Source organism: Amblyomma mixtum, chromosome 1 (assembly GCF_055824585.1).
Source record: "Amblyomma mixtum isolate Tamu chromosome 1, ASM5582458v1, whole genome shotgun sequence".
Lineage (NCBI taxonomy): Eukaryota > Metazoa > Arthropoda > Arachnida > Ixodida > Ixodidae > Amblyomma > Amblyomma mixtum.
The window spans coordinates 77593222-77665110 of record NC_143012.1 but is presented as its reverse complement, the minus strand read 5'-3'; the positions used below and the strand labels follow the sequence as shown (position 1 = coordinate 77665110).

Genomic DNA, 71889 nt, shown 5'->3' with positions numbered 1-71889 from the left:
TCCTTTCCCTCTGCCCGGCGGACCCTCCTCCACGGGACCTAGAGAACCTCAAGACCTGGGAGGACTGGGAGACCCTGCTGCGCTCGGAGGACCCGGCTGTGCAGACCATCGCAACCGGCCGGGCTGCCAGTGTTATGGACCTTAGGAACATAAACACTTGAGTGCAGTGGGGTCGTGCCCCGAATTCCTTGTGCAATAAAGTTTTTTTTCCCTCTCTCTCTCTCTCCTCCAAAGAAATTCAATTGCCGCGGCCGGGATCGAACCCGCGTCTTTCGGGTCAGCAGCCGAGCACCATACCACTTAGCCGCCGCGGTTACAATAAAGTTTTTTCTCCCTTAACGGACGTCGCTTCACAAATATCTTCCAGCAAGAATGCGTTTTATGGAATCTGAGTTATCTGTAGTTAAAATTTGAATTTCCGCGCCTTCGTCTCTTTTTCGTCACTTTTGCACAGTGAAATATCGCTGCCCTTCCGCCGGCTGCGACGCGTACGGGAGTTCCCCGAGAGGCGGAGCTTTCGGCCGCGGCCATGGTAGCTGCTGTCGAAACGAGCGCTGCATGACGCGTTGCGCGTGGATTCGGGCGAAAGCACGGCACGGCTGGTCGCCCCGAGTCGTAAAAGCGTAATTTCGGCTCACTTTAGAAGCACGCGGCATGAACGCTCGGTGACCTATGCTTTACATTTACCTAAAACACCTTATTCAGATAACCTTTAAGGCGCTCAATTCACTTTCTTTTGATTTATAATGTGGCCCGGAGGCCTGGGCCGAACCCGGCAGCAGTGCAACGCCGGGACAACCCGTGGCGCCGGAGGAGCAAGCTCCACACTAGCGCCGCAGTTCTAAAATAGATTTAATATCCGAGACCCATATCGGGCCGCTACCAGATATTAAGCTGATAAGAACAGATTACTAAATACGATCTAAGCCATGAGGCCGAGAAGCGATACCGAGAAAATGAGACTGCATTGTTCCCCTAGAAATTGACATGTCAAGTTGCGCTACTTATGGGCTCATACAGGACAAAATCTAAGGTGCTACTATGAGCAGGAATTATGCGAAGGACTTCAGTTGGATTACTGATCTGTTTTCACTTACCTTTTTATTCAAACTTTTTTTTCTAGTTTAATGTGCTGAAATTTCAAGCATATTGCGGGCGCTAAACAGATCTAAGCAGTCGACCTGCATTTAGATTTACACGCCTCGCGAAAGATGGCGGCACAGGTCTTTTGCATTTCGCAGCGGAATCTCCGGCGATCTAAGCCAATCAAAACGGCGTGCGCTGCAGAACGGGTTCCTCCTTTCCCCTTACCTCGCGACTGGTGGCTTTGTTTAAAGCATTGTCTGTTGCTCATAGACGCGTGATAAGTGCTCCGCGATGCATATATGCGCGGTAAATAATTTATGATTGTATTATAATGCGTAAGCATTTTATGGCTACGTCTGCGGAGCTTGTCCGCACGATTACGTCCGAACGAATGAATGGGTTTAGGCGAAAAAGAATGGTACCATCGGATAGAGCATCAATAAGGGAAATCGGGGGGTTGAGGTGGGTTCATTAATTAATTAGAACCAAAATGTCCAAAAAGTAGGAGGGCCCGGAGCAAAAGTGACGTCAAATTTGAAAACGCCGGAAGTGTTGCACCACCTGACCGGAAATGTGGACGAAGCCAAGAGAGAGAGAGAGAGAGAGAGAGATGACTTAATTCACTCCGACATGGGCCTCGGGGCAGGGGCTGAGCCAGAGGGGGTCGTCTCCCCCTTGCCGACCCTCTTGCGCCGTGACTGCAGAGAAGGTCTTGGAGTAAGCCTCCTCCGCCAGGCGTAGGGCAATCTTCTGTACATCCGCATTTGGGCTGCGGATGTAGGACTCCCAGGCAACTTGATCACGGGGATCAGTTTGCTTAGCTCCCGGGGATTCGGGGCATTGCCAGATTAGATGATTTTGACTCAGAGGTACGTTGCAGAAATTGCAAGACTCCGGGTCGCCTGTATGCGCTCATTATGCAGAGTAACATAAGGGAAGAAGAGACTGGCCTGAATTTTTCGCCAGGCCCTACATTCTGAAGGTGTTAGGGACCTATCTGGGGATGGATAGATCCTTCGGCCCTGTCTGGGAGTCTCAGAGAGCTCCTTGTAGGTGATGAGGGGGTCTTTGTCACCGGGTAGCGGGGCCTCTACGGCCGCTCGGGTGTATACATCTCGAGCGAGGCGATGGGCAGCCTCATTGCCTGGTAGACCCTCGTGAACTGGAACCCAGATGACTGAAATCTCCCGGTTTAGCAGGTGCTTCCTCAGTAGACTGGCCGCCTGCCTGGAAATTAGGCCTTTGCCGAAGTTCGTAACAGCCGCCTTATTATCTGAGAGAATAGTTTTGGCTCTGGTACCTGTACATGCTAGCGCTATCGCAGCCTCTTCAGCTATTAAAGCGTTACGCATATTAATGCGTCCAGTTACCTTCTGGGAGTGGTTCCCATCTACCACAGCTATGACTGCGGCCCCTTCTAGCCCGCAGGCAGCATCGCAATAGGCTGATTCCTGAGGAGGGTCTTTCATTAGTTTACTTTGAATACATTTTGCTCTATGCCCCCTTCGTTCCTTGTCATGGATAGGATGCATATTCTTGGGAATCGGTGCAATTTTGAATAGTTTCCGTATTTCAAGCTCCAGGGGTTCAGCGGCATAGGGTGGTTCTCCTGACCATGGGCGTCCCGAAGGGGAGTCAAGGGGGGGGGGGGGGGCAATTACCGATATTATTTATGCCCTAGTAGAAAACAAATACAAGCCTACCGCCTCCCCCCCCCCCCCCCCCCCCCCCCCCCCTGGTAAAAGTTCTGCGGGCGCCCTTGCTCTTGACGGAAGCCGTAGTTCTCTTAGTAATTTTCGGCAGCTACAGTGGAGTTGAGCCGCCAGATCTTCGCCTCCTGACCGCTTTGGCAATCTCTTCCCAGGTATTATGCATTCCCATAGCTAGAAGCTTCTGTCGAGGAGTTGGGGGGGGGGGGGATGCCTAAAGCCCTTTTGAATGATGTTCTGATCATTATGTGAAGCTTCTCCGCTTCTGGACGAAGCCAACGCGTGGCTCCAAATTTGAAAACGAAGCGTGGCGCGAAGTTTGAAAACTCATGCTTACGCATTTCTTCAATGCGGGTGCCGCAGCGATCTCTAACGTTTTTATGCTGCGCGATTTCGGTTTCAATTTCTTGGCTCAGGGATGTGTTATGACGTCATTCCCAAGGAAGAGCAGCAACCCTGGTCAAGTGGGCCCCAAAAGTAGTGACACAGGGAGCGCTGCGTCGTCTGCTCTCGTACCCATGCTGTGCATACCAGGGCCTTTCGAAACGTCGGCCGGTACTGCGATATGCTGAGAAAAGCCAAGCGGGCGAGGGGCGACATCGAGTTCTGAAAACAACCAAGTAGCACGCAAGATCTTCAGAACATTTATTTTAGGAAAAAAACTGATTTTCGACCGAAATAAACGCTTTGAAGAGATCTTTTACCGTCAGGATTCGATCTGTCCTAACGATACGCTTAAAACAGGACTTTAGAAGGGCCCTATCTCTGCCCTCGTTGGCGGAAAAGGCATCTTATCGTGGCGGTCTTTTGGCCTCGGTATGGACACAGCCTTACCTTACCTTACCTTACACAGGTTACCTTAAGGGTAACCTGTGTAAGGTAAGGTAATGTTACCTGCAGGGACGCAAACAACGTGTATTGATTAATGGGTCCCAGTCTGATTATGTTCCTGTATCTTCGGGGGTACCGCAGGGGTCTGTTTTAGGACCTCTGCTGTTTCTAGTTTATATTAATGACATTTCTAAATATATGACCTGTAAAATACGTTTATATGCTGACGATTGTGTTGTCTACCATGTTATTAACAGTTCTTCAGATTCTTGTCATTTGCAGTGCAACTTGGACCGCATACAACAATGGTGTTTGAAGTGGCAGATGTTTCTGAACCCAATAAAATGTCAGTTCATTTCTTTCACGCGCAAGCATCACCCTTTCTTGGCTGAATACAAACTAGATTCTACCCGACTTTCCAGAGTTACTAACTATAAATACCTCGGCGTTTACTTTTCGTCTAATCTCACCTGGAATGAGCACGTCGAGCACGTTTCTGCTAAAGCTTATGGCATGCTAAATTTTCTAAGAAGAAATTTTAAAATGGCACCACTAAAAGTTAAAGAGCTTCTTTATTTTACCTATATTCGGCCAATATTGGAGTATGCTTGTGTTGTTTGGCACCCCCCTACTTTAAATTTAACAGACATGCTTGAGCGTGTTCAGAACTTTGCCGCTCGGTTTGTTTCAAGTAATTATGATTTTAACAGCAGTGTTACTAACATTAAACTAACGCTGGGATGGGAGCTGTTACGGAAACGCCGTACCAACTCCCGGTTAGAAATGCTGTATAAAATCTTTCACCGAAAAATAAAAATAGATAAAGAAAATTATTTACTTCCACCGCATTTCAGGTCAAACAGACTTGACCATGGGTGGAAGATTAGAGAAATTAAATGCAAAACTAACACTTATCAAAACGCATTTTTCCCATCTACCATTCATGACTGGAATCGCCTGCCCCATGAAATTGTTGAGTGCCGTTCAGAGTCTATGTTCCGCGCGTTGCTGTCGGATGTATGAGTGCGCAGTTGGCTTTCTTTTTTTTTTTTTCGTCATGTCTTTTTGTTGTTTCATATTTCATTCATTTTGTACTTGCTGTGTCATGCCTTGTTGTATTGCTTTTTTTTTCTTCTTTTTTTTTCTTCCTCTTTTTTTTTCCGGCCTAATCTCCTGTTATGTATCCTCATCCCCCCTGCAATAATGCCTTCGGGCGCTGCAGGTATTTCCAATAAATAAATAAATAAATAAATAAATAAACGGAGTGGATTCCAAGAGAAAGCAAACGTAGCAGGGGGCGGCGGAAAGTTAGGTGGGCGGATGAGATTAAGAAGTTTGCGGGGATACAGTGGCGGCAACTGACAAAGGACAGGGTTAATTGGAGAGACATGGGAGAGGCCTTTGCCCTGCAGTGGGTGTAGTCAGGCTGATGATGATGATTATGGACACAGCGACTCAAGTATAAGGTCTCCGAGCTGGTGTTGTTGCAGCAGATGGGGTCGCCAGCCAAGTGTAGCAGACACCACTGGGTCTGCTCTTGCGGATGCCATATGGAATTACCTGCCACCGCACGTCACGCCACCTGTTGTCGTTGTCCGGTACCAGATGGGGTGCGCGGCTCTAATTAAGTGTGGATCATTCGACTTATCTCTCCCATGTGTCCTGGCCCCCTGGATTAGTACTCAGGAACCATATTCCCTCCTGCTCGCTCCACGTCCCCCTCTGCGCCTGTGTGTTTATACGCACCCAATCCCTCCATTATATCGTTCTCCAATCTCGAGTTCCGAGAAGTTCTCCTTTTAAAGGGCAGCAGAACTGTTGTGTCTTTATGCCCTTGTATTGTCACAGTTCTCCTCCTATCTTGTTAGCATGCATGGGTAAGGCTTGACTCGCTTCTTTTATCAAGTTAGGATACAGACGCGGCTTTCGCTCTTAGTAAGATAATTGATTCACCGTGCTTATGCAGTCTTCTCGCCTTCGGAGGCTTGGAGACTACATAAGCACGGTGAATCAATATCCGAACAGGCGAAGAATGCGCGCACATAATATTTACACTGGACTGGAGCTGTACTAAAAGCACTATTCCTTTTTTTTTTCTTGGAATCGAAGCCGTCATGTGCCCGTCATGCAGAGGTTGCATAATACCAACATCTAATTCAAAGCAATATCGACGCATTTCCTTGCGCGCGTTTCGCTTAATTGGTTTGTATTTTTAGTTGCAGCGTATTGCTCTATAAATCGGCGGCTTATAGAAACGGTTGCCGGATGAGAGCACAACCGATGTGTCACGCAATCTGTGCAAGGAGGCGGGAAAGTTCACGATTTGCTTGTGCCTCATTATTTATTTTAAATTTGTGTAAGTTGCTACGATATGGGCGGTGTGGTCAGGGACATTTTTATTTTTTCTTGGTCTGCCCACCATCTGACCAATGTTTCGCGACGTAACAAGTGCGGTCACACACGTGCGTACGTGTCACCGCGACGGTTCTTTCCTCGTTGGCGTTGCATAACCCTCCTCGCAGCGCCGCCCCTCCTCCTCCGCTCTAAGAGTGTGTTCGTCGTATTTTCCCGTTTTCGTTTGTTCACTGGATGTTTCTATTACACTGATCTGCGCACCTTGTTTGAATTATTCGTAGCGGCGACTTGGGTTTTCCCGCGTTGAACTTACACTGATACCGCGAAACCGTTACACGGTCAGGAATTGCCGGATAAGTGTTGTATTTGGCATTCGAGGGAAAAGGCAAGAAATTAATTTATGCTTTGAGGAAACGCAGCGGGAATGAAACAAACTAGATGCAGCATCACTATTCTCTGTGTAGACTTTTTGAGAGCTGGATGCATTCCTTCTGGGACTGCGGCAAGCAGTAGGCCAACTGCACACAAATTTATTTCCCTTTGATGCAAAGTAAGGAGTGCATGCGTTATAAGAAAACCCAAGTCGCCGCTACGAATAATTCAAACAATGTGCACAGATCAGTGCAATAGAAACATCCAATAAACAGTCGAAAACAGGAAAATACGACGAACACTTAGAGAGGAGGAGGAGGGGCGGCACTGCGAGAAGGGTTATGCAACGCCAACGAGGAAAGAGCCACCGCGACTAGGTACCACGTCTAAGAAGATTTTAAATGGGATCTGAGCTGCTTGTGTCTTAATGCTGATTTTATTTTTTCTGATGCACCATTCGTCTGCATCAGATACTGGTGTTATGACTTATTCAAGATGCGCTCTTTTTTCTCCGCTACTCCAGTCAGTTCAACCTGCTCAGATGCTGCTTGTGCCGTTTGTTTCTGATAACATCTTTTATTCGTTGTAATAAAGAACGTTGTTTTGTTATTGTTCTTTTCATTTACGCGAATAGCAGCTGTTGACGCCAGCATCAAGTTTGCAGCGTGCAGTAGGGTTATTGTGCTATGCACAGTAGGAGGCCATGTAGGCCCAAAGTGCTCGATCCAGCTTCTATTTTACTGAACAAAACGCACAAAATTCTCGGGAACAAAAAGGGGCTACGAATCGTATTGCAAATAACTTCTAATCCATCCCGCTTAACTGCGGTGGCTCCGCTGGATGTAGTATTTTATGCTTCTTTTCATTTCATCTACTGTATTTTATCTGCAAAAAGAAACTGTTTTGGAGCTATGTGTTTTCTTAATTAGTTTAAACCTGCCACACTTGACGCAACTTCATTGCTCCAAGTGGCAAATAAGCCCCGTCATACTAAATCTAAAACTAGAAGCATAGAAATCTTGTTGTTCGCAAGCAATGACGTTATCGTCATGTGACCATTCGACGTCAAGCATTTAAGCGTGTCACGTGACCCACCGAGCAAATTTAGGACATGAAACATCAGAGCACTTATTGATGACAACGACCGCCTTGCACACAGAGACAGAGGTTGTATCCAGAGAGATTTCAATGTGACTTTTGGCCCAAAGTGTTCCCCACAAGGCTGCAGTGAATAGCTCTTGCGCAGCGAATCCACTGCAGCCTACGTTTCGTGGCTTAATGGCTTCTGCGCGACCTCGACCGGGAAGGGATCTGAGCAGTGAGCGACGGCCGCTCAAGAACGTTGTTCACACCGTGCATTCGGGCTGCTCTGCTCCGTTTTGTGACGAGACTCCGGGGCCATCCTCCCAGCGGCGGAAAGATCGCGACCGACGACCTCTTCCCAGAAGCTCGGATCCAACCTCCGAGAGCCACACCAAGCTTCCATCTGACACTGGGCGGTCCTTCTGACCTTCTCCCGCGACTACGTAATGTGACGTGAAAACATATGAACAATGTGTGGGGACACGGAGAACTTACTTTTACCTATACAGAGCAACACCATGTAGCAGCTCTCTCTTGTCGACAGCTCGCACGATGTAACTTTTTGTCTATAAAGCTCTTCGTCCTCTCGCAACTTCGCACCTGTATTGACTTGGGCCCGACACCACAGCGGAGGCGCCGAAGTCGCTAACCAAGTCCCAACACCACCATGACTACTTCATACTATGTGACCCCCTTGTCACTGACGCTGAAACTCGTGTACACATCTTCAGTATATTTAATACAAAAGCTGAACTTTCATATGCACACTACCCTCCATGCATTGCAACAACAGGGATGAGTTTGACCAAAACTTGGGGGGCACTTAACTTCGCCTCAAGAGTATGACGCTATAGCGTTAAAGGGTCCCCACTGTCGCTTAGGGGTCCCCTGCCGCACCCTTGCGCAGGCATCAACACGCTTGTTGTCATCCATACTGCTTCATTACACACCTTCGTTCTTAATTGGTGACGCTAATTAGTGAGCCCAACTAGGTAAGTGCTCCTCTAATGCATTTAGCGTACCGTGCGGTGTGAAATGGTGCTACAAGGTCTCCATTTATCCCATTTAACCGACGTTCCTTTGGAGTGTTAGCCGCCGCGGTGGCTCAGTGGTTATGGCACTCGGCTGCTGTCCCTAAAGACGCGGGTTCGATCCCGGCCACGACGGTTGAATTTCGATGGAGGCGAAATTCTAGAGGCCCGTGTACTGTGCGATGTTAGTGCACGTTAGAGAGCCCCAGGTGGTCGAAATTTCCGGAGCCCTTCACTACGGCGTCTCTCATAGCCTGAGTCGCTTTGGGACGTTAAACCTCATAAATCAAACCAAACCAAACCAAACCTTTGGGGTGTAGAGATAGCATGCCTGGCTCTTGACCCAGTGGACAGCGTGTGTTTGATTCCGCTTGAGCACATTTTTAGTGGGCTTGCACTCAAGCCCACACACACGGAAAAAAAGCTGTGTGGTACTCCTGGTCCTGGTAGGTGTCTGCCACCTGCTACCGTGGGAAGGTTGTGGTGACGACACAAGACCACGTGACCAACTTGACAGGTTGGCCCGTGCTTTTCGCTCACAACACCGCCGCCGCCGACGACGCTGAATTTCTTGCAGAACGGGAACTGCGACTGTAATGCATGCACGGAATGACTCCAATAGACATTGTGTCGTGTATCTACTCTTCTTCATCCATGCCATGCAAATACTCACAGTACACAGGATACACTTGATATGCCACTTTAATCCCATATCAATATCATGAATAACAAAGCATAACTTCAATAAACAATGGAAAACCAAGGGAAGGGAAAAGAGGGACTCGTTACGACATACATGACTGAAGCCTCACCGATACCGAAGCGCATATAGGAGAAACGAGGGCCTCGAATTTGGGTGGTGGTGGTGGTGAAAACATTTATTTGGAAGGAACAGGAGGTATGTTTGGATCAGCCCGTATGGGACCGATCCTTACAAGCACTAGGTGGAGGTCCCTAGTTGGGGACCCCAGTGGCGGTGGCCGCCGTCCGGGGGAGCGCACGACTAAGGCTCGTTGGGCCTGTAAGTCGTGGCAGCCGAGCAGGGTCGCCTCCCAGTCCTCCCGGGTTGGGCTGGGGATGGGGGAAATAGCCAGGTTGTAGGGGCAGGCCCACACCATGTGATAGGTGTCCGAAGACACCGCTCTACAGTGCGGGCAGCTGCCGTTAAAAGAGGGGTCAAAATGTTTAAGTGCGGCCGGTCACAGAAATGTATTGGTGAGAAGGCGCAGAAGGAGCCGCTCACCCGCCTTCTTCAGGCCTTTACCTGGGCGAGGGTTAAGGCGATGTCGAATTTGCACTCTTGATGCCATAGGTAGCATAAGAGGGTGCTCACACAGCTTCCGCCCTCACAGTTCGACCACGCGCCTACGTGACACTGGCGGTAATACAGGACGCACATCCGTCGCTACCGGCGAGGCTGGCGCCGGTGAACACTGTGAAGGCTTGCTTACACTACACGTTAATACATCCTAAAGCAGAAGATTGGACAGCCGTAGCCGCAGCTGAGCCAATAAAGAAAAAAAAATAGCCGTAGCTCATTTGGTAGAACGCCCGATGCGAAATTCGGAGTTCGTGGGTTCGTATCCCACCGGCTGCATGTGGCTGTTTCTTTCTTTTGCTTCCTAATTAATTACCGTTAAAATAAAACCATTTCAATCTCCCATTGATAGCATCACAAGAAAAACCCCTATGCTCCTTGGTTTACGTGACCGTAGGCTTCCGTCATGAATGCAAAACCAAGGCAACAACGAAAAACAATGGCCGTGCAGTGCTAGCACACCTAATTCGCATTTGGCATAACTATGCAAATCGGCCGTCATTTTATTAATTTCGCCGAAGCCGCTTTTCTACGTCACTACCCCCTTGACCAATCATGGTCAGCCACAACTTAAGAAGGCAGCGGCTTTTCCCCATTAAAGAACCCCCTTCCAGCCTTTGCCATAAACTGATCCTCATGACCCTGCTAGCCTGACAATGCAGGGAGTGGTAGATAAAAGGAGATAGTCCTCTCCCTCCACAGTCGGGGATAGACCCCTCTCTCCATTGTGGCACCGCTCCCTGCATTGTCACACTAGCAGGACAATCGGCCGACGCCATTGGCTGGAGGAGGGTTCTTTGACAGGGAAAAGCCGCTGCCTTCTTAAGTTGTATCCGACGATAGTCACAACGCCGACACCTCATTTTCCGGCGAACGGGACCTCCAACGCTACCGCGTCAATAGTGGATCAAAATCTCCGCTGCCGCATCGCAGCCACCCAGGGGCAAGGCTGCACGCCAGCGCATGAGTCACGGTCTCCCCCGCGCGGTGCGCCCGAACGAGCTCCGGGTCACTCGGCCAGCGGCTGCTTCATGCTCGGGGAACGCGCGGCACGCTGGGGCCGCGAAACAGGGCTCCGCTTTCTTCTTAGCGTCCCGCCGACGCACCGGCGAGGTGTGCGCGCGGGGGCTTTAAATAGCCGCCAGGGGTGGCGCGGCAGCAAGTGTGCGTGTGTGAGGGCAACCTGCTCTCGGAGCCCTGCGTGCTAGCCAGCCCGGCGCCTCCGCTGGAGCACAGGGGGGCAATCGTTCAAGAAACGAGTGGCGACGTTTGTTCTCGCCATTGTTGTCTTTCGTCCGGCGAATTGGCCGCTGAGCAGCGCACACATTGTGTCAGCGCCTCTGGATGAACGAGACCGCGGTGGGGGACCGCCGGCCGCTCTGAGACGTGGACGATGGTGCAAGCGGGCCTGCCAGCGCTGTGTTTTTATAACTTTGATGAAAGGCGGCCAGAATGTCTGGTCGGCACTGAGGCGTGCTCTTCCTGGATGGAGGGCCAGAAATAAGGGCCTTGAAAACACGGCCTGGTGTGGCTTGATCACTTCATGACTTTAGGCTGCTCGGGTAAAAGCTCTCTTGTGGTGAGATATTTTGCTGTGGTACGTCAGACTTAACGTCGCAAAGCAGCACGTCGGGTATGATGGACGCCGTAGTGGAGGGCTGTCGATTAATTTCGTCCACCTGGGGTTCCGTCACGTGCACTGACATCGCAGACTACAAGGGCGTTTTATTTTGACCGGAAGCTGGGGTTACGGGGTGAAAGTGCTTACATGTACCGAGAGGCTGTCCCCTGCGGGCTTCTGGACTAAGAGGACCTCCTACAGAGGACATGTTCGTTGGGCTCTTTTCTTCGATAAAAGTTATTTTCTCTCTCTCTTGACCAGTAGCTTCTCTTTTTTTAGTTCGTTGATGCCATGTCGAATGGCAATGCTAGCAAGACCTGCTGGGCAATGCTAGCAAGACCTTGAAGGTTCTCGGTAACCAGTACTTTCTTCAATGCGCCCTCTGTGGTCCTGTAAACAGTGCACCCCAGAGCCCTCGCCGAGGCCGGAGAGGAAGCGGGGGTGGATAGTTTGGCACAGTTATAGCTGCCGCGAGGTATGCGACGAATGTTTTCAGACATATGTGTTGCGAGTCACTTCTCCACTGGCAAGAAACGCCGGTGAGAGCGAGCGCCTTTCAGATTCAATCCGGCAAATAATCTTCAGCTTGACCTACTTATCGCTGCTGCTGAAAGGACCGTGCTTTTGGCGTTCTGCTTGGCATACGTTCAGCCCTTGTCTGTGATGGAGGTGTAAAGGAACACCTTTGCGTAGTAATTCTGTATGAGCTTTAAGTTGGTTTCACAAGCTCGAAAGTCTTGAGCTACAGCTTTCTTTAGGAGGCGTTCCTTTCTCCCGCGCGACAATTCTTCTGCGCTCTTAAAACCTAGAATGAGCAGAAATTCTCTACAACGAGAAAGACAGAAACGAGAAAGAGAGAAACGAGAGGCAGTGCTTTCTTCAGTGAATGAATGTTCGGGATTTAAGTACCCTGAAGCACCGCTACAGGTCACGATGTCACCAGAGGGGAAAAAACTGCGCAGGCGCCTTCAAGTCAGCAATATGTTTCATCCTTACTAGTGCTTCACGCTTTGGCCAAAAAGCAAATGCTTACCTGTGCAAAATGATTTCGAAGGAAATTTGGTCAGATTTCCTAGAGACAACCCCAAAACGTCCTTCTGGTATCGCTGGGGATGATGAGACCTGTAATTACAAGTCTGCTCGTGAGGGTAGGCATCCGTCGACAATGAAAACTTTTACCGATGAAGATCCGCCATCAAAAGTGGAGCTGCCTTCAAGCGTTTGCAAGGAAATAGGAGCGACGTTGTATGGCAGAAGTGCATGGTCATGCCGTAATTGTTCATTTGCATAAGCACTTAGGATTGTTGTTGCCGTCTGGCGCACAGTTAGCCTGCCAACAAGAAACTTTCGTCAAACTGCAAAAACAGCAGTCAGGAAAAGAAGTACGGCGTGTCGTCCTGCAGTATGAAAGTGTGTCCTCGTGCACAGCCAACACCTCCATACAGCTACTGAGGTCCACAGCGCTTATGTTTAAGCCTTACAGTTCTTACCAGGCCCGCGGCAATTACTTTTTTTTTCAGGAGTGTAAACTCGTGGCTCGGTAAGACGTTCTCAAGTCCTGAAGAAGCTGTCCACGCCTGAGAGGACGTGGTAAAAAGGAATAAAACGTTTTGAAAAACAGTCTCCTAGAACTGGAAAGCTCTTAGGATGTCACGGCGAGCATTTTGCGAAAATGAAACCATTTAAAAGGTTTCTGGCTTTTTCTGTTCTACGCTGCTCAAAATATTCATAATACCCCTCACGTTATTCATCTTGAGAGAACGAGTGAACGAGAAAGAGGTAAGCTGTTGTTTTAGAGCGAGAGGTTTTGGTACGAGCCTCTCGGGCATCGCGTAGGCCCCTGCCCCGATATGATGTTTACAGAGCGGTTACCAAATGAAGCTGGTTCTCTAGTCGCGCCACCACGTGACATTGACGTCACAGCTGGCTATAAATAGCGCGGTTACCGCAATGCTTGCGGCAACCGCGGCGCTATTACATCACGGAAACTGACGGCGTTACTTCGTTGACTAATTTGGTTACGGTTGCTTTGCGTCGCTCCAGTGATCGAGAGCGCCAACGATTTTCCCGCGCGGATTCGGAACGACGTGCCGCACAGTTCTCCGCAGCTACAGCGTGCTGCACAGGCCTGCGTCCACACACGCCGCTTTGTCTTATAGTGTAGCAATGGTTGTCCTTATGTACTGCTTGCTGGGGAGTCGGCAAGCTTGCCACTTGCTGTCGTAGCCCGAGTCCGGTGGGTGTCAACCACTGTGTCACGAACGACGACGTCGAGTGACGCACGCAGAAGCAGCTAGGCTCGGCGCCATAAATAACGCAGTTCGAGTCCTCACGCTGTCGGCACTGGACGTGTTTGGGTTTGCTCAGGACTCACGAAGGAGCTGAACATGTTGATCGTTACTCAATTTTCTGACACCGTAGTGTCGCACGCTCATTAGGGATGGTGACCCGTTTGAAACTTTTAGATTCTTTATGGACACTTTGCAAAACTATACGCAAGCCAGCTTCTCTGCTATGCAAGAGGAACACTTTGGCTATTGACCAGGCTTATTTTAGAGACTAAAAACTGAGTGCCGTGATTTATAATTAAGGATTCACGTCCACGTCCCTGCTTTTTCTGCAAACTGTGAGTCCATGGACTCACCTGTTCCCCCTCCATGGTTATGTGGAGTTTATTAGTGTGTCCGTCCACTCCGGGAATCCCGGAAACGAGGCCGCCAACTTCTTAGCCCGAGTTTCTTTAAACCGGGCTCTGGCGGCCTCACATCCGGCATTCACGAAGGAGCACGCACACACTTTCAGCGAGCTGACGCAGGCCTCCAAGGACTCGAGTCAGCACGAGTCAGCCCCCCCCCCCCCCCCCCCCCCCCCAAGCACAAGTCCCTCAGCAATCGACAGGCAACACTTTGCCGCAAATTACTAACACACACTCTCCCCTCTCTTCTCACTCTTTCTCACTTCATCCTGTACTCTTTGTTCCGAACATGTCGCTTCTGCTTTCCGTTTCCTTCCTTAGTGCCCGGCGATCCGTATCCTTCTCCGCGAGGCCTAGAGCACCTCAAGACCTGGGAGGACCGGGAGACACTGCTGCGCTCCGAGGACCCGGTCGTGCAGACTATCGCTACCGATCAGGCTGCCAGCGTTATGGACCGCAGGAACGTAAACGCTTGATTGCCGTTAGGCCGTGCGGGAGACCGGGAGCCTGTGTGCTCCAAACTTCTCATTTGGTTAATAAAGATTTTGATGGTCAAATGTTTAGAGGAATCCCCTAAGGTTGAGTAGATTTCTAATAAGGGAGTAATTATTCATTGACATCCACCCGTGCGCAGCCGTACGGCTACAAAGGAAAGCTATACAGCTTTCTCAGAAACTTCGTAGTTAAAGAAAAATTCGTCCTGGTCCGGGGTTCGAACCCAGGACCTCCGCTTCACCGGAGCAGTCGCTCTACCAATTGAGCTAACCGGGACGGCAAGCTCATAGCAGAGCGAGAGCGAATTGATCATTAACTCGATCAATAGCTTTCCTTTGTAGCCGTATGGCTGCGCTCGGGTGGATGTCAATGAGTATTACTCACTTATTAAAGATTTTGATGATGATGATTCGACATGGATGTGAGGGCAGGGCAGTGGATAGGTTATGAGGAATGGTAAAGCTCTGTAAGTGGCTTTGGGAGTACAGCTGAATTTCGAAGTCAAGAAGCGGGCAGAAAAAGAGGGAGAGCTAGACGAAAAAGGGCGAGCCCATGTCACGCGCGGTCTACAGCGGCCGTCGGCAGATTAAATCAATAGTCACCATCTTCATTCGTAACTCTACACGGGCTTGACGCCAGAGCATAGAGCACCCCGTTCAATTCGGAGCAAAGGGTTAATGAATAAGCACACGAATGCGAGAAGGCGTTTACGCCGGCTTATCCCTTTCCGGCCCTAAACACACTATCTGAGAATCTCAAATTTCTTCATTCGATTATTAAGACTTATTCGATTATTAAGGAGATCATGATTGCCAGCTTGCCAATATCCCTCAAAAGAAAAGTCTACAATAGCGCTGCTCACCTAAGGGGAAAAAACACGGAGGCTAACAAAGACGGTCCAGCTTAAGCTAAGGACAACGCAGCGAGCTACGGAAAGAAAAATGATAGATGTAACGTTAAGAGATCGGAAGCGGGCGGAGTGGGTGAGGGAACAAACGCGGGTTAATGACATCCTAGTCGAAATCAAGAGGAAGAAATGGGCTTGGGCAGGGCATGTAATGCGAAGGCAAGATAACCACTGGTCCTTAAAGGTAACGGTGTGGATTCCAAGAGAAGGCAAACGTAGCAGGGGGCGGCAGAAATTTAGATGGGCGGATGAGATTAAGAAGTTTGCGGGAATACGGTGGCCGCAACTGGCAAGAGAGAGAGAGAAACAACTTTATTTGCTCGAGCTGACGTCTGCTTAGACGCCGTCGATGGGAGTGGTTCCCTCTTCACGGGACCCATATGCATCCCTGGCCGCCTGGCCCCTGGAGATCAGGACGAGCTGGTCTTCCGCGGCGGGGCTGGTTAGCAAGGTCTCCCATCGCTCGGTAAGGGAGGATGAGGGATGGGGTGGGGTATTGGGGCAGGTAAGAGGTGGGGGGATTTCCTTGATGAAGTTGCATACTCCAATGACATGTTGGAGCGTGCCTAACTCAGTCTTGCAGAAATCACATTCCTTCTGGTACCTTTCCGGGTACATCTTGTGTTGAAGGTAAGGGTGCGGGAAGGATCCTGCCTGTATCTGCCTGTAGATCGCTGGCTGTTCTCTGGTAAGCGATTTGTGAGGATCGGGGTAACGTCGCCTCTCCGTCTTGTAATAGTTCGTAATTTCCTTATAACTAATAATGGACTGTGGCTCACCTTCCTCTGCCCGGTGTTCCATCTCTCGGGCGAACTGGTGGGCAAGCTCGTTGCCCTCCAGCCCAGAGTGAGCCGGTGTCCATATCAACTCAACTTTCCTTTCAGGAAAGTCGCGTTTACTTTTGAAAGGACAAGGTTAATTGGAGAGACTTGGGAGAGGCCTTTTCCCCCCAGTGAAAGTAGTCAGGCTGATGACGATGGTGAAGGTCTTCCGATATAATGAGAGTGCGGGCCTTGGTCATAGCGCACTAAAAAATAACAGGTTACAGGAGTGCGGCAACACCTTCATGGAAGCACTTCTGCGGTCGCACTGGAGAGCTGGTGAAGAGTGGGTAATCCATCACTGGCCGTGAACACCGTGAACAACGAGGCACTTTTCTTGCCGTGGAAACAATGCACCACGCAACACCAGTGCTGACAAGCGCTATGGGCTTATCTCCAGCCTCTAGAGAGTCGCGCTAGGTGCAAATATAACAGCACCGCCACAGCAAATGACGTCAGCCACGTTGCAGAAATGAGATCCGAGATGTGATCACTAGAGGGAATTATTTTAAGGCGAAAGCCTTTAATGCCTCATCGTTGTCGACAGAAGGTTGTCAGCAGAGGTGTCACGCTTTTTCTAGTCAGACCAGAAATAAAATCTCTGTACACGATGGGATTCGAACCACCATCCTCCCGTTCCGCAGCAGAGCGTGCTAACTGCTACGCTACTTCCTGCCAACGCATATGCAGTTCTCCTTGTCTAGGACGCTGGAGAGTGTTTGCAGAAAGGCGTCGAATCAGACGGATGCCTCCCAAACGCCCTCCAGTGTCTCCAGCATTTAAGATTTACAAACAATTGTGCACTTAATTAGCATCTTAACCACGCATCAGTTACACAAGCAGCAACAGCGCGCTAAAGGCTTTCGTCTAACCGCACTTTAGGTCAACAAAGTGCCCCCCTGAATTTTGTAATATATAAAATACATAGCGTACTGGTTATAGAATCGAAGCAAGGTTTCGTTACCTGCATTAAATATATTTCGCGCTTGTTCCTCGACTGTGCTGACGCAGTTTCTGTAGCGCTGTCTTCTTCGGACTTCAAGTGGAAAGCAAATTTCAAACCCGAGTGTACGACCTTATTAAAATAGTGTGGTTAAATTTGATTATGACGCTGCCCGTTTGTTAACTATAACTGCGTTGATTTAGTTGAACTTTAGAACACGTAGTGCGGAAACAGGAAGCACAGTCAGTGAGTTTTACGGTGCATCTGCATGTTCTTTTTGTTATGTTTTGAAGCGTATCTATAACTATTCGAAGAGGCGAATAATTATTTACAGCTAGGCTTTCACAATTGCTGCTGTTGCTACTTGATAAACGCCTTATAACCTATTCTTTACGCAGTAACTTGCTCCCCTTCTCCCCAGCACATTGTTCCGCCAAGGAATGCTTCAGATGCTTTTGTCGCGGTGTCGGCGAACGCACGGACTCCCACTAATTCGTCCCATGGGGGCCCGACTAGAAAAGCGACGGCAAGGTGCAACACTGGCTAAGGCGTTTCACGCAGTTGTGCAGGCGTGACGTCATAGACTGAAATTCTGGAGATTTGCCCGCAACCGCCTTCGGGTGTTGCTCTGCCCCATCAGGTATGATGGAAAGCGGCCGCAGCACTTGGGAAAGGGCACCGGCGGGCCGCATGTTTTCTCGCAGTTCTTTCAGCGCACATTATGCAAACTTTGACGTGGTAGTGACATTGCCATGTTATACCCCTGGCACACGGGCAGTTTGAGTGCTCATTGAGTCAATGGACGTCGAGAACCCAATGGTGATCAGCCGGTGCCACACGGCGGTTTTCAGTGGCCTTTGAAATCAAACGCGCACCAAACTTGACCTTGGGAGTTGTAGTGCGAAGAGTAGGGCTTTCGTCTAACATGTGCTTCTGGGGTATGACCGCTCGCAGAATGCCAGCTTTATTTACATCTCAGTTCTCCTACTCTTCAGTTAAGTATGTTTTAACAGCGCTTAATTGCATTTAATTGCGCTTAATTGCATTTAATTGCGCTTAATTAAACGGTGCTTAATTAAGCAGATCTCTCTTCGAGAGCAGACCGGAGAACGGTTCCCGCTCCAAGCTCAGTGCGCCGCTCATCCTTTTCCACAGCTTCGCTTGAGAAGTCAAAGCGAGTTTCTCTATCTCCGCGAGCAATTTAGTTCAATGAGGATGCCCTTAGCTGTACTGGCAGGAGCCCTGAGCGTGTTGCAAAAAGCCAAGGCAGCGAATCGGGCGTGTTGATGAAATACAACCCGACGTCGTAGCACAAGGAAAGACAAAGGCGAGGACGCAGGGACGTAACTATAACAACAGCGACATGACCTTTCGTTATACCCCTTTTATCCATTGATTTCGGCCATCGATTTTTCTCTATTCCTAGTTCTGTTTTTCTTTTATTTTGTTCTTTACCTGTCGCAAATTTGAGCTTAATAGGCCCCATTACCACCCTCAACCATCTCTGTCACGGAAACTGAGTTACTCAGACTTCGAATATAATCTCATTTCTGCCACATTCAGTTCACAAAAGTGGCAGTCACCGCCTGGTCAAGGCCAATCCCCCTTGTGGGTATGCGCCATTTGTAAGATTGGTTTATGGTTGGTTTATGGGGTTTAACGTCCCAAAGCGACTCATGCTATGAGGGACGCCGTAGTGCAGGGCTCCGGAAATTTCGACCACCTGGGGTTCTTTAACATGCACTGACATCGCACAGTACACGGGCCTCTAGAATTTCTCCTCCAAAGAAATTCAACCCCCGCGGCCGGGATCGAACCCGTGTCTTTCGGATCAGCAGCCAAGCACCATAACCACTGAGCCACCGCGGCGGCTTGCCATTTGTATGAGGCCAACAACAACGACACCGACGACGACAAAGAGGAGGAGTGAGAGTTCGAAGTTTTTGCGGAGTGGTTCCCACACATTGCCGGTAAATTCACGTTTGTTGTTACTCATTGTTCTTGCATATCACCGCTGCCTTATCACCGTCTGCTCTCCTCGCGCGGTGAGTTATCCTGGGTACGCTCACAGGGACGGACCTAAGAGAATAATGTCACCAGCAAACCATCGGTTTGATAATGACTTTATCCCGCTAAGGCGTTCTCGGAATCAATCGCGGTTGATACTTGAGTACCTAAGCGGGCAAAGCATGCAGAAGGCTTTTAGTATTCATGTGACGAAAGCTAAAGTAATGTTCAATCGCCTAGGACAGGAGGAACGTTTTACGATTGGTAGAGAGAGAATGGAAGCTTTAGGAGAACACACTTACCTAGGTAAAGTAGTTACCACCGATCCAGACAAGAAAGAACGCACGTCTCAGGCGCTCTCAAGTTTTGAAGAACATCTTTGAACTTGCTTTAAAGCGTGAAATTTTCAGTAGAAAAAGACAGGCGATTATTTCCGCTTTGAATTTGTTTACTTATTTATAGATTAATTTAATTATTTATGTATTTTTAATGTCCGAGGCAGAGAGAAGGGACATGCACACTCGTAGGCGCACTTCTTGAACGTGTCAGCATTGACTATGGCGGCGACTGAGGGGGTGGTTAACTCGTTGCATTTGCAAGGAACAAACGAATACAGATAAGTACGGTGCGGCATGGCGGGACACCTAACTTAACTTTAACTTATACTGATGTTCGGTGCGGGATGACATGTAGAATCGAAGAATAAGCAACTGGTGTTAGCAGTTAATCGGAAACTCTTTTGTGGAAGTCACTCAAAGAAGAAAGAATGCGTAGGATAACACTAAAGCACAGTATCACATGTCTCTCTCACGGATCATTAGCCCTTCCTTTTTCTTTAGGGAATGCAATCAGCTTACGGCAGCGGGTCTTTTTACAGACTCTACGTATTAACAAAGGAGAACGCTTTGAGAGGTTTACCGAAGTTGGAAGGCTTCGCTAATGCATAAGCGACCCGTAATCTTCAGCACCGCAGTGTGTTTCTGCGCATGGCCAAATCTGTAAAGCACATCCTGCGCTTGCAGCTGTTTGTCTTGCTGAATCATCTTGTTAAGAGAAAAGATGTCGACTTTACGAGCAACAGCACCACTTTTTTAGAATTCCGCGATATCCAATGATGCAGATTGTTCCTCCATGTTCATGGTGCTCGGCTGCTGACCTGAAAGACGCGGATTCGATCCCGGCTGGGGCAGTCGCATTTCAATTTAGGTGAAATGCTTGAGACTCGTGCGCTCTGCGAAGTCAGTGCACGTTAAAGATATGTTGTCGAAATTATCCGGAGCCCTCCACTGCGGCGTCCCTAATAGCTTGAGTCGCTATGGGACGTTAACCCCCCCCCCCCCCCCCCGCAGAAAAAAAAACAACATAAAACCCTTATAGGTTGTAGGTAAAGCATGCTAAGTGCTTTTGCGCTAGCATTTAAAATGGTGACGTAATCGGCGATCAAAGTTTAGGCTTCACCTCACAGTATCGGAGGAGTGCGCAGAAGCTCGGTGTGACGTCACGGAAGGTAAGCTTTCGAATTTTCGCTGCCGTCAGCCGCATCCTCTTGTGCCTGGTCCTGAGAATTTTCCGTTTCCTTCTACAGTGATGGTCAACAGCTAAGAGTTATAGGAAGCGGGCTCTCGGGGAAAAAAGGTTGCAGGGAATACTTAAGCTCCGTTATATGAGTAAGGCGCGATAGCATTAATGGGTTAACGGCCATATATGAGGAATTGGTCTTTCTCTCCATTCACAGATCGCTGGGAGTCCTCATACCCTTCCTGGCGCAGTGGTGCGGCGGTTGAGCGATGCGCCGCTGCCCTGCGTCGGCAGGTGCTGCCACCGGTGGGGCTTGGGAGGCCCAGGCTGCTCTTCCGGAGCAAACTCTCAAAACCTATCATTAATTTAACTGCCACCTGCCACGGTGGTCAGTATGCTCACAACCCGGTGGGCAGGTTGTGATGGCGCTACAAGATCACTTGACCTAGGTGGCCCTCGTAGGTTGACAAGAGCGGCCGGTTGCTCCGGCCGCTCTGGCTGCGAGGCTTCAAAACGGCTGCCAACGCCGACGCCACGAATTCTTTTTTCCCCGACATGGGGGTACTGACACTGTCGCGTTAAAAAAAAAAAAAACAAAGGCAGTCGATTTACGTAGTTAGGCCAAATGCGAATTTGGTGTGCTAGCAGTTCGCTTTTCCTATCGGTGCCGGTGTTCATATCCAGTGTTCCGTATGGCAGTTGTTCGGCTAGCGATAATGGGCTAAAGTCCATATATGCGAAATTGGTCATTCTCTACATACATAGATCCCTGGGAGTCTTCATACAATTCCTGGCGCAGTGGTGCAGCGGTCAAGTTAAGATGCGCCCCTGCTCTTCTATGACAGGTGCTGCCATTGGGTTGCTTGGGTTGGGTTGCGACCCAGGTTCTTCGCGAGCAGCCTCTCACAATTAAATGAGCTGTCGCCTGACACAGTCGGTAGGTTACTATTATGTATCGGGGCGGGGGGAGGGGGGGGTTAACGTCCCAAAGTGACTCAGGCTATGAGGGACGCCGTAGTGAAGGGCTCCGGAAATTTCGACCACCTGGGGTTCTTTAACGTGCACTGACATCGCACAGCACACGGGCCTCAAGAATTTCGCCTAAAGGTGCCACGCGCCAGAACGGATATAGTTACCTGACTGGGCAGCGAGGCAACTCAGCAAAGGTTTTAGTCACTTGAGGTGACCATATATATATACATATATATATAGTTACGTTCTGGTGCCCGGCGCATGCGAGTCGCTTATACTTCCTGGTCTTTCCGAAATCTTGTCTGCCTAACCGCGCAAAAAAGAATTTGTTTTTCCGCTCACCCTCATCGCGTAAACTTTTGTCCGTGAGCACACAAAAACGAACGAATGACTTCCGTACCGTCTCGTTAGCGGGCAAACTGGCGACCGTCGCGACTATACCGCTGTGCATGCGCCTAGCGATGCCAGCCAGCGCCACCTAAGCGTCTTGTTTTGGCTCATGCCTTTCTTTTTCCAGCCATCGGATGTAGAGAGAGAGAGGGAACAAATTTTATTGAGGGTATTCCGCGAGGCGTGTAACGCGGCACCTGGCTTCCTTCAGCGCAAAGTAAACACTGCGCGCAGCGGAGCAAAAAGCTCCCAGGTGCGCCCAGGAATTGAAAAAAGACACAAAAACAGAGGGAGAGGGAAAGTGGCGGCATATTTGGAGGTGAGAGCAAACTGTGAAAGAGGGACAGTGAAAGAATAGCAAAAAGAGAGGAGCGGGCGGGCGCTCAACACTGCGGGCGGCTCGGGGAGGAAGCCACAGAGGCGACATCACAGCCGGCGGCAGTGGCGCTGCAAGGTGGGGGACCGCCAAGGTCGCTCGAGCGAGGGAGTCTGCGTGTGACAGCCACGCCGAGATAAACGCAGCGGCAGCCGCCGGCGCGCGCACAGCGCACACACGTTCAGAAACACCCCACCGCTCAACCAACCAACACACTGGCTCCCAGCCCGACAACGGCGAAGCGTGCGAGGAGAACGCCGCTTCCCGACGCGGCGACGGCGGAGGCTTTGCCGGGACGCCGTGCAAACACCAACGGTGGCGGCGGCAGGGCCATGCAGTTTGTGTCGGTGGACGTGGGAACGCAGAGCGTACGTGCCGCGCTCGTCACCGAAAAGGGACGCTTCCTGAAGACGGCGTCGAGACCCCTGGAGACGTGGAATCCGCAGCCGGGATTCTACCAGCAGTCCTCGGACCAGATATGGAAGGCTTGCTGCGAGGTCGTCAAGGTAAGCCGGGAGCGAGCGCTTCGGAGTCCGCGCACTGTGTAAATATTGGACACTTTGGTATAGGCTGTGTGGTTTGAGCGCGAGATTTAAATTCAACCGAGCGTTAGTGTGAATACATCTTTTTGTGAAAGGGACAACGGGAAGGACACAAACGTGGCAAGGAGCTGGACAGACAACTTGTGCACCGGAGAACTTGTTGATGGGCTGGTTGATTGTAGTTAATCTTGGTTGAGAGGTATCAGTACGGGCACAACACTGAAAGTGGACGGGACAGAGCGAATCGGTTCATTGTATTTCCTGCTGTTGTATGCCGTCCTGCCGCCTTAAAACCAAGATTGGCTTGCTCGGATTGTTAACTACGGCAGTCGCTTTGGGACGTTAAACCCCAATAAATAAATAAATCAAATCAAATTGAGGCAGGCGAGCAACTGACATCGTTCGGGATGCTGCTGCTGTTACCATTTCTCGAAATCATACCGTACGAACTCGACCAGCTGTTCCTTCTTTTGAAGCGATACTATGGGCAACACACGGAAGAGGACGCATACAATGGCGACTTGTTCGTAGCTGGCAAAGAATCTAATCGATAAGCTCTTCCGCTCTTTTTCTTTGGCCTGTCCTCGACCAGCTGACAGTCGGACACGTGCACGTCCCCACACTTGTGCTTGCCCGCATGTTTTCGCGAAGTTAGGTTGGAGGGCTGTTATCGCCTCTTTCCGGGTGGCGTGGATGGATTTTCTTTCGCTTTTTTTTTAGTGCCACTATCGCAGCCAGACGGTCTCAAGTGTCTCAGAGCGGCGATTGTCAGTTTGCTCTGCCGCTGTATAATTCACACTAAGAACGCTGCAGCGCGTGGCTTTCTCATCACGATTGCTCGATAACCGTTTGTTAATGCAGTAGATGGCCATCTGTATTCTTTTATAAGCACTTTTACCAAGTGTTGCTGGTAACACGCAGTGTCTGCTAGGTGTGCACTTGCGATGGACAAAGTCTGAAAAGTTATGCAGTGCGTAATGCCCTCTCTGAAAGCTTCTCCTGTTCTTCGGCACTGTTTAAATTTGCGCCCAGATATTGTTCAGTCATGCGGGCATAATTCGCCTCCAGGTGGCGTGAAACAACGAATGAACCATTTTGCAACGGAAGTGGTGGTTAAAGCCTGGCCTCACTGAAGGGGAGTCTTTGGGACTCAAGCACACGTAGAGGGGTAAATAAAGAGGAAGGGAGAAAAAGCGGCTGGCGGTCTGCTCTGCCCATCGTTTTATACAACGGGGAGAAGCAATTTGTAAATGTCGTGGTTTGCTTCATTTATGTCAGACTTGAAGCAAACGATCCTCACGCTCTGCCAGCTCTGGACTAACTCGTGGTGTGAGGGCACGGGTTCCCCTTTTTCTTCCACCCTTTGTGTAGTGCTACTAACTTTTTTTTCTACGTCTGGTGTTTTAGAAAACGTGTTAATGATTCGTACTAAAAATCACACAAAATTTTCTAAGAAAAGAGAAGACGTGTTCCGACCATCAGTGACAAGAAGAATAAAAAGAATGGTTGCTTACTTCGGATTCATGCAATCCCCACATTCCAGTACGGCGGTGTCTCAGATCCCCTGTGAAAATTAGGGGAGGGGTCAGAGACCACCTTAACTTCAAGCACTGAATGGCAGCGAGTGTTGAGGGCAGTGGACAAAAATAGGGTTCTCTGTCCAACGAAGCGGGAGGGAAGTGTTCGATAACAAAACGGCGCATTATGGTACCGCTCCCGTGCTTTTCAGCGTTTAAACAAGATGGGAACAAAGCGTACTGTCCGTTGCCTGTAAAGTATTTACTTAAGGTAATCAGTCGGTAATAGAGCCGCCGCGGTGGCTCAGTGGTTATGATGCTCGGCTGCTGACCCAAAAGACGCGAGTTCGATCCCGGCCGCGGCGGCTGGAATTTCTTTGGAGGAGAAATTCTAGAGGCCCGTGTACTGTGCGATGTCAGTGCACGTTAAAGAACCCCAGGTGGTCGAAATTTCCGGAGCCCTTCACTACGGCGTCTCTCATAGCCTTAGTCGCTTTGGGACGTTAAACCCCATAAACCATAAACCAAACCAATCGGTAATATAGTCAGGACAACCTTAGATTTCAATCGACCAAAGGATCAGGCAGGCTTTTTTAAAGGATACTCGACAATATACCATAATCGCACTATCAATCAGGTGATAGAGAAATGCGCAGAGCAGAATCAACCCCTATATATAGCCTCAATGGATTACTAGAAAGCATTTGACTCAGTGGAAACCTCAGCTCTCATGGATGCATTGCGGAATCGGCGTGTAGAAGACCCTTATGTAAAAATACCGGAAGATATCTACAACGGGTGCACAGCTACCATAGTTCTTCATAAAATCAGAAATAAAATTCCAATAGGGAGTCAGGAAGGGAGGCATGGTCTCGCCAATGCTATTCACCGCCTGTTTACAGGATGTATTCAGAGGCCTTGATTGGGAACAGTTGAGGATAAGAGTTAATGGAGAATACCTAAGTAATCTGCGATTCGCTGATGACACTGCCTTGCTAAGTCACTCAGAAGATCAACTGCAAAGCATGACCAATGAGTTAGACAGGCAAAGCTGTCCTGTGAGTCTAAAAATTAATATGCATACAACCAAAGTAATGTTCAGCAGTCTCGGAAGAGAACAGCAGTTTACATTTGGTAGTGTGGTGTTGGGAGTGGTAAGGGGAATACGTCTACTTAGGGCTGGTAGTGACCGCGCATCCCGATCACAAGAGTGAATAACTCTAGAAGAATAAGAATTGGTTGGAGAGCGTTTGGCAGGTTCTCTGGGACCATGAATGGAAGTTTGCCAATATCCCTCAAGAGAAAAGTGTATAACGGCTATATCTTACCGCTATTTACCTGGTGGGCAGAAATGTGGAGGCTAACGAGAAGGGTTCAATTTAAGGACAGCGCAGCGAGCTATGGAAAGAAAAATGATAGGTGTAACGTTAAGAGACGGGAAGAGGGCGGAGTGGGTCAGGGACCAAACACAACTTAATGACATCGTGGTCGAAATGAAGATGAAGAAATGGGCTTGGCCAGGGGGTGTAATGCGAAGGCAAGATAACCGCTGGCTCGTGAGGCGAACAGATAGGATTCCAGGAAAGGTAAGCGTAGCAGGAGGCGGCAGAAAGTTAGGTGGGCGGATGAAATTAAGAAGTTTGCGGGGATACGGTGGCGGCAGCTGGCACAGGACAGGGTTAGTTGGAAAAACGTGGGAGAGGCCTTTGCCCTGCAGTGGGCGTAGTCAGGCTGGTGTTGATGATGATGGTGTAACACGAAACGGGTTATGAGCTCTCTGCCTCGCAGAAAATAGGTGGTACTGCTGTCTGGCATTGCAGTCGATTGCACTGTTAGCCATGCCGTTCGCTGTCAAATTTCAGTTACCGAGCAGCAACTTGAAACGCATTGTTTTCATGACAAACTTTCACATAATCCTCTTATGAGGAGCGAATATATCAGTCACTTAATAAGGCTGCTGATAGGTTTGCATCTCTTGTCAATGAGATGACTCTTCTGAAATAAAAACATAAATTTAACGAATGTGAAACATTAAAATTAGGCATTGTTGTGTTCATAGTATATAATGTAAAGAAAAAATATTGGGCAGGAGCAGGTCAAGTGGCAGACCTTTTTCCACACAAAAGATGGGAATGAAGATTTTTTCTTGGGACACTTTTACATCCAAATTGGGTAAAGCCTCTTTGTGGAAGCAAAATAACGTATCGTGTTCACGTTATAGAGAGCATTCGCGGGAGACCACTGATGAGCGCGAAACCACAGGGGCCCACACACATTCAGTGATGGTTAATTGCACGTGGTTATAGACTCATCATGGTGACTGCCGCTAGCTGACGTCTCAACGGGCTCGCCGTTTGAGCGCGATTTTTTTTTTTACAGAGCTGATTACTTCAACTTGCTCTGATGCCTTGCTTTAAGGCCTCTGCTGTGAAGGGAGTTTTGGTTTCCGCGCTGAAAAGAACAGCTTACCGCTTGTGGCCGAATTATTCCTCCTGCACAACACGCTGAACCCCAGCCTAATTCCACGCACTGCAACCAGAAATCCTGACATCGAACGCTTATTAAAGGTCTCTCTCTTTTTAAAGCGAAAGCTTTACTGGCCCACTCAAGCCGAGGTCATCGGCGCCGCAACTTGACCTTCAAGTGGAGGAGCGGTGGAGGTGTGGCAGCCACGTCATATACCACGTCACTCGCCGCAGCTGCAAACGCGCACCGCCACTAACCGCCACCGTGCCGACCGCCATCTTGGCAGCAGTGGTCACGTGACTGACCACGTGACTCGCCGTTTGCGGGAAAAAGGAGCCGGCGCCACTCACACGGCATTCGCATTGCAGTTCTCGCTATGGACGGAACGAATCGGCCGGAGCCGTCTGCGTCGTTGGGACGAATTTCGCAAAACCACGCTCAACTGAGTTAAACTCCAACAATTTTGTTTCGTTCGAGAAAACATGTTAGAAGGGCGTTGTCGAAAATGCAATAAATAAAGGGGATTGGCATGGCTAGCCTTTTCTGTTGTACCCCTTATCTAGCACCCTCGAAAGATGGCTTTTAAGGGTATTAGGAATAAATAAGCAGTGGAGTTTCGGATCAGATAAGTAATTCTAACCTCATCGTACACACGAAACAGGTCAGGCTATACACTTCGCAATTTGCAAAAAGTGCGAATAATTTCGCCCTCTCTCGTGAGTTTGTGATGTTAAAAAGGCTTCGGCAGCGAAACGCAGCCATTCACATCACCCTGCCGCAATGGCGCATTTCAAAAAGAGCCGCAGTTAATCTTACGCACTGCAGCCAGACAATTTTCGTCGTGTTCGGCCGGAATGGTTATTCTTAATATGCCCCACCGAGATACTTTGATTTTTTTTATAATGTGTCTAAATTCATCGGGCCTGGGCGTCCCCATATTGCTCGTTGGGCTGTTGCGTGCGCTCGGCACAGACACTGCGCAAGCGGCAGTGGAACCGGTTTTGAACAGTCTAGAGAGCACGTATCTCAACATCTCCGTCGCACAATGGGCAGTTCATAGACTTGCCAGAAATATTGCTGGAACCGTCCTCTCTCGTACATTATTTTTAGAAAAAAAAAAATGGGAAGGGACAGCCCTTGCAGTGAATAGGATTAAAAATTATAGGATCACCTATTTAGCCATAAATTTTAAGCGCAAATAAAATGCATAAAACGTTGTTTTGCGGTGCCAACAACATGACACAATTTCCATGTATATTCTTGGAGGTCGAAAATAATTGGCAGTGGCTCAGCTTGGTTAAGCCCGGAAATTGCGAAAGCAACTTCATCCGTTTCTTCAGCCCGCATCCGCCGTGTCTACCGCCGCTCTGCGCCGACGGTTGGTTGGTTGCGACTGAGAAAAGAATGAAAAGGAAAGTGCACGGATCTGCCTACTGGCTCCAGCCGAGCCACCACCGCTGCCACGTGCAGATAGAAGAGAGTTGAAAGATATGAGGAAAGATAAACGTCACTCATTAAACTTGGCCCTGCACTTGTAGATGCACCCGCATCAAGCGATGTTGACCGGCGTGCTCGCCAGGCTGCTGCTTACGCACGTTGTTTAGCTAGCCGTTCTTCCCGTTCTTCGTCTGTTTCTTCAGCGCGGCGCCGTCACTTGGCCGCAGCAGATCGTTCCAGCCTCGCCTTGTACACATCATCCGACATAGCGCACTGAGAGGAGCGCAGCTGCAGCCCCCCATTTTATCCCTCTCTAGCGAGCGCCCTCTCTCGGCAGCGGCGCAGCCGGCGTGTAATGCTGTACCTCCACCGCCTCCACCATCGATGGCGCTAGCTGGGGCCCCGGCTCTCGGTCTGTCGTGACGTCACATGGACACGTGACGCGCCGCTGTGTAAGGAGGCACCACGACCATCGATGACAGAAAAGTGCAAGCAGTATTGCTTTCGCAATAAAAGAGGTTGTCGTGCTCGCGCTCCCCTCCTGCCTAAGTGGATTAAGGCAGCGGACTCCCTCGACCGGGGTGACCACGGCGGCAGCGGCGAAGGCCGAAGATGCGGCGAGGGCTGACGACGGCGGCAGCAGCGGCGGAAACAGCGGCGGAAACAGCGGTGGAAGCAGCGGCGACGGTGGCGGCGTAAGGTGACCGAGTCTACCCTCGGGTCGCCGGACAACGGAGTGGTGCAGCGCAAGGACAAGGTGTTGCTGTTAATTTAAAGACGGCTGTGTCCTCTACAGAGGTCTCGTGTTTTGGACAGCCGGAGGGGGAGTACGACGATGTTCATCACCTGCTGGTAGACTGCGGGAAATTCCATCCCCGCACTGTTTGATGACTCAGCCTCTACCCCTTCCAATCGACCGAGCTGCAAGAGAGCCAGAGAACCCAGCACCACCCCCGGCCGTGGGTGGTAAAAAACAGTGTCCACAACAGCCCATCTGATTGGACGTCGTTTTTTGAACTTTATTCCCAGTCAGGGATCTAGGGAATACGAAGCCTATTTAACGGGATGTTTTGTGACCAGAGACTCCTGTTGGCGAAGAAGTTCCCTTCCTTTGAGAGTCAATCTTAGTTGCTCTTTTTGTAAATCACGTAAATAGCCTCGTTTAAAATTTTTCCTTGTTTTCTTCTTAATCGCGTCTCCGACTTCCTCGTTCCCTCCTCCGGCCCGACCACGCTACCCGACCCCAACAAGGTTCAGCTGCGATTCTTATTGTACGACTTGCCGCGGCGGCTGCATTTTGATGAAGGCGAAATGCAAGAACGGCCGTGTACTGACATTTCGGTGCATGGAGAATAATGGGCATCTTCAGTGTATCGTGTACCTCGTTACCCTTACCGGAATACCGGGATCCCGCCAACTGTCTGTGTGAACGCGCTGACTGGTCCGATGCCGCAGGCGCGCGCGCAGCTGCTGGGTACGTGGCGCCATCTGCGCATGCGCATTGGCTGCGCGCGGGCTCCCGGTACTCCTGTACCGGTAACACGGTACATGCTATGTGAAAAGTTCCTAATCTCAAGCGGTCGACGCTAATCCGGAGCCTTTAACTACGGCATGCCTCTTAGCTGATAGCGTTCCGTTAGTAGGCATTAAAGAACCCCAGGTGGTTGAAATTTCCGGAGCCCTTCACTACGGCGCCCCTCATAGCCTCACTCGCTTTGGGACGTTAAACCCCATAGACCAATCAAAACAACCAAAAATTCGTGAATCAACTTGCGCTCATTTAAAAAATGAGCGCCCAATACCAATCCCAGCGGAATTTCAGCAGGAAGATGCCTGGTTTCCTGTCACTTTAGATTAGAAATCGGCTTCCTGCGTGCAGCTGTTCTGCAGCCATCACCGTTTTAAAACTATAATGCTTTCAGCAATAAATTAAGAGGTACATTATCAACGCGCTCTGACATACAGCATTAGCTGCATGTCTGTGCTGACTTTGTGTTCTCGGGTAAGCTTTGGTACAAACATATTACACCACCTTGCCCAAGCAATATGATTCTCAACCTGTTTCAACAGCTTGCTGGCTTTGTTCACGGGTAAGAACAAGGACTTTTAAAAAACAGTCTGTTCTGAAACTCTAAAATATCTAAGAAAATAAATTAACTGAATAACTGTTATGAATCCCTTCAGTTAACTCATAAGTAAACCTCTTGAACCCTGATTTGGAGTACAAAAAAGCGACAGTTATTCGGCAAGAACAAAATGGCGCTGCTTGTAGGCTGAAGGCTACAAAATATGTGCTTGCTGACTCTAGAGGAACATAAATTGTGCCGCTGCTTTTTTAAAGCGTTTGTTAATTTTCTTTGTTTTGCAGTGTCATGGCAGTGTCGTGCGGCTATGTACAAACATAACAGTTTAGGAACAACGCGTGCACCTTTGCTGACACGAAGAAATGTTCCGAGTGTAGGGCTATCCTTTAGCGATATTGTTTGCTGCTCATTTTTAATTTAGGCATGGCAGCTTGAACTAAATCACGGTGAAAGCAGTAAGGACACAGAAACTGCTTTTATTATTGGAAAAAAATGCTTCACATGTCCAACATTCTTGGACAAAAACTTTGGAAATTCGAAAATTGTAAGATACCGTTATGGAAGTATTGAAGGTAATGGTCTGGTCTTCTGATAAGTAGCGAAATCTTTGTTTTAAAGTGTTTCCACCGGTCGCATCGAACAGTTAACACTGCCATAGAAAACCAATGGGGAAGGCTTTTGACGATAACAAGAACGTTAAGGGCAACTGCAGCACTTTTTTGAGAATTTCGCGATATTCAAGGATTCAAATCTTTACAGGCTGTAGGTAAAGCATGCCAAGTGTTTTTGCACTAGCATTTAAAGTAGAGACCTATTCGACGATTGAATTTTGCGCTTCTCCTTAATGCACCAGAGGAGTGCAGGGAAACTCAGCGTGACGTCACGGAAGGTATGATTTCAAATTACCACTGTCGTCAGCCACACCCTGCCCTGACTCGTTAGACGCTGCCAAACAACTCTCGGCAGGGTTTGCCTTCGGTGGTGTTGGTTTTGTTTCCTTCAAAGCAGGCGTTTGTGCGTTGGAAATGTACCGATACCTTCGATAACGTCATCACGCGCCCCCACTTGGCGTTGTGCGCTGCGAAGAAGCTTGAAGGGCGTCTGGATTTTAATTGGCGATTACTTCACTATTTAAAGTGCTAGCCCAAAAAGACTTCGCAAGCTTTACCTGCAAGTTTCACACATTCGACCCTATTAAACTGCTCGATGACTTCCAAAACCTATGCAGCTTCCCTTTAATAAAAAGAAAATGCGGGACTGCCTTCGAGTTATTTGCGTGTATATTGACTGTTGTGGTGAAACCTTGCATTATATGAAAAAAATTGCGTTCATAAACGGTTTCCCACTCAAAAATTATTTTGGCCAGAATTGTTGCGCATGTGTGGCTGTATATCGGTGCTCACTTTGTGTTCTCGGGTAAGCTTTGGGTGCAAGCCTATTACGCAACCGTGTCCAAGCAATACAGTTCTGAGCCTGTTTGAACAGCTTGCTGGCTTTCTTCACGTATAAGAGCAACGACTTAAAGAAAAAAAAGTCTGTTCTGAAAATGGGGACAGCCGAGGGAATCGACAACGACATGTCACATTGGCACAAAGCCGTACTCTAGACAAACAGCAGGTTGCTGTCGGTTGAGACGTTGCTCCCAAAATAACGAAACTTGAAGCGCACCGAGCTTTTCTGGCAGCCCTGATGTGCCTTTCTTGAAAGCAGCAAGCTGGGTTTTTTTGGCGACAGACATAGCTTTGAAGCATGCTGTTCTAAACGTGCACAGAACAGTGCTATCCTGACCTATATTCGACAAATAACAGAACACGCCCTTTCTTTCCTCCAAAATTAGTTCTTCAGGCATTTGCTTAGATGATGTTTAAGTTCTAGAACAATACTGCGGGCTATGCATAAGCTGCACTGTTATGGAAAGCTGCGGATTAGTTTCAGCCACTACGTGGGGATCTTTAACACGGGCCGAAATGCGAGCACACGGCGCTTTTTATTTTTGCAATTTACCTCCATAGAAATGAATTTGCCGCGGCCGGAATCGAACCTGCGACCTTGAGCTCAGGTGCCGAACGTCCTAGTCAGGGAGCCACCACGATGGGTACATTCATTTCTGTGACCTGACCTACATTTGGGGCTTCTGACTGAAAACATTACGGAATGTATTTGAACTTGAGCTTTCTGGCTCTTCCGCCGCTGAGGCCGGTTTATTTGGAGTGCTTTTTCGCAATACTACGCAATTTGCACCATAGCCAATTTTCAGCCTGTGATTTTAGCTCACTAGACCCGCGGCTGAACAGATGTAGTTGGCTTGCTTCTCTGCCAACGTTTCGACAGGTGAGCAAGTGCTCGTCACGTCTCTGAGCCGCGGACTTGTTGAAACGACTGGCAGTGGAAGGGTAAGAAGGAGGGGTCTGCATTTGTGCTATTTTCGTTCGTGCATATGTTTTCATCTGCCAGCTTCTTGTCAACCGCGCAAGCAATCACGGTGTACCGGCATCTTTTAGTTCTTCGACGTCTTGGCGGTCTGCGTCTGTCAAGCTAATGCATGCTCAACAGACCCCAAGAGGCGTTAGAAAAAAGTAAGAACCCCCGGAGCGTTTCCAAGTGGGTTTGAAACGTGAAGTGACTGCTGACGCAATAGGTTTGGCTCGTTCTTGCAGTTATTTATGAAGTCAATGCCGCAATGAACGAAGGCATTGTTATAAGGCTCTCCTATAGTTAGCTGCAGACTCCGAATATTTCTGAGGTGCGCCACAAATGCCGTAACATGCGGCTTCCGCAGCCCTTCTCTACAGCATCCCTCAAGCCTGAGTCGCTTTGGGACGTTAAACCCTGATAAACAATAAATCATTTCAAAATCTGTCAAACATTTAATAGAGTGTTTGAAAACTTTGCGGCTTACCAGATTTTAGAATCGGTGCGTCGATGCGTTGGAACAAATGAGTGCACGAAATATAATGAACGACAGTAGATGCACTGTGGCTGAGTAATTGTCTGAAGTGGCTCAAAACGGCCATTTTCTTGGCTGCGTTCTTTGCGTGTTCACCACGCGGAAGGGGGGGGGGGGGGAGCCCGTTATTTTTGCGAGCTGCCAGCGAGCTACCGTGAGTCGAAATGATTTGTCTAAGAGAGCTTATAGAAGAGCGCATTTTAGTCATTATTACAGTGTGTATACTAATTAGTCCCCTCTAGCTACTTACAAGCAGCTTTCGACAGTTATAAGATGTAATTTACGGAGTTGCCAATTACAACCTCCCGAGGGTTTTCTTCTATACATTATGAGTGTCCAAGGTGCACACACCGTTTATGAATTCTGGCACTTTTGCGTATTACCTGCTGACAGCTAACCTCAGAGAGCATCCCTTAAATGCAATTTTCATTAAAAATGATGGTCGATTTGCGTAGTTAAGCCAAATACGAATTGGGGCGCTAGCAGATAGGTTTTCCTTTCGGTTCCGGTGTTCAGATCCGGTGTTCGCGGATGGCAATTGTTAGGATAACGACTATGGGTTAATGCCCATACATACGGAATTGGTCCTTCTCTACATTCATAGATCACAGGGAGTCTTCCTGCCACTCCAGGAGCAGTGGTGCAGCGGTTAAGCGATGCGCCACTGCCCTTCTATGGCAGGTGCTGCCATCGGTGGGACTTGGGTTGCTTGGGTTGGGTTGTGACTCAGGTTGCTCTTCGCGAGCAGCCTCTCCCGATTAATTGAGCAGTCGCCTGACAGGGTGGGCAGGCTGCTCACCTGCCAGCCATTCGGCGGGCAGCTGAGCAGCGTGCCACAAAACCAGTTTCAGTAAACAGACAGACAAACAGACAAACACAACAACGGCTGAATGCGGGGAATGGCAACTATAAGTGCTAGAGCAATAAAAGTACTAGGCTCGTGTCAATAATGGTCTGCGAAAAAATTTTAGTAAAAAGGTTAGGAGTGCACTGGACTCTTTGGCAGTCAAGCCTGGTGTGATGACTTCTGTCATCACCTCACATAACTGTTCGGTACTAAGAGAATAAACGCACGGCATGTTCTAATGCGTAAGCACGCTATAGTAACCGCCCCCCTCTTGAATCTGATGTCTCTTGAAGTGAAGCATCCAGTCGATGTTGTAGAGGCATCACTCAGCAGCATACCTCCCACCCACCCAGCGACACCCTCAATCCATCTCACCACTCCACCAGCACCTGCCTTCACCCTCTAGAGGTGCAATCCACCAACCTCTCATCCAGCTCTACCCTCCAGGACCTTCGCCCACCAACAACCTACGTTTACATCCATTTTCTACAAATACTCCACCCAAGAGAAACCCACATAACATCGGAGCGCAAAAGCGACGGCGAAATCGAATTTGAAGACACAGTGGGAAAGCCAGCTACCCTCCAGAAGCACCACCCTTCGGCCACCTCTGCACTCCACCCCTGCATTGAACCTCCACACTCCACCTCCGCACTCCACCTCCGTACTCCACCTCCACACTCCTCCTCCGCACTCCACCTCCGTAGTCCACCTCGACACTCCACCTCAACGCTGGATCTCCGCACTCCGCACTCCACCTCCACACCGCACCTCCACAGTCCGCCTCCGCACTTCACGTCCGCACAGCACCTCCACAGTCCACCTCTACACTCTACCTCTACACTCTTCGCCTCCGCACTCTACCTCCACACTCCACCTCCGCAGTCCACTTGCGTGCTATAGACCTAATTTAAGGGGCCGCCCATCCGTTCACCGCCATCCTCGATCCACTTCCGCCCACATTCACCCTCAGAAAAAGTCTGTCGCGTGTGTGAAGCCTCGGCTTAGAGTAAAAGCATTCAATGGAGTGAAAGCCTCAGAGTAATCGTCGAGCGTAAATCCAATTGCTTTCGCAGAATTTTTGGATCAAATGTTTGATCGTCCACTGATATTTTTTCACTTATTCATCCTTTGTTTGCCTTTAAACATTTTACTGCTCCTCGGTCTTAACGGTGCCTTTTTTGGCTGATTCAGTGAACTGAATCGTCGAGTCTTGGCTCATACTGCTCTTAGTTCCTGCCGCTGTTCTGGGGTGAAGCGATATTTTTTGTGTACTAGCTTTCATGCTGAGACGTAGCTTCACTTCCATCGTTGGGTTCTCTATCTCTATGCTGATGTTTTACGTGCCATATATTGTTCCTTATAACTCGCCCGTCATTTTAATTTTTGTTGTCTTCTGTTATTGTCTTGTGATGCTGCTGCAGCTGATAGGTGGCACCAGCAGCGCAAGTAGGTGTGTTTTTGTAAATAGATTTCTTCTGTATTAAAATGTCAGCTGCAATGTCAGTCCCTTCTTCCGCAGATGCCTCTAAAGACGGAACACTGGCCCAAATAAGTTTGTTGGCCGCAGAGCTTCAAGTGGCGAGAAGAGATTATTTGCTGGCATAAGGTTGCAGCGAATCACTGAAAGGCCAAACTGGAACGGCAAACGCCTGTGCCCTGCTTCGCACAAAATTTTGTTTCTAATTATGACGAACCGGATTCCCCGTAGTGGGACGCAGTGGTTGTTAGGGAGCACTTTGATTATGACAGGCTGGAAGTATCTACCGCCTTATTTGTTGGAACTCTTCGCAGGAGGTGTGCCGGGATGCAAAGGAGGTGAAAGGCATTGGCTTCGACGCCACCTGCTCGCTTGTGATACTAGACGACAATGGCCGGCCGCTTACTGTCAGCCCCAAAGGTGTGTATTGTGGTGCCAAACCTGCGCTACTAATATTCTAGAAAAAAAAAAGAATTTTGTTAGAGGCAAGAATGCTCCGTGCCGTATAGGTAAGTCGGTACTGTCCTGAAAATTCTTGGTCGCACGGTAACTCCTTGGAGCAAATATTTTTTTGCACTGAGTCGGATACGTTTTCTAGTACGACAGATGAGGTGCGGCGAAAGCATGAATGCAATGTCTACAGCAGGCCTACGTAAAAGTTTAGGTAAATTGAATTACTGATGTCGTTATACCTCAGTTAATGGAAATGAAAGTTTTAATCATCGGAAATAATGATAAATGTGCACAGTGCAAACTCACGCTTTAGATGCCCTTTATGAGAAACAGTTTAGATCATGGAAAAAATATACCATGGAAAACATATCGCATTTAGTACACCAGCCAAGGAAGACTGAACAACACAAGCGCTTGCTCACAACTGGGCATAATTATTCAACTTATTTGTTGAATTCAGTTTCCAACTTTGTGAATCAGACGGTGACAATGACGTAATACCTGATTAGACTGCATATAGGAGTCGCTAGCAGTTGCTTTTTAAGCACATGGTGCGCGGTGGCCTGGCGCCACAAAACCGCAAACCTCATTGCGCGTTTGCGCATATTATAGGAAGTAGTGCTTCTGTCGATGGCGGTAGGTTTGAAGACAGTAGATGTCAGGAAGGAGATGCTCACCTGTGTGACGTACGCCTGGCACATCACTTACGATGTGTTGTATACACTATCAGCAGGCTTCATTTGTGCTCGCAGAAGAAAAAAATCTTCCCAGTAATACCTGAGCCATATTTTCCAATACATTGCAAGTCAAAGGTTCAGCTCCAAGAGGTGTAGGCGGCGGGCTCTGAATGCACTTACTGCGAAGACTGGCTCGCCCGGCTATATAACCAAACATTTTAACGGGCGATCGCGAACGGCTCCACTCCATCGTTTAGCATTGGTTGTCGTAATAATTTTTCCGAATTGTTTCTGAGTTCCGCAGTTACAAAGCTGTACGTTATACACACACAGTACACTAGCTGCCAATGGTGCCAAGTCAGAAGCGGCTGGCTGTAATGCTGTAGAAATTTAGTCGTGTCCCTGAGAAAGGCACAGCCGCTGAACTGTTTCCGTAACTCCTATTGTCCGATGCGACAAACTCGGTAGCGGAATTTGTTTCAAGTTCGTATTGTTTTGCGCCAGTGATGAGTTTTAGCCATTCGTTGCGTCCATGGATTGATCCATCATTTTTAGTAGAGGAATCCCCTAATATAGAGGAGATTTGTTACAAGAGGGAGTAATCACTCATTAGCGCAGCCATACCAAGCGCAACTATACGGCTACAGAAAAAAGAAAAACGGCACTTATTTCTCGAAAACTTACTGAGAAATTATTCCTTGTCCTTGGGATTTAATTAACCCGAGTCCGCCGTTTATCCAGGACAGACTTTCTAAAAACGAAGCTAACCAGGACGGCTAGCAGATGATAGGGCGAGGCTGAACTGATCAACTCGAAGGGGGAACGGTGACAGTTCAATGATTTAGTGGAATTCCGCAAGGTAGAGCAGATTTGCATTAGCATCCACTGAGTCTTAGCTTGGTTTAGCTTAGTTAATAGAGAACCTGCCCCAGTAGGCGCTACACCCGGGTTAAGTTCGATCCTGGGCCCGGACGAGTTTTTCTTCAAGTAGAAAGTTTCCGAGAAAGCTGTATAGCTTTCCTTTGTAGCCGTATAGCGGCGCTTGGGTGAATGCCAATGAGTAATTACTTTGTCAATGTTTATCAATTTTATTGAGCTGATCCCCTAGCAACCCCTCCCTATTTTTCGCATCAAAAAACGACGCGCCAATAATAAGCAGAATGTGGAGAGCTGTAGAAATTAGCATCAAGAACTACCGTCTCAGTTGTTCCATAGACTGGTGTTGGTGATATGAGTTCGTGAAGATCAATTGCTTTTTTAGTTTTTTGCCCTAAAGCCTATTTACTTCGTCCGTAGTATTTGCGGATTCTCATATGACTGCCCATCTGTGGAGCTATTCTTACTGACATTTGCTGAAGAACATTCGCATTGGGGATTCACACAAAGCATGGTGATGCCGTCGTTTTCGGGTTCATTGTCGGGGCTATTCACGCATAGTACGATTGGTGTGAAGTGGTTACTGCTGACGGTGTGACTATTGATTTGTGCTAAAACTGTAGTACATATCCGGCAGAAGTATGTTCTCAGAAAATGTCACTCCTCTCACAGGTGAGCCCGAGCAGAATGTGGTGCTGTGGATGGACCACCGTGCAGTGTCGCAGGCCGAGGCCATCAGTGCCACGGGTCATTCCGTGCTACGTTTCGTGGGCGGGACCATCTCACCCGAAATGCAGCCGCCCAAGCTCCTCTGGCTGAAACAGGTCGGTGAGCGCCAAGGAGACCGCTTTTATCATTTTTCATGGCCAATGGTGAAGAAAAAATGTTATTCAACAGAGTGTGGGCATACTGAATATAATAAATTCTCGATGAAAACAACCCATTATAGAGCAGCGCAGAAGACAAGGCACAAAACGAAGAAAAGACGACACGAGTGCTGCTTCGTTTTGTTCTTTGTCTTCTGCGCTGTTGTATAATAGATCGTAACCAACTTGCCCTGCTTTCTATCCTTCTATGAAAACGACGACTGGTAGCCGGAGACACGTGTGCCATTCAGGCGCGCGCTTTATGAGGTTCTGTTTTTAAACATCTTCGACATCACGTCGTTGGAGCCTCAGCTCCATGCCTTTTGGCTTCTTTCAGCCAATAAGTTTAGTTGTACTGAGTTGAGTAACAACGTTTTTTAAATGTTTTAGGGTAAACCTCCAAGGTGGAGTAGATTTGTAATAAGGGAGTAATTATTCATTGACATCCACCCGAGCGCAGCCATACAGCTACAAAGGAAAGCTATACAGCGTTCTCAGAAACTTCGCAGTTAAAGAAAAATTCATCCTGGTGCGGGGCTCGAACCCGGGACCACCGCTTCACCGGAGCAGTCGGTCTACTAACTGAGCTAACCGGGACGACAAGCTTATGGTAGGGCGAGATCGAATTGATCAATAACTTGAAGTTAAAAACATTATTCCCACTTCGAGTTATGGATCCATTCGCTTTCGCCCTAATATAAGCTTGCCGTCCCGGTTAGCTCAGTTGGCAGAGCGACTGCTCCGGTGAAGCGGTGGTCCCGGGGTAGAACCCCGCTCCAGGACGAATTTCTCTTCAACTACGAAGTTTCTGAGAAAGCTCTCCTTTATATCCGTGTGGCTGCTCTTAGATGGATGTCAGTGAGTGATTGCTCCCTTATTACGGTTGAGTAACAAGCGCATCAGGAACGCCGCGTACATCATGTACTGGCAGTCGCCAGTCCGCATTGTTCGGATGTGCGATGAAAGCGCCTGATCGGGAATGCGGATATCAGCGATAGAAGCTACGGCAGTGCGCCTGACTGCTTAGATCACAGGTGAAGGTGCTTGACAACTTTCGATGACCACTGGTCTTTCAAGGATGACACCCACATGTACTCACTCATCCAGGAACACAAATATGATTGATTCCGCAGTATAATTTAATATCTGCATCACGCTAACAATAGGAAACCACGGGAACATGCCATGCTGTTAGTTGTGCCGAAGTGACGCCATGGAGGCATTGAAATATCGCACTTCCTGGCGTCAGGATACTAACCGATGCATTAAAGGACTATAGCCGCCTAATTTTATTGCGTGTTTGCTTCTTTGGTTCTTTGAAATGGTGCGTTAGACATCAGAACACATGGACCAGCGCGTGGTATTCGCCTACGACCGCTAAATAATTAATTAAATTTCTTCTTTCTTGCTGTTTCGGTTTCAACAACTGCACGATGGCTCACTTTAGGTCACGTGAGTCACAGAAACACTGCAATATATAAGCACTCGTACGGAGTTTTAAATCAAACTGGCACTTAAACCAGCCCGTTTCAAAAGCTATAATGGCAACAAACGACGTATCAGCAGTTATATCGCTGTTTTTTCGTGCCTCTTGTGACCTTAAGTTCAACCACACATCACAGCTATCGTTCGGCTGATGAAACCGAAACAGCGTCAAGAAGAAATTCGGTTATCAATAATAAAGCGGTCGTTGGCGAATACCACGGGGTGCTCCATGTTCTATCGGGGACAAAAATGGTATACGCCACGCGGCGGGAGCCGGAGCAACGGAAAAATGCGTCGCAACGCCATCTACACGTGGCATCTGGGATCGTGACAGCCGATGCGTGACCTTTATTATCAGCAGGCATGTCGCTTGGCTCGTTTCAATGTTTCGTGCTTTAGCTCCCCAAAATGCCGCAGTTTTCAGTTGCTGCGGCTCCAGCGGCGTGGAGTATACCACTTTTGTCCCCGATGGTACGTATATACCAACGTCTAACACATCGTTTCGAAAGAAGAAAACACGAAAGCAAGAATTTTGTGTCCATAGTCCATTAAAAGCTCCACGCGGTCAACGACTGCTCCTTCTGCTTAACAACGCCTACGCAGAACATGCCCTCGACATGGGAACGAATGGGGCTCGCCCTTGACTTGCCGGATTTCTTGACGTGGCGAGCCACGGGCTGTGCGTCGCGCTCCCTGTGTTCGGCCGTGTGCAAGTGGACCTACCAGGCGGGCTCGGCGCCCGGATCGGACATGGAGCCCGGGTGGCAGGAGTCCTTCTGGATACGCATAGGCCTCGAGGACCTGACACGAGACGGCTACAAGATAATAGGCAAGCTGCTGATAAGCTTTGGCTTTTTTTATCCGAATTCTCATTACGAAAATCAAGGGTGCCCCATATGTTATGACGCTCGGCTGCTGTCCCTAAAGACGCGAGTTCGTTCCTCGCCGCGGCGGTCCCTTATCGATGGAGGCAAAATGGTTAAGGCCCGTGTACACTCGCAAAAAAATAATTAGTAAAAAGGTAGTAAGTGCAGCAGTTACTAACAGTGACTTCGTTTTACTGCCTTTTATCAGCTATTTACTACCCTCTTCAAGGTATAGCTAGTAAACGTAGCCCTTGCTACCTTTTTACTAACTATGGCCGCTAGTTACTACCTAGTTAGTAACCGTTCCTTTAGCCCTAAAATAAGGTCAAAGAATATAAACTGACACAGATTGTCGTGCTAATAAACTGGTTTTGTAATTAAACATTTGTGCAGGGGCATATGGGTAGGTAGACTAAGCTGTTTCTACAATCTTAACTTCATAATTAACGCTGGTATCTTAGCTCAACCGGTAAGAACCACTAGCCCGTAAATGAGAGTCTGATTTACGGAGTATATAAGACTCAGAAAGATTTACCTACATTAGCACGCGCAGTGCGCTAGTGTGACTCTTTCGTGCATTTCCTGCGTTACTATGTGCGCTCGGTAAGGTTATTGATGCCATCACCTCGCATAATTTCTACATGTAATGCGCGATAAGCTTAAACCTAAGTGTGTGATTTACGGCCAGCACGCTGTGATAGCTCTGTCTAGATTCCGGAATTATTCAAATTGACTGTGATGCTTTACTTATGTTTCGAATACGCATAAATTTGACAAGCCACGCCAGCACATCGTACGATGAATCTAGCAACATATGCGAGTTTATATTCAGTTTCTTGGTAAATACTACTAGCTTCCCATTACTAACTGCAGGTAGCAGCCGTTACTAACTCAATGGGTTAGCAACTGTTACTAACCTTCCCGTTGCTAACTGCAGTTACTAAAAGGGTAGCATATGTGACAACCAGTTACTACCCCGAAAGTTAGTAAGTACTACTACCTTTTTTCTAAGAGTGTACTGGGTTGATATCAGTGCACATTAAGAATCCTCAGATGGTCGAAATTATCCGGAGTCCACCACTATGGCGGCCCTCATGGTCTGAGTCGCTTTGGGACGTTAAACCCCAGAAAACCAACCAAGACATTGCGGAAATCGGTTGGTTTTTTTGCGGGGACGAGCATAAGAATAACGAATTTCATATTTGTCGGCTAACCAGATTTCTTTCGGCGGGCGCCCGTCGATATATTTAGCCTGTTAATAGAATCCTCAGGCTTTGGGACGTTAAACCCCAGAAAACCAACCAAAACATTGCGGAAATCGGTTGGTTTTTTTGCGGGGACGAGCATAAGAATAACGAATTTCATATTTGTCGGCTAACCAGATTTCTTTCGGCGGGCGCCCGTCGATATATTTAGCCTGTTAATAGAATCCTCAGGCTTTGGGACGTTAAACCCCAGAAAACCAACCAAAACATTGCGGAAATCGGTTGGTTTTTTTGCGGGGACGAGCATAAGAATAACGAATTTCATATTTGTCGGCTAACCAGATTTCTTTCGGCGGGCGCCCGTCGATATATTTAGCCTGTTAATAGAATCCTCAGGCTTTGGGACGTTAAACCCCAGAAAACCAACCAAAACATTGCGGAAATCGGTTGGTTTTTTTGCGGGGACGAGCATAAGAATAACGAATTTCATATTTGTCGGCTAACCAGATTTCTTTCGGCGGGCGCCCGTCGATATATTTAGCCTGTTAATAGAATCCTCAGGCTTTGGGACGTTAAACCCCAGAAAACCAACCAAAACATTGCGGAAATCGGTTGGTTTTTTTGCGGGGACGAGCATAAGAATAACGAATTTCATATTTGTCGGCTAACCAGATTTCTTTCGGCGGGCGCCCGTCGATATATTTAGCCTGTTAATAGAATCCTCAGGCTTTGGGACGTTAAACCCCAGAAAACCAACCAAAACATTGCGGAAATCGGTTGGTTTTTTTGCGGGGACGAGCATAAGAATAACGAATTTCATATTTGTCGGCTAACCAGATTTCTTTCGGCGGGCGCCCGTCGATATATTTAGCCTGTTAATAGAATCCTCAGGCTTTGGGACGTTAAACCCCAGAAAACCAACCAAGACATTGCGGAAATCGGTTGGTTTTTTTGCGGGGACGAGCATAAGAATAACGAATTTCATATTTGTCGGCTAACCAGATTTCTTTCGGCGGGCGCCCGTCGATATATTTAGCCTGTTAATAGAATCCTCAGGCTTTGGGACGTTAAACCCCAGAAAACCAACCAAAACATTGCGGAAATCGGTTGGTTTTTTTGCGGGGACGAGCATAAGAATAACGAATTTCATATTTGTCGGCTAACCAGATTTCTTTCGGCGGGCGCCCGTCGATATATTTAGCCTGTTAATAGAATCCTCAGGCTTTGGGACGTTAAACCCCAGAAAACCAACCAAAACATTGCGGAAATCGGTTGGTTTTTTTGCGGGGACGAGCATAAGAATAACGAATTTCATATTTGTCGGCTAACCAGATTTCTTTCGGCGGGCGCCCGTCGATATATTTAGCCTGTTAATAGAATCCTCAGGCTTTGGGACGTTAAACCCCAGAAAACCAACCAAAACATTGCGGAAATCGGTTGGTTTTTTTGCGGGGACGAGCATAAGAATAACGAATTTCATATTTGTCGGCTAACCAGATTTCTTTCGGCGGGCGCCCGTCGATATATTTAGCCTGTTAATAGAATCCTCAGGCTTTGGGACGTTAAACCCCAGAAAACCAACCAAAACATTGCGGAAATCGGTTGGTTTTTTTGCGGGGACGAGCATAAGAATAACGAATTTCATATTTGTCGGCTAACCAGATTTCTTTCGGCGGGCGCCCGTCGATATATTTAGCCTGTTAATAGAATCCTCAGGCTTTGGGACGTTAAACCCCAGAAAACCAACCAAAACATTGCGGAAATCGGTTGGTTTTTTTGCGGGGACGAGCATAAGAATAACGAATTTCATATTTGTCGGCTAACCAGATTTCTTTCGGCGGGCGCCCGTCGATATATTTAGCCTGTTAATAGAATCCTCAGGCTTTGGGACGTTAAACCCCAGAAAACCAACCAAAACATTGCGGAAATCGGTTGGTTTTTTTGCGGGGACGAGCATAAGAATAACGAATTTCATATTTGTCGGCTAACCAGATTTCTTTCGGCCGGCGCCCGTCGATATATTTAGCCTGTTAATAGAATCCTCAGGCTTTGGGACGTTAAACCCCAGAAAACCAACCAAAACATTGCGGAAATCGGTTGGTTTTTTTGCGGGGACGAGCATAAGAATAACGAATTTCATATTTGTCGGCTAACCAGATTTCTTTCGGCGGGCGCCCGTCGATATATTTAGCCTGTTAATAGAATCCTCAGGCTTTGGGACGTTAAACCCCAGAAAACCAACCAAGACATTGCGGAAATCGGTTGGTTTTTTTGCGGGGACGAGCATAAGAATAACGAATTTCATATTTGTCGGCTAACCAGATTTCTTTCGGCGGGCGCCCGTCGATATATTTAGCCTGTTAATAGAATCCTCAGGCTTTGGGACGTTAAACCCCAGAAAACCAACCAAAACATTGCGGAAATCGGTTGGTTTTTTTGCGGGGACGAGCATAAGAATAACGAATTTCATATTTGTCGGCTAACCAGATTTCTTTCGGCGGGCGCCCGTCGATATATTTAGCCTGTTAATAGAATCCTCAGGCTTTGGGACGTTAAACCCCAGAAAACCAACCAAGACATTGCGGAAATCGGTTGGTTTTTTTGCGGGGACGAGCATAAGAATAACGAATTTCATATTTGTCGGCTAACCAGATTTCTTTCGGCGGGCGCCCGTCGATATATTTAGCCTGTTAATAGAATCCTCAGGCTTTGGGACGTTAAACCCCAGAAAACCAACCAAAACATTGCGGAAATCGGTTGGTTTTTTTGCGGGGACGAGCATAAGAATAACGAATTTCATATTTGTCGGCTAACCAGATTTCTTTCGGCGGGCGCCCGTCGATATATTTAGCCTGTTAATAGAATCCTCAGGCTTTGGGACGTTAAACCCCAGAAAACCAACCAAAACATTGCGGAAATCGGTTGGTTTTTTTGCGGGGACGAGCATAAGAATAACGAATTTCATATTTGTCGGCTAACCAGATTTCTTTCGGCGGGCGCCCGTCGATATATTTAGCCTGTTAATAGAATGTTGTATCATTGTTGGTTGCGCTAACCTAACTTTTTTCTGCAAATTAAACAGTCTCTTAAACACTTTATTTCTGTTGTTTCATTGGCTTTAACTCAGCTAACCTCTGACTGATTTTTACGTTCATTCAGTACGCTGAACAAGTGAAGGCTCTTGTGGGCTTCTGAACTAAGTTTACGCTTTCTGCGGGAAAAATGCAGCGTCACGAATGAGCGAACTTTGCTTTTCAACGTTTAAAAAGTTAATTAGTTGCCGCGACTTGCCTTAGAAAGCCTTATTTTTGTTTTTGTCTAGATTACTGACCGGACGACTTGACAGCCATGCTACCTTTCATAAGCATGTGGCCCTAGTTCCTCTGCACAGATTTAGGTTGCGGTGCACCCAAACGACGTTTAACACGCAGTTAAAAATAAAGAGCCACCGACCAAAAAGGTGTAGTCAAAATGACAGACGTTTCGGCTTCCACACGGAAGCCTTGTTCACTGAAGGAAAAAAATTCCAACAAAGAGCTTAAGTACGCCGCACTAATCGCCGCAGGCATCTAGCGTACGCGGGCGGCAGATTACCGATGTTACGATTCAGCGTGTGATCTGTTGTCTGTATAAACAAGGACTCCAGATATTGGCGTGACGTCCAGTTTTTCTCACGGCCGATAACACGCAGTTGCAAGCATAGTTCTGAAATCGTGAAATTGAGCCGAAGAGACAAGCGTGGACATAGCGGCGTTAAAGGGCAACAGCACCACTGTTAGAGAATTCCGCTATATTCAAGGATTCAAATCTATTTAGGCTGTAGGTAAAGCACGCCGAGTGTTTTTGCGCTAGCATTCGAAATAGCGACGTAATGGACGGTTGAAATTTAGGCTCCTCCTCAAACCACTGGGCAAGTGTAGGCAAGTTCTGTGTGAGGTCACGGAAGGTAAGATTTCAAATTACTGCTGCCGTCAACCACATCCTGGCATGCCTTGCTAGATGCTGCCAAACATCTCTCGGCGGGCTTTCCCTTCGGGGGCGTTGGTTTTTTTTACTTCAAAGCAATCGTTTATGCGTTGAAATGTACCGGTACCTTCCATGACGTCATTATGCGCCCCCTACTTCCCCTCCACGTAACCACAATAATAATACCATTTCAAATGCAAGCCCAAAAGTACTTCGCGTGCTTTACCTCCAGATTTCACACATTCGACCCCTTTAATCTCGTCGATTTCTAAAACCTAGCAGTTTCTCTTTAAGATCAAATTTACTGTGGTGAACAGGTGGCGACAGGAGTAAACCAAACATAGTTCTTAAAGTGCAGTGAGCTTGAACTCGAGGAATACAACCTTCTCTCCGAGCCTGTTTTGTGTGTGAGGTCTATTCTGTGACCGTGCTACCGTCAGATTACTGCGCCAGTCTAATCGGCCTGCAAATTTTAAATACGCCGGACAACAGGGCCTGTAGACCGCGTTTTGCTTATTTTTCAAGTGCATGGTATGTCTGAATCTGACGTGTTATCATTATAAGCAGCGTCGAGACCAGACCGCATTAGGGGCCATTTGCCTGCATGTGACAACTTTCAAGTTGGGAAATGTGCTGCCATCTTGAGCTTACGGGCCTCACCGCGATGCGAAAAAATTCTCTTTGCTCAGGCCAGGAGTTCTGGCCTCCGGGTGCCCCCTGCGGTCGCGGCTTGAGTATGGAGGCTGGGCTGCAGCTTGGGCTGAAGAAAGGCACACCCGTCGCCACGTCCATCATTGACGGGCACGCCGGAGGGCTTGGTGCGTACACTCGGACGAGTTAGCATCTCCTTTCTGTCCCTTTATTCGAGAAAAGCATGTAGTGCGGTAAGACGAAACTTGTTTTAGAGGGCACTGAATACGAATTGTATTTGGCCTGCATCGATTGATTGCTCAAAGGCAAAGAGGATTTTGCCTTGGAAACGGGCAAGGCAATTCCCTCTGCCACGTCAGTTAACTGCAAGTAGTCGTAGCGGCTGGTTGTGTGTGAACTGTGCTATGGACAGTGAACGAGTGGCTCACGAATTGAGCTGGCGGGCTTTCGCCTTCTCACACGTAAGTAGTCTTAAGTGTCTGTGCCGAATTTTTTTTAGTCACTATTGGCCTCCTAACCTGTAAAATGCCAGTGTGTGGTGAAGCCTCTGAAATTAGTCACGTGATGCGGGAAATGGCGGGAAATGAACTAGACTTCGTGGGTGACCTAGGCCAACGCGGAGAAATAAAATAAATATTGCCACGACTGGATTTCGAACCCGTGGTGGCCCGAACATATCAGCTTCGCTGGCCACTGCACGAAAGCATTATGCTTTCGACTCAGCCGATCACGCCTCGTACTAAACTGCAGCTCACTCTCGCGCTGTGCATTGCACGTCTTCGTCTTCCGCAACTTCCATCTGTGCGCAAGTCACGAAAGAAAAGAAAACGCGCTTTCAATCGCGCTTTCAGGTACGTGGCGTTCGTGTCCGCCTGAAAAAACCTGCTTTCGCTCAATATTTCGTGGTTAGCAATGCTAAACCGCCCACAATTCTTTTGAAACTAAACGGTGCTGTCCTGTTTCGATCATTTTTGAATTTTTATCATTCTGGAATGCCTACTTTCTTGCAGTTACCCTTAGCAGTAACTTTAACATTGATTCCTGATTCGGGTTTATGAGTGGCCGCTAGACAAAATAGCTCATTTTTCAGAGGTTCGAGATCTATATTCTGGCCACTCACTGTACGCGGCTTGTAACAGAGGTCTGTGCCTGACACAGAAAAAGTGCGTGCTTTAACACCACTCCTGATAACTAGACGTGAGCAGCGTTCAGAAAAGGCTGCACAAAAATATGCTAATTTGTGGTCCACAGGAAATCCAACAAAAACCCTTTCTTTTCCCACAAAGTTCGTACATATATCAATGTCATAAAATTCAGGGTTCATTAACTCAGTTTTATTGTCTTCCACATAGGTCTACTTGGCTGCGAGGCAGAAGGTGAATTCGCCAAGTCGTTTTCTCGCCGTCTGGCCATCATTGCTGGTACATCGACTTGCCACATGCTGGTACGTATGTGGATAGAGAATGTGCTATTGGACTGGCTAGGAGTGGATTGTTTTAACGCGACAGCGTTAAGGTCCCCGTGTCGCAGAAAAGCCGGTGTCGTCGTCGGCGTCGTCGGCGTTGGCCGTGAGCGAAAAATCTCAGAAGCCCGCTACTTTTCCTCTTCGCTTGGTGCGCACGCAGCGCCATCAGGCGGCGCCCACTAAAACGACTCCCTCCTCCTCCTCCTAGCAATGTACGGCACTGCCCGAACAGATAGCGCGCGACGGCAGCGCCTCCTGGCGCCTTCCGCTCGTCTCGTTCCGGCGCAGTGGGGCCGTGCGGGGACGCAGAAATCACGCGGTGAGCGGCGAACAACGCAGCGCACATTCAAGGCGCGTTCACCACGAAGCTTGCGGCTTGCTGCCCGTTCGTTCGGCACGGAAGCTATGCTGGCGTTCGTGGCATCGGGTCTGTTGAGAGGTCTCCTGGATGATGGTGGTGGTGAAAACTTTATTTGAAACTGGCAGGTCTCCTGGAGACTTCGAGTGATTTGTCCAATGGGCTAGGCTTCGCGCTGAACGGGCGATCGCGTTCCACTGACTCCCTGTCATCTGAACTCGTCTTTTTGCCGCGGGAACTCGATCTACACGTTCTGAGCATTCTTAGAAACTTCGATTTATTGACCTGTGTGGCCGATTTCCCTAATTAAATCTAATTAATGTCCGGCTCCCGCCTTTTTTTTTGAATTTTCCCTCGTACGGTGGGCGGAGTCGACCAACGCGCGGAGTGCCTTTCATCCAGTCCCGTGGCGGCTTGCCGCTCTGCCATCGGCGGAGTAATACGTATTAATCCACAAAAGCAAAAAGTCCGCGCGAATTTTTCTTTTTGCGGGCTTATTTTGCGGCTATATTATTAGCGAATTAAACTATTTATTGACGGAAACCTAAAAAACAACATAAAGCGAAAGCAAAGCCTCCACGGAGCTGGCTGAAAGGCACTCCACGCGTTGGTTGACTCCGCCCACCGTTTAAGGGAGAATTCAAAAATAAAGGCGGGAGCCGGATGTTAATTCGATTTAATTAGGGAAATCGGCCACACAGGGCAATAAGTCGAAGTTTCTAAGATTGCTCGGAACGTGTACATCGAGTTCCCGCGGCAAAAAGGCGAGTTCAGATTCCTCTTCAGTGCACCTTTAAAGGCGAAGCTTAAGCGTTCCCCAACTTTTTTAACAAGGAAAGTTGTCTTATCTTTTCTAGTAGTGTGACATTTGCAGAGTTGCATGACGGAAGCCAACAGTCACTGAGCAGACAGTCAGCGTAGAGTATCTATTCTGTAAGCTATTTTGTCCTAGACCTGACCTGCAAAACAATGTCTCGGTTGAATTTTAAAAGTAATTTATATATCGGAGAGAAACTATCACCCCGCAATAAAAAATGTATTTTCATACTCTCCAGCGGGTGGCAGATGTACCCTAATATTTGTGCTACCTCATAAGGAGAGAATAATTTTAGAAACCTTCTCTTGAAGAAGAAGGCTGTAATAACTGTTAAATACAGAGGAGGAGCTAGACATGGTTACGACTGAAAAGAGCAAGATTAAAACAGAAGATATTACAAGCGATCGGGTGTGTTCCACTACCTAAGACTGTTGCCTGAAATAAATAAACATTACTGACTATCTTAGCAGCGCAAATAAAGGTTCAGTAAATCTCACACTATAGTTTTGACTGCAGCCACCAGAACATTCATGATCACTTGCGCTACTTGAAGCAGTATGTACTTAAACGGACAGAAGTCACCGCTGCAGTCTGGATCCCCACTTTATAACGCGACGTTGAGTGACAGCCGTAGTGATTAATATTATTATTAATTTTTTAATAATGATGACAAAACATTATTAAATATTCACCACTACAAACAGCTGTCGCTCGATGTCGTGTTACAAAGTGGCATCCAGACTATAGCGGCGGCATAGTGGTTGAGCATCCACCTCGCATGCAGGAGGTGCGGGGTTCGAATCCCAGTGCCGCCGGGTACCCACCGGTGATACAATGGGTACAAGCTTCCCTCTGCCTTGAGCTTGGCTTATTTAGGGTGAAATGCTTGGGAAATGAGTTTTTGGCCCCATCTTCAGCAAACGGAAATACCTTGTGCCATGGTGCTCTTTAGCCAGAAATGCCCTTGTGTTGTAAAAATTCACCATCATCATCATTATCATCATAATCGCAAAGGGGTATCCGTCCTGTAAGTTTCTTTCCTTAGAAGAGGTGCTTTTTGGTTTTGCCAGGGCGCTGCGTCTGTGCGTATTTTGCCGTGTTCACATTTTCGTGTTGCTGGCTACGTTTGTACGCAGGCGAACGAAAACTGCATCTTCACGCCAGGTGTATGGGGTCCCTACTTCTCGGCCATGGTTCCAGGCATGTGGCTGAGCGAAGCAGGGCAGAGCGCGGCTGGGGCATTGGTGCGTATTATACGCTTTGCGTCGTTCTGTTGTAACCGCACGTACAGTAATTTGCATATCATCATCATCATCAGCCTGTCTACGCCCACTGCAGGGCAGAGGCCTCTCCCATGTCTCTCCAATTAACTCTGTCCTTCGCCAGTTGCGGCCACCCTATCCTCGCAAACTTCTTAATCTCATCTGCGCACCTAACTTTATGCCGCCCCCTGCTATAGGCTTGCCTTCTCCTGGAATCAAGTCTGTTACCCTTGAGGGCCAGGGGTTATCTTGCCTTCGCATTTCATGCCCTGTCCAAGCCCACTCCTTGCTCTTGATTTTGACCAGGATGTCTTTAACCCGCGTTTGTTCCCTCACCCACTCCCCGCCCTCTTCCGATCTCTTAACGTTACCCCTATCATTCTTCTTTCCATGGCTCGCTGCGTTACCCTTAACTTAAGCTGAACCCTCTTTGTTAGCCTCCACGTTTGTGCCCATAGGTGAGTACCGCTGAGTATTTGCATATAGGTGTTGATAAAACACTTTTGTGATGCGCCCTAAGGCATTCTTGATATTTGGAATGACGGTTTCAACCGCGCGGCATGTTGCCTTCATCTATGGCCCGTTCTAATGGCAGACCAGGAGCAGAGGCCTCAAGCAAGGGGAGTAGAGCTGCGCATCCTTGGAAGGTAATACTCGCTGTGCCATAGGAACGCTCAGTGCGCGCTCGGAGAGCATTATGCCACTGGACCGCGCTTGTTTTGTGATCTTTTTTTTTCTGCTTGCTATGTACAAAGCTGCAACGTCACTATGAACAATGTTTCGGATACGCGGCTGCATGAGTTGGTGACTGCGTAATTGTATTTTGACAAATACTACGCTTTGACGCTTGTGGGGAGGCTGCCGCGGAGATAGAAAAATGCGAGAAATTCTGCGGTCTTTTATCCAAGGCTGTGTCGAATGTGCTACAGGAGGTAAATTGACCCTTTCCCGCAAGAGAGGCTGAATCTGAGCCACCGTCCAAAATGAAATGTACGCTATCGATGTTCAGTCCGTACTCATCCGCGGATCGATGAAACAGAAAAAGCAATACTGTAAGGATATGAGGTTATGATTTCGCGTGCCTTTCACTGTACCCGCTTTTCACGGGAGAGCAGCCTGGAATATTCTCGTGTGCTCGCAGCGCAATGGAACCAATCCGGTCTTAATAGTGGCTGAACGTGCTCCTACTCCTGTTCGTCCCCTGGAATGCGCCTTTGGGTGACCTGTCTGCATGGGTCGTCGTCCAATTAACCTTGTCCTGTGCCAGCCGGCGCCACCTTTTCCCCCCAAACTTTCTCACCTCTTCCGCCGAGCTGACTTTCTGCCTTTCCCTGCTTCGCTTGCCTTCTAACATGCTTGTCTGCATTTTTGTGTGCAGCTGATACAGCATTCAGACTGCAAGGCGTACGCACGCTTATGGGGCTTACGTCATTATTAGATATACAAGTCAAAGCTATTGGTTTGGTTTGGTTTGTGGGGTTTAACGTCCCAAAGCGACTAAGGCTGTGAGAGACGCCGTAGTGGAGGGCTCCGGAAATTTCGACCACCTGGGGTTCTTTAGCGTGCACTGACATCGCACAGTACACGGGCCTCGAATTTCTCCTCCAAAGAAATTCCAGCCGCCGCGGCCGGTATTGAGCCCGCGTCTTTCGGGACAGCAGCCGAGCATCATAGCCACTGAGCCACCGCGGCGGCAAGTCAAAGCTATTGGATATGTCTCGCCCTTGGGCTGGTTACTTCGAACACTGCCATCTATGAGGAGGCAGTGGCTGAAGGCATTCTTTGCCCAAATTCACAGTATAGAGAACACTAGTGTTCTTTACTGAAGTAGAAGATGGTAGGGTACCACAGCGGTGGCCTTGTGGTCTGAGCATCCGCCTCGCACGCGGCAGGTGAGGGGTTCGATCCCTAGTGCCGCCGGGTACCGACCAATGATACAATGGATACAAGCTTCCCTTGGCCTGGTGCTCGGCTTATTCAGGGTGAAATGCTTGGGAAATGGGTCTTCGACACCCCACCTTGAGCAAACGAGTCTACCTTCTGCCATGGCGCTCTTCGGCTGTAAATGTCATTGCGCCATAAAAATTAACTATCATCATCATCTAAGATGGTAGGGCTGCTCTGCCGGTTGGCTGGTAGGCTTTTACTTGCACACCTCCTTGTACACACTGACGGTGCCCATAGTTTGATGGAAGACGCATAATGAGCGTGCAGTTGGTAAATGGCGCTGTTCAAAATAACCGCGCGCATTCTATGAATGCTGCCCAATGATTTCTAATGTGGTGTGGTCTTGCTGTTGTATATTTTCACGCAATGGTGACTGTATTCGAAGCAGTGAGGGAGACGGCCATAAGTTCTAAAAGAAAACTGTTTATTGGGCTGACCTGCGCAACGTAACAATCGTGCTTGGCGGCTGTCGAACAGAAGCCCGCCGGTCTCCACCGCGCTGAATTTAATTTGCAGCTGATAGTGAACTTTCGAGATACGGCGCGCAAAGTTACTACAACATTCTGGGGCAACGTAGAATCAGCTCCGCTTGGATGCGATCAATCGAGATAAATCTGGTAGCGTCTTTCATCAATAATAAAGCGGTAATGCGGCGTGCCGGCAGCTTTTAATAATGAATAAACGAACACTAGAAAGATTCGCGCCAATATGCTTTCCACTGGCGGGCGTTAACGATTTTTTTATCAATAGTCGCCCATTTTCTTACCTTGTGGGCAGTGTGTGGTGAATACGTGTCACGTGCTCGAGTACTTAGTTTTGTCAAGAAAGCACATTACGAGCGCATACGCGTACCAGCGAAGAGGGTGAACAGAATGTCGTGCTCACACCAGCGGTTGTGTGCCGTTCTGTTTTCTTCTTTTTTTTTTATCGTCAGTGTGCATTTGTGTGTGTAGTGCCGTTAACTCTTAAATGGGCTGGTTGTGAAGAGCGTATTTGTTAACAGTTAACGGGCTGGTGTGGATAGAAAGGAAAACACTGATGATTAATAATTAGTGCCGTTCGGCCATTCCATTTTCTATTACGTTTACAAATTCCATTTGTCATGCAAGATGCCTATACCGCTGCTTCCCAATGAATCATTTAAAGTTTCTTTTTTGGCATCTAATATAGAAATTGCGTAAGGTATTACGGCGAATCAAGTCGTTACTTGTTGATATGCTGCAGTCTCCTGAAGGTAAACAATATGGGCTGCTAAAAAGAGGTTGGGAGCTTTCAAAACAAACTGGCCGGGCGAAATCTAAACCGTACTATGGATGAACAAAGAAAAAGTATGAAATGAGCTTCTGAATATTCTCGGCATCGTCTGAGGAACTGCAGTATGCTAAAAACGCTTGTGTAGACAATGAAGCAGTTAGTTGTAGGGGTGGCCATATTGTCTGCCCAGTCAAGTGCGCCGTGAAACAACGAGTTCCGCCGCTGTGGCTCAGTGGCTATGGCGCTCGGCTGCTGATCTGAAAGACGCGGGGTCGATCCCAGCCGCGGAGGTCGAATTTCGATGGAGGTGAAATTCCAGAGGCCCGTGTACTGTGCGATGTTAGTGCACATTAAAGAACCCCAGGTGGTCGAAATTTCCGGAGCCCTCCACTACGGCGTCCCTCATAGCCTGAGTCGCTTTGGTACGTTAAACCCCCATAAACCAAACAGCGCACATTAAACGACTAACAATATAGTACATAAAGAGCAAACTCCTCGGCATCACCACTTGATCTACGAGCCGCACTAAGGTTAACAGGTGCAGCTCTTTCCCTGGGGCTATAATAATAACGGACCGTGAGGTGCAGTATATTCCAGTACACATTTGTTAGCTAACATCTAATCCTGACAGCAAAAAACACCTACCTTCCTGTTCTTGGACGAGGAATGCGTCCTTTAGTAGTTTTCTTTAAATAAAAAAAACTTCCTCTCTTTTCCGGCACCAACCACCACTATCTAACTTCATCATGTCGAACTCCAGCTTGATGTGTAAATATGCATGTTAAGCAGACATTGGGCTGCAGTGGTAGTGTGTGGTGTTTAAATGTGCTTGGACATTTTATTTATGCACATATTATGCGTCTGATCGGCCTTGCAGTGGTGTTCAGCTTTACTTAGCGTTGGCCTAGCTGAAGCTGCTTATATATATATATATATATATATATATATATATATATATATATATATATATATATATATATATATATATATATATATATATATATATATATATATATATATATATAATTCAGCAGTAAAAGGGAAAATCTTGGCACGGTACGTAGTAGTAGAAACGTAGACCAACGTTTGAAACGGTTGAAAAAATTTATTGACGTTTCGACCGTGGAACGGCCTTCGTTTATAGCTTTGCACTCGTTTATAGCTTTGTGAGTGATATATATATATATATATATATAGTAAAAACGTAGACCAACGTTTGAAACGCTTGAAACAATTTATTGACATTTCGACCGTGGAACGGCCTTCGTCAGAATGTTTGTGACATTCTGACGAAGGCCGTTCCACGGTCGAAACGTCAATAAATTGTTTCAAGCGTTTCAAACGTTGGTCTACGTTTTTACTACTACATACCGTGCCAAGATTTTCCCCTTTTTTTGCTGCATTAAATATATATATAGCGAAGTATACGCTTCGTTAAAGGAAACATATTTATTCTACTCGACGTTTCGAAGCGTATACTTCGCTATATACTCTTGTAAGCAGTCAAGTACTCCATGCTTTCGCAACCATATATATATATATATATATATATATATATATATATATATACGAGGGGGTACCCAAAAGAAACCGGACTTATTTTTGTTTGAACATATTTGTTCACATTTTAAGCACAGACCTTCAATCTCCTTCAAAGTATTCCCGACTTGCAATGATACGCTTGTCGAATCTTTCATTCCATTTTTCAAAACATTGTTTAAATTTATCTTTTGTGATGCTTGACGGTGCCTCCGTCGTTTTTTTCTTCACCTGAGCAACATCAGCGAAACGCTTTCCATTCACCTTTTTTTTTTTCATTCTAGGAAACAAAGAAAGTAGCACGGGGCAAGGTCGGGAAAGTATGAAGTTTGAGGAATAGGGGTCATGCCATTTTTGGTCTAAAATTGTCGTAGAGACAGGGCTGTGTGAGTAGGGGCATTGCCATGATGGAAAAACCAGTCACCCGACCGCCACAAATCTGGCCGCTTCCACCGCACACTGTTGCCCAATCTTTTCAAAACATCCATGTAGAAAGCCTGGCTAACTGTCTGACCCTGAGGAACAAATTCTCAATGGACGACTCCTCTCACGTCGAAAAAACAAATCAGCATTGTTTTGAGGTTTGGTTTCACCTGACGAGCTTTCTTGAGGCGAGGTGAATTTGAAGTTTTCCATTGGCATGATTGTTGCTTTGATTCAGGATTCGATTCAGGAACACTTGAGTTGTCCCCATAGCATCGTCCTTGTACGTCTTTCTTAATATTTAAAGAGTTTCCATTCAACTTTTTCCGAGCAAAAATCAGAATTTCACCGGCGCACGCTGTTCACGAAAATCAGCCATTGCAAAAACGACATTCACACAAAACAGTCGTCACTCTAAAACTCTGCCTAAACTAGTCTGACCTCCTTCAACGACGGCACTCGGCTTACTGACTCTGGAATGTTCGTTCTATACGCTCCTAGTGGCAAAACGCGGTACCGCAGAAGCTTTGCCGACCAAAAAATTTAGTCCGGTTTCTTTTGGGTACCTCCTCGTATATATATGTGGTATATAAGGGAAGCACACGCACTAATCTAACCTCGAACTTTGCTAGGTAATTTATATGTTCATGCCTGATCAGTAGTAATGAATCAAACTCAAGCGGGGCGGTAGGTGAATTTCATTAATTCATTATAGCTTTCATTATAGCTTTGTGAGTGAGATACCCTTTCTATTCGCACAAAAGCCTGGTGCAGTGGACAGCCTAGTAAGGCATATTGGCACACTCTTCTCGGTGAGTGAGCATAAGCGGTTGACAATTCGTACTTAATATGTGGCGCTCCTGATCTGTCCGCTGCAGGTTGACCACGTGATTTCGACTCATCCGGCCTACCCGCAGATAGTAGAGAAAACAAAGCCAGGCCGGTGAGTGAGTTTTTTCGATCAGTTCCATGGCGCTCGTAACAAGCTATACCAGGTGTTTTAGCGAAGCCCGGCACTAATTTTTAGAAACTTGTTTTTTTTTTAGGTAAAGACGATTTTTTCGGCATATTAATACCACTGTTGGCGAACACGACAAAAAGAAGCGAATCATGTTAGCTTGTAAAGTGATTAAGTAAATTCTTATGGTCAGCCATTAACTGTTGCAGATAGGCGCCTGGTTTTATTAGAGGTTTCTCGCTGGCCATTAGTAATAGCTGCAATAGTTTTAAGAATTCTGAAAACGCGATCACCCTTGTCGCTGTGGCTCAACGAATTTTGCCCATTTCTCGTGCACTTAAAAAAGCTCGAGCCTGTGGTGCGTGCACAGCGACGTCCATCAAACCACGCGACTCCGTGGGGCGCAAGCCACGTGGAGGTTTAGTGAAGTTCTTTGCCCTACCTCGGTTGGAGCACCGAGGAGCGGCGACCACAGCTGCGCAAGCGGGGGAGGAAATGACACGTGGCATGTGCGCCACGAAGTGAAAGCGAATGGCTCCGTACACAGAAACTAGCAAGCACACAAGAAAGCACTGCAGTCTAGATGGGAGTTGAATTTGGAATAGAACGAGTCCTTACAAAAATATCGCAAAAAAGTGCAGAAAGGAAGAAAAGGTGACAGAGTGTTTATTTTTTAAGATTTGTTTTCAATTCCGTAAATCACCCTGTTAAGGGGCTTTATATGAGGGCTGGGCAACCGTAATTACTGGCGAGTTCTTCAATGAAACGCTTGAAGTGGTCGTGAACATCACCGTTCTCGGTGAGAACAAGTAAGGTGGCGTTGGCTCAAGGTTGAATTTCAAATGAACCACATAGACGGTAACCGCCGCATTGTATTTGTCGCGGCGCCTCCTTTGTGGTTTCATACTGTGCTCAACAGACCGCTGTAGTCCTGCTATTTGAATTCTGTGCGAACAAAAAAAGACTCAAAAAGGAGGCATGGAAGGCATTTGTTCTGTCTTTGGAGTAGCACGTGACAATAATTTCAATTTGCAATGCCGAAACTGTATACCTAGATCTGCTGTTCGATTATATGTATAAATACGCCTATGGCTCTATTATCATACTAGCTGGTGATTTCAACTGCCCACTTGTTAACTGGAATACTTTAAGTTCAGGTGATCAAACAAGCAATGCTTTGTTTCATATCCTGTTTACTTTGGAGCTTGTGCAAATTGTTAGTGAGCCTACTCGCGTGCAAGGAACGTCCAGTTCAATACTGGACTTGGTGTTTGTTAGTAACCATTTTAACATAGACGACTGTAAAGTGGAAGTCTCAAAAGGTATTTCTGATCATGAAATGGTACTATCTACACTAAACTTGCCGAAATCGGACCGTCTGCGTGGCCCGACAAAATATGTGCGCGCATTCAATAGAGCGAATGATGCGGCTGTCATGACTTATCTCATTCATGAATTCAATGACTTTTATGATCTGTATGTCCATAGTAGTACTACTGTTGACGCTTTGTGGGCACAATTTAAAGAGCATGTGATGCACTGCATCACGACTTTTATCCCTTTGATAAAGAAGGCCACTAGCAAGCACAACCCGTGGATTACTCAAGATATAATTCACATGAAACGAAAAATTAGTAGGTTAAGGCAAAGAAATAGGCAAAGAGCAAGCTTAGAGCTAAAGGTAAACATAAGTAAGCTAACAAAAGAACTAAAGAATAAGGTACTTGAGGCTAAAAAACGATTTTGTGGCACTACACTTAACAACTACATCAAAAATTCTCCGGAAAAGTTCTGGAGGTATATAAATAGAAAAAATGTGACTGCTTCTTCACCTACACACGGAAAACAGCAAGCTGACTCATTTAACAGTTACTTCCAATCCACTTTCACTGCCGACAATAATGTCTTAGGAACATTCGCGTGTCATAGCAATGAGTCAACACAACTTTCAGGCGCTCCAGTCATAAGTGTACATGGGATTCTTTCTTTGTTATTGAACCTTAATGAAAAAAAGAGTTGCGGTCCTGATAAAATTCCGAACTGCTTTCTTAGGCGTTATGCTGAACCTATTAGCCAATACCTCTATCTAATATTTTCCAAGTCACTCGAGGACAGCTGTCTGCCAGCTGAATGGAAGATAGCAAAAGTAGTTCCCATTCACAAATCAGGAGACGTAACGTCCCCGTCTAATTATCGGCCTATATCCCTCACATGTACCTGTTGCAAAATACTTGAGCATATTTTATTAAAATTTCTTAAAGAACACACCGAGACCAAGAACATCATTCATCATAACCAGCATGGCTTCAGAGCAGGCTTGACCACTGTTACCCAGCTCACAGAAATTTTTCATGACCTCGCGCAGGAAATCAACGACCAAAGCCAAACCGACATAATATTCCTTGATTACTCGAAAGCTTTTGATCGTGTAACGCATACCAAACTGAACTTCAAGTTAAATAAGATACTTGGCGACGGTCCCGTTACGAGGTGGATAGCCAGCTACTTATCGGAACGCCAACAATACGTGCAATACAATGACCATGCCTCTGACATTGTTCCGGTTATTTCTGGTGTGCTGCAGGGCTCTGTGCTTGCACCATTTTTATTTATTCTATACATAAATGACATAACATATCACGTGGATGTAAAGGTGCGTCTCTTTGCTGATGATTGCGTGCTATATCAAAAAATAAACAGTCAAGCAGACCAAGAAAAGTTAAACACAGCTCTAAGCAACGTCGTACAGTGGTGTAATACATGGCAAATGGTGATCAACATGGAAAAGACTGTAGTGATGTCAGTCACAAATAAGAAAACAAAACTTAGCTTCCCTTATGGCGCAGGCAACGAAGTTCTTAAAACAGTAACTGAAAAGAAATACCTTGGTGCGATTATTTCTGACGATCTCAGCTCCAAAGCCCAAGTACAAAATATTACCAAAAAAGCCATGAGTAGTTTATACTTCCTTAAACGCGCCTTGCGCTTTGCAACATCAGATACGAAGTTACTCGCGTATAAGGTCCTTATCCGCCCATTCTTAGAATATGCAAACGTCGTCTGGTTTCCGTATATGCAAAAAGATGTACACATGCTCGAATCAGTTCAACGAAAAGCGGTTCGCTTTATCTACCACAGATACCGGCGGACTGACTCTCCCACGGAGCTGCTTTCCCGCGCAGGCCTCGACACATTATCAAGTCGCGTAAAACTTCATAGACTCAAGTTTTTATATCAATTAATCAATTAACTGCCAGCATCTCTGCAATGAAATTAAATCTCAGCCTGCCATCTTTAGCATCTCGCCGTAAAGCCCTTAGACTCTCACTTTTCCACAAGATATTTTATCATCCTTCACTTCGCCACGAACTGATCTCCCCTCCCCAATACATTTCATCAAGGCTAGATCACAATAACAAAGTCGGAATTCCATTTTGCAAAACCAATGCCATGTTTCAGTCATTTCTTCCGCGCACAGCTGCTGAGTGGAATCACCTTCCTGCATCTACCGCTACCATTACTGACAACCAACGCTTCAAAACAGCATTAGAAAACTTTGTATAAGTAGGAGCATCATCTTTTTTTTTAATTCTATATTCTTGTTGTTTTTTGTACGAGCGTTTTGTTTGTTTGTTTTTCACTGTATTGCTGCGCTGTATTTGGTGTATTTTGTTTATTATATACTATTAACCAGCACACCAAGAACCCAACAGCTAATAATGTATAACTAGGAGCAATCATTTTTGTATTACTAATTAGTTTGCTGCACTGTACATTTTTTTTCTTAAATTTTTGTAACCACTCCCCTCTATAATGCCTCTGGCCCTGAGGGTACACGAAATAAATAAATAAATAAATAAATAAATGCATTCAACATGGATCCTGCTACTTACATTAGTTTTAACCGTTCTAGAGGCACACGTCACAAGCATGATTTTACGATTAATGAATACTTCTGTGCTAACAACACATATTATTTTTCTTTCTTTCCCCGAGCAGTAAGGGAATGGAACGCCCTAGATAAATCTATAACTGCGCAGCATTCCTTAGAAAAATTCATGGAGCTTGCAGTCTCATCAGTTTTGTCATCAAGCCAGAATTGATGACCATCCATAGTCTGTATTGGTTTTATGTTGCTTTTTTTTTGCTCACTCGATTATGTACCAAATGTATGATTGTATTAATGAATACTTTGATACGTGTTTGAACACATGTTTTGAAGGCCAGAGTTGGCTTTCTTCCGTTTTCTGTTTTTCATTTGATGTGATTCCGCATATGAATGCTGATTTCTTGTCTTTTAAACCTGATTGCTGGCTTTTGTTTTATTGTGTTGTTAACTTGCATCTTGTTATTTATAAATCAACTCCTGTAACAGTCCCAAGAAGGGACTAACAGTATGTTCAAATAAATAAATAAAAAAAATAATAAATAAAATTTCTATTTCAATTTATTTCCCATGTACACATGGTGAGGGCCGAGGGAAAAAAGCCAGAAATTGTGGCTTGACGTGCCCCTCGGCCCCTACATTGCAGGGCAGCAGGTAACATAAATGTTTTGAACAAATAGCATCTCAAAATGCAAACAATAGTTGTCAAAAATGGTTTTGCATATTATTAGAAAAATGACACGGAATGAAGTGTACAACAAAAAATGGTAACAAAAAAAGGAAACAGAAAAATACATGTCATCGAACAACAGGAATTCGGTTACTGAAATCAGGTCAACACTATACGGAAACGAAAGAGATAAAGAAGCAGTGAAGGGATAAAGAAGCAATGAATCTATAAAGTGGCACATACGTCGTGTATAACTTGGCGGCATGCACGTGAAAGATCAACTTGTGCAGTTTGAAACTTATTTAGAAGACGGGGCAACGTGTTTGCTAGACTATGCGTACCATATATTGTGCGGCAGGTTGGAATATGCCACAGTTCGCTGTGTCTGCTAGGATAAACTTGTACATTTAGTGAAAGGTGTGCCGTGTCACGCAAGTAATTCATATTTTGTTTTATGTCCTTCTTGTATCTTTATATATAAGACCACCGCTGTTACAGCACTCTCGGAGCGCGTTATCAGCGCGATTAATGATTAATGCAGTGAATATATATAGTTTAGTTACCTTCTGATGAAATACTGTCGAGAATTGGCGCAATAGCTGAACGCCGCGTGCAAACAGAGCGTTACAATGACAGGCGACAACGTTCCTCAATGGCCTCGGGCTGGCAGAGTCCTGCTTACACGACTTTGAATCAAGATAAAGAAGCAGATGCGGATAAAAACTCTGAGATCAATGCGGTTACCCGCATTGATCTCAAATTAATACGAAAACGAAACGTTCACATCACATACTATATGGACGTCCGTGGAGGTTCTGATGTCCATGTACTATATTGACGTCCATGGCTATCGTGACGTCTCACTGTATTTTCTAACGTTTTTTAGCGTTCAATTAAATAATTACATGGCCGTCTGCATATATAATGACCGTCTGCATATATGGGAATTAAACCATTTCGCTATCGTGTCATATAACCTTAAGGCGGAGGTTAAGTGCGCTTTCCATTTTTTTTTTCAACGTGATTGCGAAAGGTATTGAGGATATAGCAGTGCTTTTGAACGAGATTATACCGCCTTTTTTTAACGATTTTCCTTCGCCATGTCTAGCATTTTGGTACCTAAATCATATATGGAATGCGGCAAATTTTCTCGATTTCTCGTATTAACTTGGTGAGCAGGCACCAGCTAATGTGGTTCCCGTTTCCATACGCTCTAAGAGATGAATTGCACGGCTCTCACGAAATTTTGCTCAGGAAAGGCTTCATTGTCGCAGTTCGCCATCACTTCTGTCGGGTTTTAGCATATGAAAGGCTAAATAAAAATTGTTAGTGGCTTAGCTCGGCTATGCCAGGATATACGAAGTGAAAGGCCTCAACTGTGGTTGCGGCGCTTGCGAGCTCTCCTTTTCAATCCTCCGACATATTATCAGGCATGTGACACAGTTGGCGAAGCGAGCAGAGGCGAGAGCAGCGATGAGGCAAGCGGTGTGACGTCATATCAAACGGCGGCGGCGGCTCCGCGGTGAGGCGCGCGGTGTGACGTCATGCCAGATGGCGCGGCGTCCGCCAGCTGCGGCGGTTGCTAGGCAACGGCTCAAGGTCGTTCTCTGTGGCTCCTCGGAGCACCGCCACTGCGAAATCGCAAGTTCGTAGAAAATGTAGCTTTCGCTACAAAAATGAGTATCTTACTTCAGGAGCCATCCCGGAATTCGCTGAATCGTGTCTCTCGCCTCGCCGTACCATGCGCAGGAGACCGGAGGAAACTCTCAACGCCATGCTTCGGTCCATGTGCGAGCAGCGTGGCCTCGACTCTCCTTCGCAGCTGGTTGCGGACCTGCACGTGTGGCCAGACTTCCACGGAAACCGGTCTCCGCTGGCTGACCCTGGTCTGCGGGGCATGGTCGGTAGTGCACCCTCCGCAAGCGCGTATCGGGCGTTATTTTAGTGCCTGCAGTATTTCGCGACAATTTTCGGGTAGATTTCAGCAATATACTGGTGGCACCGAAAAGAAAACGAGTCACTCGAGCGAATACTTTCGTTTTCAGGAAAACCAATTTGTGGCCATTTTTCGCGATATAAAAAAAACCTCGTATAGAATTCGTATATCTCACCACGCGGCGCTGCGGTACGCAGACCTGCCTAACGGGCCGCTTCCATGTTTGCAGCCTAGGGGGGGGGGACGGCAGGAAGTAAGCTTTATCAAGCGTGCACCGCCCGAGCGTTGAAGTGCCGACCCTACGTGACTGTGCATGCGGCATTTATTTTGACTCGGTTATCAAGCAAAGATGGCTTCTTTTTATTACTGTTTTTTTATGTCCGCGATGATTTGTCAAAAGGAACTCGCGGGAACAATCGCTGATAGCGCTGTTTTTAGCCAGTAATTTTGCTGGTCCGTGGCAGTCCGCTGAACCCCCCTAATACTGTAGAATGGGAACGGCCCGGCACTCTCGTTATCAGCCTCTTCGCCACCCGCAGCGCCACGCGTTGCCATTTCGGCGCTCTGGTGTTCCGTCTCGTGTGCTGATCTTTTTTACCCGCGACTGTACCTCACTCTTTCTACATTTCCTGGAGGACTACAACCTGCGGCCTGTAACTTTGTACAAAGGAAGTTTTAATGTCACTGCCCTTTTCCTTCACAGATTAGCGGACTAACCCTCTCCGCTGGCGAAGAGGACCTCGCTAAGCTGTACCTCGCCACCATGCAAGCCCTGGCTGTAAGTCGACGTAGACATTGCGGCAAAAATGACGGCTCCATTATGAATCGCAACTTTCATCGAGCGAGCAAGCAAATGCATAACCTTCTGTATACTAATATAACGATAGGAGTCCGTAGCGTGAGGTTGTCGATTCACACTCTTTTTCAGCGGACCTAAAGCCGTGCAGAAAGATTTGCCAGCAATAATTATCCAATATTTTCTCAAGGGTTCTCGTTCGCGGTGAACGTAGTAAAAAACTGCCCTTAAGTTTGAGCCAGCGCAAACGTCCAGAGCAACGCACTGCCAAAACACGCGCCAGGAACGGTCGTCGGCAATGAATGCCGTACCTGTTGACCCGACATACTCGATATCACTACGCAGCTCTCTTTGCGTGGTTTTTTCTTCATAGACTTTTAGTGCGAAACCACTATTTCGTCGTCAAACCTGAAGAAGCCGATGGGTCTTCGAGGCCTCGAGCTTTCACCTTCGAGATGAAATGACTTGGATACGGTGTGACTAGGGGAAGGTCACGTGGTACGAAAGTTTAAAAGAAATTGTTTTTGTTGACAATGTAAGGCAATGCCCAGGCAAGAGTCAAGTGAATTCGAAGGACAAGATAAGGCAATGTTTAGGCCATAGTAAAGGTAATTCGAAACCAACTGCTTTCCCACGCCATAGTCGATTTAACGGCGTTAAAACTGACATTTTTTTATTTATGTCGCATATATATTCATCCCACCGGTAGCCGTGGAGAAATTCTCGTCTGTTTCGTTTTCTAATCTCTTTGTCGTAATGGCAACTCTTTTTCTCTCAAGCATCACTAGGTATACAGGCAAGTAGAGTAGTAGTAGTAGTAAAAACATTTAGTTTTTTTTTTTAACTGTTCACCTTTTCTTGTCCGTTCGCTCCGTCTTTGCAGTACGGTACGCGGCACATCATGGACGCACTGGCAGACACAGGTCATTCAGTGTCCAGCCTGCTAATGTGCGGGGGCCTAACCAAGAATCCGCTTTACGTGGAGCTGCACGCAGACGCCACAGGTGGGTGCCCAGCCAATAGACAATCATGATTGCCAATATTTCTTGTAAACTAGTTTGCAACCTCTTAGGGAGCAATGCAGAGACTGCCTTAAGAAGTAAACATCCTGTTTCATTTTGCATTTTTTCTTTCTGTTTAAATGAAGGTACATCTTAACAGATGTTGTCAGATGAGCTCAGTGCAAATACGAATATGACCCAGGTTCCCCTAGTAACCGTAACAGAGCACTGATATGGTTGCATGGCTGTGACGACAGGCATATGCTCGGCGTCATGGGCAACTCAATGGAAGGTTGGCGTGGCATTTAAACGAATCTCATCAAGGGAAAGCTTGTGCCCTCTATGAATAGAACAGAACAATTAGGCAGCGATAGCAACAGGATCACTCAGTGGTCGTCGAAGATGATAATCTCTCTGGGCGTCAATCTCTGGTTGCTTGATTTCTCTGAAGCAGCCGTCATACCATCTTTCCGCACTGGGCCACAGACTTCTAAAGGTATCCACAGTGAACACCACAAGGCGCATTGACAGTCCAAGGGTCTGGACATCAGGTGGTGGCGTATGCACTGTATGTGGGAGAAAGCGGCAGCATGGCCACTGGAAACATGCCATTGAAGGCCTGCGAAGAATACTGTGCGTTTGCACGCTGTGCCGCTGTTAACAGTAAGGAAAAATGAGCAATGAAAAGTGGCAAGTTCTAATGTGCTTTCCAACGTTAGCACGGGTTTATAGCGTTTTCACACCGAGAGAGTCGGAGGCACCGCTTTGAGTGCAGGTCTGCGAACCGTCGTCAGCAAGTCGTCGTCAGCGAGCTCACCTGCGGGGGTACTTGGAATGGTTCAATACGCAATAAAAATGTGGTGCCGAGAAAGATACGGAACGCAAAGCCACAGGCAGCACGCTGAAGAAATGCGTTTCACTCGGGCACTGCTGAAGAGAGTGGAAAGGTCGCGCGCGAACTGCACAGCGAGATATCAAACATCGCGAAACTAGCGTAAGTGCGTTGCTTGTGCTGAGAAAAAAATAGCGCTTGCTTTGCCTGCAGCCTTGTTACATGATGCTTCTATAGTGAGCTTGATTAAACGCGCTCTTTCTGCGGACGCCCCGCTGTCGCTTTCTGATTCCTTAGACCAATCGGCCACAAAACAAGTGCAGAGTAACACGCTTCGCTTTTTTTTTCTCGCGGACTGTTTGGTAAATTGGTTTTTGAGAAAAGGAAATGGCGCAGTATCTTTCTCTCATATCTCGGTGTACACTTGAACCGCGCCGTACGGCAAGGGAGGAATGAGGGAGTGAAAGAGGAAAGAGATAAAGAGGTGCTGTAGTGGAGGTCTCCGGGATAACTTCCACCACCTGGGGATCTTTTACGTGCACTGACATGGCACAGCACATGGGCGCCTTTTGCGTTTCGCCTCCATCGAAACGCGGCCTACTTCCCTAATACCTTTCACAGCGATGCACCTGATGTATGAAACGGAGTGGCTCAGTGGTAAGGCGCTCGTTAAAGATCCCCAGGTGGTCGAAATTATTATCCGGAGACCTCCACTACGGCACCTCTTTCTCTCTTTCTTCTTTCACTCCTCCTAACTTCATCCCTTCCCTTACGGCGCGGTTCAGGTGTCCGCCGAGATATGTGAGACAATTACTGCGCCATTTCCTTTCCTCAAAAACCAATTTACCATTTTAATATAGAATGGTTCTGGAATCTGGTCTATGGACTAGATGACTGTGACAATGTATAATTTTTTTATTGGGTGTGTAAATTCATTATTGTAAGGGCTACTGTTTGATCTCCGCAAACGCGAGGTTTCCTTGTTTCGTTACGCAGGACTACCTGTGTTACTACCTTCGGAGACGGAGTCTGTGCTGCTGGGCGGCGCCATCTTGGCGGCAAGCGCCAGCGGCCGCTACAAGAGCGTTACGGAGGCCATGCTAAGAATGGGTGGTACGGGCCGCGTGCTAGCGCCGCGGCCTAGCGAACGCCGGTTTCACGACGCCAAGTATGCTGCCTTCCGGGCACTCCTGGAATGCCAGCAGCGCTTGCGGGACATCATGTCCGGAGGAGCGCCCGTGTCCAGACCGCCGTCCACGCCGCCGTCGAGGCCACCGTCCAGACCTCCGTCTTCGTGCTCGGGATCCTAGCTTTCTTGCGTCGTTTTTATTGCAGTTTCCAAACAAACAAAAACAAATGCCAGAAGGTGGAGCGCGGTTGGCGATGTCTGCAACTACTGACTGCCGGTTAGCATGAAAACTGCGTGGACATCATTGCAAGAAGACGTGCTGTCACCCTCGATCTGACAACAGAGGTCTCAAATGGGAGCTTATATCCACCGTTATTCTACATTCCCAGGTGAACGATGTGATCGAAACGAAGGTCCTATGGACAGGACAGCAGTTGCTGTGCAGCACAATGAGTGTGCTACGCACTCGCATTAAGGCGTGCTCAAATTTCGTCCTTGGTCTGACTACTTCTGCAGTCTAGGCGTCGCTGCTCAGACGCCATGGTCTTAAGCCTGCCGCTTGTTCAATGGTAGGGCGAAAGCAGCGCGTCCGTAAGGCGCAGCATTTTGCACTTTTCTATAAATCGACATTATCTTTCACGCGCAATTTAAGAACTGCTGCTTCGCCTCGGTACGTCGCCAGCGCTGTACAAGTGCTCTCGAGAGAATGACCATCTCAATTGTGGCACACATTCCTATCAGACCATTATCACAAGTAATTCAAACTAACCAGTTTACCTAACCCCCCGAGTTTGCTGCAGTTGTCTGTGAATGAAGGTGTAACTAACGTTCTGTATTATGCTAAAGAACGCCATGTTCTCGGTTAGTTGGCTTAATTGGACGAATAGTACCGTAGAGGTTCTGTACCGCTCGGGCGAAGTTTGTAGTACCCGAATGAAAAAGGAAAAACAGTGCACTCATAGATGGACTCGGAGTTTCTTGGACTCAGAGAGAGTTCGAGGTCCGATTTTTTTGCTGTTGGCCGAGAGTAGCGAATGGTTGCGCTATTTTTCAAATGCCATACTGTGTAAGAGGCAGCTCAGCACTGGTGCTTAACGTTCCGAGAACACAGTTAATCTTGCATCTAGAGAGATCAAGGCAATAAGATGCGAGGGCTTATTAGTTGAAAGATGGGGGACTGAACTGAGTGCAGATGTGGTAGTTAAAAAAAATCACAAGCACACCTAAGTAAATTGTGTTGGCAATGCGATAGCATTAGATACTGTTGATGTCTTCACCGCAAGTCACGTCATTTCCGGTGTGGTGACGTCAGGTAGCTCCATCCAATGGGAATTATCCAGTGTGGTGACCTCGAGCCCTCCAGCCAATGGGCAAATTTTATGACCGTCCACACATTTTGGCCCTTTGAGGGCTCTAATTCTATCGCATAAAAGGAGAAATGAAACAGATTATTGACGCGTTTTCTGATATTATTCAACCGTCTGTGTATCCTGTGGCATTGTCCACTGGTTGCTATCGCTGGTGCAGTTATAACTTGCATGCATTCTTTTTCCGAATCAGAAACACCGCACGCCGATCATCAATCGATTTATTTTTTTCATGCGCAATTTGTGCATTGCGTTTTTCATGTGCGTTGACGTTTCAACAGCACCTGTCAATAGCTCGTGTACGTGAACTGGACTTGCATTAAAGGTTTTATTTTTTCCTTACAGCGTGGACTGTACGATGGCGATTTTGGGGCACAAATTATGAGGAAAAAAGGGAAGTTATCGGTCATAAAATAAACACCGGAAACACTCGTCGAGGCATATGTCATTGCTGTTCGCCACTGTTGCGAGCGTGAACAGCATGGCTATATCATCTTTTGGTTGGTTTATGGGGTTTAACGTCCCAAAGCGACTCAGGCTATGAGGGACGCCGTAAGTGGAGGGCTCCGGAAATTTTCGACCACCTGGGGTTCTTTAACGTGCACTGACATCGCACAGTACACGGGCCTCTAGAATTTCTCCTCCATTGAAATTCAACCGCCGCCACCGGGATCGAACCCGCGTCTTTCGGGTCATCAGCCGAGCACCATAACCACTGAGCCACCGCGGCGGCCCATATATATAATCTTTTAAGGAAGGAATTAGTTCCAAGACTGCGTGTTTTCAGAACATACTTACTTAAGGTCAATGAACAAATGATGGGTCACTAAGTGGGAGCAAGGCGGCTTTAGGTGAAAATGCCTAAGAAAATATAGCTGATGTTTGGGTGTGGACATCTGTGCTTGTGATTACCTTAAGAAAAAAAAAATGGAGGGGGCACTTCAGCTCCGCCTAAGCGTATGTCGCGATAGTGTAGTGGGATGATTCCCATATATAACGAAGGAAATTCTCTACTTTACATTCATATATCCTTGGGAGTCCTCATACCCATCCTGGCGCAGTGGTGCAAGGGTTAATCGACGCGCCACTGCCCTGCGACGGAAGGTGCTTCCGCCAGTGGGACTTGTGTGGCCCAGGTTGCTCTGTCAGTGTGACCAATGATTAATCTAACTTCCACCTGCCACTGTTGGCAGTTTCCTCACAATCAGGTGGGCAGGTTGTGATGACGTCGCAAGGTCACGTGACCTAGGTGGCCCACCTGCAGGGTTGGGAACATTTCAAAAGGAGCCAAAACTTGAGCTGAAAGTAGCCAAATGTAGCCATTCCATTCAATCTTAGCGCCAAATTTGTAGCCAAGTATAATAGAAGCGATATTAGGAATAATACTTATCAAAGAAGAAAAACATTTTAAATCAATGCAAGAAACGGAATAAAGGGCACAAAGTTTAGCCCTTTTTCTTGGGTCTTCAAGGCACAGGTACGTTGCATATAGTTGAATTATTAAATGCTCTGTGTGTGTTTAGGTAGTGTGATCGTACGAGAGTAATTCTGTCACGTTCTAGCCACCAGCCCAGGAGGACATAGAGGCTGTTTTAGCCTAGAAGCCGTAAACGAACTTGATTCGTGCAAACACCGAAAGGCAGTCAAGCTTCATTTTGGTGCGCACCTTTTTTTTTTAACCAAGTTTCCACAGGAGTACGCGATCAGCATCAGAGTTGGAAACTCAAAGTGGCAGAACTTTGTGCTTTATTGCGCCGGGTGTGGAAAACGCCATTCGCTGAAAGTATCTTTGTACGATCCGGCCACTGCGTGCCATAAACTCGAACATGATATGTGATCATGTTCACGCTTACTGTTTGCAGTTGCCGGATTTCTGACTCCAGCTCGATGGAGGAACATCCATAAAAAAATTCAGCAGCAGCTTCAGTACGCCTTCACGGCTCTTCGTGCTTTCTTTGTCATCAGGATTGATGGCATGCAGCTTCTGAAATGCGAGGCATTTGGAAGGTGGTGCAGGAGTTGTATCGCCATTTGCCTCAAGAACTGGAAGCAGCACTTTATCACGGCTCCTTGGCCTAGTGAAATCTTTTCCCTTACTTTTCCACCTACGGGTGGTGAAATTACAATTTGCCTACGGGCCTATTCTTTTATTTTCGAATTGGTTTGGTTTATGGTTTATGGGGTTTAACGTCCCAAAGCGACCGAGGCTATGAGAGACGCGGTAGTGGAGGGGCTCCGGAAATTTCAACCACCTGGGGTTCTTTAACGTGCACTGACATCGCACAGTACACGGGCCTCTAGAATTTCTCCTCCAAAGAAATTCAGCCGCCGCGGCCGGGATCGAACCCGCGTCTTTCGGGTCAGCAGCCGAGCACCATAACCATTGAGCCACCGCGGCGGCTTTTCGAATTGGGTTAAGCCTGTAGTACGTATGTGGTACAGGCAGGGGCATATTATTTTTATTTCCTTTTTGGTTGCCCCAACCTACTCTTTGTAGATGTCATCTTCTTTAGCATCGCGCCGTGCGCGCAGTAAGCTATATAGCTACACTAGCCGTGCGTAGCGGTGCCTCGATGCGCGCCGACCCTGCCGGCGAGGATGCTGCGAGTTAAAAAAAAATGGGTAGTAAATGCGCCAAACTAAAAGTTCAAAGTAGTCAGGAAGTAGCCAGGAAGCCAACCTAAAATTTTCGTCGCCAGAAAAGTTTTAAAAATAGCCAACTTGGCGCAAAGTAGCCACCAATGGCAACCCTGCCCACTTACGTCCTAGGTTGCTCTCTGGGCACCACCCGCCAGAGTCATGCTTTTCATTTCTCGCTCAAAACACCGACGCCGGTTTTTATGGGTAACGGGGTCTTTAACCCTGTCGCGTTAATACGTACGCATGCCGAAACATGCCGAACCCGACCTTTTGACTTGCAGTCGCCTGTCTGCCACTTTTTTTCCGGAAGCACCGCTGTTGTTGACGTTATTTTGCGAGGCCACATGCGACTAGCCGTAGATTACACTTGCCTGAATTAAAAAAAAAATCTTCGAATGAATCAGTAACATCAAACAAAGTGAAAAAAACTGTTCTTTATTTTCGAAATATCTTCTTGCCGGGACATAAATTTCTTTAAATTTTTGCACAAATATTTTCATTTTCATTGAACCAATTTCCATCCTGTTCTGTTCTCTCATACCAAACAGGGCTTGAAATAACTCCTTCCTGAGGGCGTGTCGTCTGACGCTGCCGTGGCGCCATTTTTGCGCATGCCTTCTTGACCCCCTGCCGGCAACGTATTCGACGAGTGCGCAGTCTCCGATATCAATTAAGGGAACCATAGAGATCACGCAGAGGTGTGTTTCACCCTGT

General features: G+C 47.4%; 1 protein-coding gene and 1 non-coding gene across 2 annotated transcripts; one reads left to right on the top strand and one right to left on the bottom strand.

Annotated features, from left to right (window-relative positions):
- Window positions 1-756: 756 nt before the first annotated feature.
- Window positions 757-947, bottom strand: LOC149366855 (U2 spliceosomal RNA). The gene has a single exon (XR_016287758.1). It is a non-coding gene; the product is annotated as a U2 spliceosomal RNA (small nuclear RNA).
- Window positions 948-22569: 21622 nt separating this feature from the next.
- LOC149366854 (FGGY carbohydrate kinase domain-containing protein) lies at window positions 22570-68393 on the top strand. Its single transcript, XM_089552737.1, has 12 exons — window positions 22570-23036; window positions 36165-36270; window positions 38529-38680; window positions 40811-41036; window positions 46934-47062; window positions 48248-48339; window positions 50672-50779; window positions 56839-56903; window positions 63224-63374; window positions 64114-64188; window positions 65090-65210; window positions 67036-68393. Exons 1-12 carry the CDS (start codon window positions 22863-22865, stop codon window positions 67347-67349), a joined length of 1713 nt encoding a protein of 570 aa, XP_089408863.1. The 5' UTR covers window positions 22570-22862; the 3' UTR covers window positions 67350-68393.
- Window positions 68394-71889: the final 3496 nt, after the last annotated feature.

Excerpts from the sequence above, each read along its gene's own strand:
- LOC149366854 (XM_089552737.1), top strand. The coding sequence starts at position 22,863 with ATGCAGTTTGTGTCGGTGGACGTGGGAACGCAGAGCGTACGTGCCGCG. Across the intron at positions 38,681-40,810 it reads AGCTCCTCTGGCTGAAACAG|AACATGCCCTCGACATGGGA; the intron begins GTCGGTGAGCGC and ends ACGCCTACGCAG. Across the intron at positions 63,375-64,113 it reads ACCCTGGTCTGCGGGGCATG|ATTAGCGGACTAACCCTCTC; the intron begins GTCGGTAGTGCA and ends TTTCCTTCACAG.